Source organism: Camellia sinensis, chromosome 3, assembly GCF_055761805.1.
Source record: "Camellia sinensis isolate YWXY chromosome 3, ASM5576180v1, whole genome shotgun sequence".
NCBI lineage: Eukaryota > Viridiplantae > Streptophyta > Magnoliopsida > Ericales > Theaceae > Camellia > Camellia sinensis.
The window spans coordinates 12,314,993-12,387,081 of NC_138963.1; the positions used below are offsets into that span (position 1 = coordinate 12,314,993).

Genomic DNA, 72,089 nt, shown 5'->3' on the forward strand with positions numbered 1-72,089 from the left:
GCGTGTTAATAATAACAGATCTATCATAATTCCAATATAAACTTGCAAGATTTGCATGTCTTTGTTGTTAAAGTTGTTCCAATTTTGAGGGTTTATTTCTTTCATGATGTTATCAAGAAATGCTTAGTGGTAATTAAGGCTTGTTGATTATGGTATTACGAGCAATAGGCGATGGGTTTCTTCATATTCTTGATATTGATTAATATTGATTCTGAATTTTTTGGTGGTTAGGGTTGTTGATATTCTTGCGTTCAAGAACAATATGTGTGTGTGTGTTTTGAACCAATATAATTTCTCAAAGTGCTTCAAGATTGTAACTAAACCACCCATCATCATCTGATCATGTACTCATGAAACGTTTGCTTTCAATCTGCTACAGAACATAGTGATGGAAGCGGCCATCTTAACAGACGTGTAAGATGCTCATCTTTAATGCAATTTTTTTTAAACTTCTTTTTAACGATTTGTTATGAATTCTTATTAAAGATTAGTCCTAAACACAAATTCTGATCTCTGTTGTAATTATCAAAACAAATGCAATTTGGATGAATCTTGATCATCATTTTGCTAACCTGCATTGTATTTGATTTGGTGGCAACTTTAATCCTGTGTTTTGCAAGAAAGTCTATAGTACATTTTGTTTAAAAAATGTATGGTACATCGAAAATCAATGGCTCAGATTGAGCCACATCATTAAAAGGGACCTGGTAAGCAGGTCACTTTTTATAGTTATGAGCCAAAATCATATTTGTTCATAACTAGAATCAAATTAATCATAACTTAGTTATGAGCTCTCATCACTTATCTCATAACCAGCACCATTTTTGTAATAACCCACATTCATGTCTTAGTCATGTTCATGTACATTTGCATGTTTTTGTTTTGTTAAGCTTGCATGTGCAGACTTTGACTTGTTTTGCCTAAGTGAGATCCATGCCTTGTTTTGATGCCTTTGTGATTTGTCTAAGTGTTGTGTGCTTGTTTTGCTCATTCCTTGATGTGAAGCCTAAGTTATGTTAGCTGATGTTATGCCAAGCCTAGGTTATGTTAAGCCTAGATCATTCCAAGCCGAGGTCATCTTCAGTCTAGAAGTATCTTGGAACCCCTTCGTTTGACCTCCACCTTTGCTTTGACATATTGGCCGAGATGTCATTATCTAGGCCGAGGTGTGAATCACCAAGGCCGAGATGTGTATCATCTAGGCCGAGATGTTACCCTTGCACCTGAGTGATCTTGTCCTGGAGTGGTATGACCTAGACCGAGGTGTGGCACATCTAGGCCAAGGTGTGGCACAGCTTAGTCAAGTGTTGTCCTTCCTAGCCGAGGTCATTGTCACCTTAGTTGCCGAAGTCTTGTTGTTAGCCGATGTCACCCCTTGCCAGAGTGCCATTCAGAGTAGCTTGTTAGATACGCTTTGTCATTGCCTTGTCTTGTCAATCTATCACCTTTTTGAAGAGAACCAACCAGCCGTTGCCACGTGTCCGAGCTGAGAGTTAAGTCAGCCGATAGAGAGAGAAACCTATCATTTGTTGTATTTTGTTTTGAAGAGTAGAGAGAGAAGCTCTAGAAGAGGGAAGAAGAGTTCTTGAGAGAGAGTAGATTTCCAAGCTTGATTCCTAGAGATCGGACCGTTAGATCCGTGTTCTAAGGTTAGATTCTTAATCTGCTCTTGTCGTTCTTTATGTTTATGTTATTGCATTGCATGATTGAAAATGATTTGTAAGCCATGCATTGCTTTGAAGTTCGGTTTTAGAAAGAGAAAATAGCATTCATGTGTTCTTCAAGAAAAGTCATGTTTTGATCCGAAGGCTTATGCCTAGATCCATGTTTTTGTGTTTGTTCTTGCATGATTTTCAAGTATGGGTACCCAGGTCCATGTTTTCGAACTCATGGCATGAAATCTCAGATTTTAGTAACAAGTTACGATCTTGCATTCATCTTTCTCATGATCATGTTCATCATGTTCTTCATGTTCTGCAAAGGGAAACCCATGTTTTCCCGACCTTGCTTTTGAAAGAGGCCATCGGGACCACACCTCGGCAAGGAGGTGTAGGACCTCGGCTTAGACCTGGTTGGTACCCAGCATGTCTTCCTGACATGTAAAACGGTGTTTTGACTTCTAGCACGTCTTCCCGAGATCATTTGCACACATGTGAGACTTGTTTTGAGAAGTATGTTCAGTATGCTTTGCCATGTGTTTGTAGGATTTGGACCTTTGCCTTGACCCCGACGTCCCAAGAACTAGTGTGAGTGGTATTTTTAATAAAGCTATGTTATCATGTTTTGATAAGCTTTGCTTTGCTTTGTTTTGAAAAGTATTTGATCAAGCATGAATGATTACCCCTATTTTATGTATCAAGTATAAGTTTTGTTTTGAATGACAAGTTATCAAGTAAGCTTTGTTTTGAAGCACTAAGTATAAAAGGATACGGTCCTTTCTTGCAATGATCATGGTGTTAAAGCGGGCTACGGGCCTAAGTAACACGAGCTCCATAATGTTAAATCGGGCTATGGGCCTAAGTAACACGAGCTCCATGTTGTTAAATCGGGCTACGGGCCTAAGTAACACAAGTCTCATGGTGTTAAAGCGGGCTACGGGCCTAAGTAACACGAGCTCCATAATGTTAAATCGGGCTACGGGCCTAAGTAACACGAGCTCCATGTTGTTAAATCGGGCTACGGGCCTAAGTAACACATCTTGTAAGTAAGTAAGTTTTGAAGGACCAAGGTTATGCCGAGGTTAAGTTATAAGATTTTGACGTATGTTAAGTATGTAAGTTTTGCAAGATCAAGTTGATGAATAAGATTTATCTCATGTTTTGTACAAGCTATGATAAGTATGGTTTTGACAAGATATATTATGTATTGTTTTGAAAAGACCTCGGGGATCATTCATTCAACCCCTTTATTACTTATACCATTCACAGAGTATCCAAGCTCACCCTTCCTATGTATATATGTAGGTAACAAGCAAGAAGTCGGCTTCGCCGAGATGTGTGTTTTGTATGCATGTTGTGTCGGCTTGAGGATGTCGGCAATCTGAAGATTATGTATTCTTGATTTGTATTTCATGTGTTATATTTATGTCGGCTTGAGAAGCCTTTTGCCAAGATGTAATATGTACTTTTGTATTCAAGTTGTAAAGCTATGTAAAGATGTATGCCATTCCATTTGACTTATGCACTGCTCTTATGGACCACTTGTATCTTGAATTATTGCTTCCGCATTCGTGAGCCCCCTATATAAATACTCTGATTGTGTGTGAATTTTGTAAGTTGGCCTTCGGTAATTACAGATTACTGGCCATCACGGCACCAAACTACTAGGGGCGGTTTGGGGTCGTGACAATTTTGTTGATAACCAATATCACATATTTCATAACTACAATCACATATCTCATAACTACATCTCATAACCAATATCCTTTAGCTCATAATCACACCACTCTGATCATAACCACTATCACATATCTCATAACTATTAATCACATATCTCATAACTACTACTCATATAGCTCATAACATCTTATAACCAATCCCTATAGCTCATAACCACATCTTATAACCAATCCCCCTTTGACTCATAACCAACATTACATATCTCATAATCAACACCCTTTTGCTCATAACCACATCACTTTGATCATAACCAATATCACATATCTTATAACTAATAACCACATATCTCATAACCAAACACCCTTTTGACTCATAACTACATCACTTTGCTCATAACCAAAATCACATATCTCATAATCAACAATCATATATCTCATAACCATTACCCACATATCTCATAACCAACACTCTTTGGCTCATAACTAACATCATATATATCATAACTACTAATCACATATCTCATAACACCCTTTGGCTCATAGTTACACCACTTTGATCATAATTAACATCGTATATCTCATAACCATTAGTCATATATCTCATAATCAATACTCTTTGGCTCATAACCATACCACTTTACTTATAACCACTAATCACATATCTCATAACCAACATTCTTTGGCTCATAACCATACCACTTTACTCATAACCACTAATCACATATCTCATAACCAACATTCTTTGACTCATAACCACACCACTTTACTCATAACCACTAATCACATATCTCATAACCAACATTCTTTGGCTCATAACCACACCACTTTACTCTTAATCACTAATCACATATCTCGTAACCACATCTCATAACCAATACCTTTTGGCTCGTAACCATACCATTTGATCATAACCACCATCACATATCTCATAACCACATCTTATAACTAACATCATTTTCACCCATAACCCCTAACTTTGATCATAACCAACTCAAAACCACTAACCACATATCTCTATTTTAGATTTATTTACTAAATACAATAAAAAGGGTAATATACAAACAATATACATTTTAAAATATTTATATACACATAGACATACATATAAATAATTTGACTAAATTTTAATAAAAAATGTGTTGAAAAATTTTATCTACGATTCACTACAAGAAAAGTGGGCTTATGAGACGGAACTTTTTGCGACGGCACAACTTGCCGTCTCAAGCAAAAAATGTGACTTTTTGAGACGGCATAACTTGCTATCGCCAAAAAATGTGACTTTTTGAGACGGCACAACTTGTCGTCGCAAAAAATAGAGTATTTGTGACGGCAGAAATTGCTGTCGTAAAAAAAAAAATAGAGTATTTGCGATGGCAGAGATTGCTGTCGCAAAAAAAAATAGAGTTTTTGCGACGGTACCAGCTGCAGTCGCAAAAAAAAAGAAGAGTTTTTTGCGATTGTAATACGTACCGTTGCAAAAAAAATAATAAATAAAAAATATATATATATATATATATATTGTGGCTTTGAGACGGCTTCATATATATAGTCATAAAATTGTTTAAATAAATGCAACGATATTTTTCTGTTACAAAAAAAAAATAAAAACAACTTCGTCTTACTCTTTTGAACATTTCTCTTTTCACCCATTTTTTCATCTTTCTATCTCTCTTCTCTCTCTCTCTCGCACTCATCACTCTTCTTTGTCTCTCTATGTCTCTATCTCTCTTCTCTTTCTCTCTCTCACTCATCACTCTTCTCTGTCTGTCTGTCTGTCTCTCTTTCTCTCTGTGTCTCTCGTCCATCTTTTTTTTCTTTATCTCTCTCATCTCTCTTCTCTTTATCTCTCTCTGTCTCTCTCTCGTTTATCTCTTTTCGCTCTTTTCTCTCTCTCTCTCTCTCTCTCTTTGTTTATATCTTTTCATCCATTTTTTCATCTCCATCTCTCTCTTCTCTTTCTCTCTCTCTCTCTCTCTTACTCATCACTCTTCTCTCTCTATTTGTCTGTCTCTCTCTCTGTGTCTCTCACTCATCTATCTCTTCTCTCATTTCTTCTCTTTCTGTCTCTTTCGTTCATCTCTCTTCTCTTTATCTCTCTCGCCCATCTCTCTTCTCTCAATCTCTCTCATCTCTCATCTTTCTTTGTCTCTCTCGCTCATCTCTCTATCTTTCTCTCTGTCTCTCTATCTTTCTCATTGTCTCTCTCGTTCATCTCTCTTCTCTCTATCTCTCTCTGTCTCTCTCTTCTATCTCTCTTCTCTCTCTGTCTCTTTTCTGTCTCTCACTCTCTATCTCTATCTTTTTCTCTTTTTCTCCCTCTCTCTTCTCCCACTATGTTTGCGTTGCTCACTCTCTCCCTCCCGTCTTCTCTATTTACTAAGCTCCCTCTCGATTTATCAATCCACTACAAGAAAATGCACTTTTAGCGACCACTTTGTCTCTCTCTCGCTCATCACTCTCTCTCTCTCTCTTTCTCTCTCTCTCTCTCTCTCTCTCTCCTTTATTTGTCTCTCATTCATCTCTCTCTCACCACCCATCTCCTCTACCACCTTCATCACTACTACAAACGCCATTCCACCACCACCACCACCACTACTTCCATTGTCGCCACTTCACCTCTACGACTACCATGACTACTACCATTGCCACCACTCCACTACCACCACTACTACTATTACTATTACCTCTTATCCACCGCCGCCACTCCATCTCCCATACCACTACCACAACTTCATCACTAATCTCCTTCGCCATCACCACCACCACCACCTCTTATCCATCACTTTCACCACTACTGTCGCTCCATTTCCTCTACTACAAAAAATTTGTTTGGTTATGGTTTTTTAATAGAGTGTTGAATTGAGTTTTGAATTGTATGTGGAATTGAGTTTTGAAAGTTTGATGTGACATGTGAAATAAAAAAAATTGTTTGGTGATGAGTTTTCAAAATAGTTTTCAAAACTTAATTCAACATATAATTGATAATCAAACACACAACTCATAACTCGATATCCGTATTTTTAATCAACAGTCATAACCAAACTATTTTTAAAATACTCAAATAAAAAAATGTTTTTTTTTTCAATTAATTATTTTTAAGTAATTTTTTTGAATATTTTTTTTTTCAAATCATTTTTTTTTTCAAACAACTTCTATGTCAATTATTTTCTGTCAATTAATTTTTTTGTCAATTAATTTTTTAGACCTGTATAAACATTAAAAATATTAAAAATATTTAGAAAATTAAAATATTTAAAATATTTAAAAAATTAAATATTAAGAATATTAAAAATATTCCGAAAATCTAAACTTAACAAAACCTCAATTTCCCCCTGTCTTTTCCCCGTCTTTCCCCCCTTTTTTTCATTACCTTTCAGGTTTGTAGAGCCCAAGTTTCGGAGCCCTAACTTTCGAAACAACACTGTCTCTCTCTCTCTCTCACGGAGGCGATGACGATCGGCGATAGTAGTGGCTAGCGACGATCGGCGATCGGCGACAATGGTGGCGAGCAGCGATCGAATCATCGATTCGAAGGTATTCTTCTCTTCTCTTCTATTCTCTTCTTCTTTGCTCTTCTCTTCTCTTCTCTTCATTGCTCTATGAGATTTGGACCTCTCTCTCTCTGTTTTTGATTTGTACCTCTCTTCTCTTCTCTTCTCTTCATTGCTCTATGACATTGGGAAGTGAAGGTGAAGAAGATGTGAGATGGCTTGACAGTGGTCTGCAGGAGGCTATGGATAATTTGATCAAGTGTTGTGAAAATTTGAAAACTAAAACAAGAGATGTTATGACAATCACAGAATCTATTAAAATGTAAATCAAATTAGAATAATTGATGTTAGTCAATTTAATTTTGATGAAGTGTTGTAGTGATGTTGAATTAGATGGACAAGGCATCCATAATCAAAGATGCAATTGACTACATCCAAGAATTGCATGAGCAAGAGAGGAGGATCCAAGCTGATTTAATACAGCTTGAATCTGGAAAATTGAAGAAAAATGAAGTTTTTGACTTGGATCAAGAGATTCCAACCTTGTCAAGACTCAAGAAAAAGGGAATTGATCATAGTTATGATTCAAGGAGATCAACCACTTCTTCCATTGAAGATCTTGAAGTAAGTCTTTGATTAAGATTTGATTAATAATTGTTTAGTTTCTGGATAATTTTGTTTTGGTTAGTTAATTTGTTCATAATTTATACTATTTTAAAAAAATGAATAGAGGGATAAATTGGACATGTACATATGTATCAGTGATGTGATGTGTAGTTGAAATTCAATATTAAAAATCTTAAAAGTGATTTTTTGTACCTGGCCATTAAATCTTAGTTACACAACACACCACTTATTCTAAAATTACTTTAAAAAAAAAAAAAGCACTCTAAAGGATCCATACTAAAATTTTATATCAGAACTTATCCAAAAAATTTAGAAATGGGATTGTCTCCAACCAATTAGAGCATCTAGTCTGGCCTACTGTCATCCCATTTTAGTTACAATTTGACAATCCGATATCTAATCAAATTAATTTTTAGTATAAATGATATGTTCGAAAGGTTTGATCTCAATCTGAATTTGGATTTCATTAGTTATAGGACGTTTTGATCTGGGCAATTATATGAAGATATTTTGGAAAGGAAAAAAAAAAATGTGACATCTACCTTAATTTTGGCCTTCCCTTTTAGATATAGATATGTATATAGAAAGGAAATCGAAATAGAGAAAGACTCAAACAATTGCAAGAGCCATGCACATGTTATTTTAGAATGGTCTGTTGAACCCTAGAAGGTGCAGAGGCTCTGGCACTATGTGCTACCCCATTTTGGTTGAATTTCTTTGATTTATCTGAAATTTGTGAATTGAACTTGACCCTTCTTCTTCTTCTTCTTCTTCTTATTTCTTTCTTGTTATTTATTTTTTATTTTTTATTATTGAATGAGGATGCATTAAAATTTTTATCAATTGGAAAGTAGTGTTCCTTAATTCAATTTTTATTGACTCAATCGCAATTTTTTTTTTAAATTTACACACGCATCGTGTGTGCCTTAACCGCTAGTATTTATTTATTTATTCTTGTGAACTTCTGTTAATTTTCAAGTTTTGCTTGTGAAAATTCTTTGACTGAAATATGAATTTCTTTGTGGTTCAAATTTTATTCTTTGGGTTTGGTTTTGTTACAAATCTATGACATAAGAATGGGTTTCTATGAATAGATATGTCATGTTATTATTTGGCTTTATATATTTGGTAGTTTAGCATTATTAGTCCTATTTTATTCTTAGTTAGTTAATTTTAAATTTTAAGTTGTTATGGGATAGTTTTTAAAAGTTTCACTATGTGTACATACTTTTAGTCCTATTTTTCATCCTTTTTGGCCTAGCAATAAATAAGTAAATAAAACTTCAATTTACACCTGTTAAATGAATTTCAGTTTATTTATTAGTTGAGTTTTATAGGCATGGCAGCATGGGCTAGATTTACGCTAATTGGTAGGCTCCTGTTGATTGTGATACATGCTGCTGATTGTGATTTTGAGCAAGTCTTCATTAAGGGGGAATTTTTTTCTTACTTCTTATTTTAGCTCATTTTTGGTATTAATAACTGTTTGTTTACTTTTTCACAAACCATTAATAACTGTTTGTTTACTTTGGTTATGAAGTGTCAGTTTTCTCTTGCATAAACCACCTCCTGCAAACAAACATGGGCAATTAAGTTGTATATATTTTACTCTTTTTGTTTTTATTTTCTATGTTTTATACTCAATATTTGAAATTGCAGAGAAATTTTATGCACTTAATTAGTCTGCTTTTCTAACATCTTGTGCTTTAGTGTTTTCCAAAACTAGCATGGAAGACATTCATAATGTTTACTTGTAGTTTGCATTTCTGGAATGTCAGTATGGGCCACTGATTTTCTTGAAGGTTATGGGGATCTTTGCTTAGTTGATCACAAGAATTGACGATGTGGCCTGCATACCCGAGGTATATTTTTTTATTTTTTAAAAAATTTGACCGGATGGAAAAGGCACTGGACTAAATTTCTGAGTGATTTAAAAGAACAAGCTTGATTTTTGGAGTGGGGCTTGTAACCCCCTAGCATATGATGAATCTGCTAGTTCTTTCTGTTACCAAATGTGATTTTGGGCAACTCTCCATGACCGTAAGTGTTTTCTGTAGTAGCAACATAATACAGAACATTCTGTTGGATTCATTTGCTGTTGATTATGTTGCTGTCTTCTTTCTCTAGTTCTATTTTGTAGTTAATTCTTAGCTTTAATTAGTAGATTTATAAGCAGTATTTATGTTTCTTGATCATAAGCTTAATTGGAAGATATAGAAGCACTGTTTTTGTAGGTTAGTCATATAAGTATGTTATGTTGTGTTTGGGACATTGTGTTGCTGAGAAAATATGCAATGAGGGAAAGAAAAGGAGACTGCAAGTCTATTTGGGTTTTTTTTTTTTTTTGTTATGTGCGTGTGTGTGTGTGTGATGTATTTGTGCTTGAAGAAGATAAATAACTTCTAATTGTTGCTTATTTCGTGTAATTAGTAGATCTATAAGCATGTACTATGCTTGGTTGCTGAGAAAATAAGTTCAGTGAAAATAAGGAAGAAGGAAACTGAAATGCTGAAATCTTTCCTTAATTTTATTTTTGATTTCCCAAAATTGACAACTTACCATATGCCCTTATTGTTTTGGATAAACTATATTGACAAAGTAGTTTACGATTCTAGTTTTTAGAGGGCAGTTATAGTTGCGCTATGCAATTATGAATTCCTCATTTATTTGTCAACGTTCTTGTACACTCACAATGTTGAGTAGCAACAGTCAAAATCCTCATTTGGGATCGTTTTTGTACACTCACAATTTTGAATTGCTTTTTTTTTTTTTTTTTTACAAGAATTGTATTTGAGGGATAGAACAACAAAAAAAGTTTGGTCTATGGAGTTGTGAATTTGTTTTGGTCTTTTTATTTTGTTTAATATGGGACAATGGTGTTTTAGCCAATCGCCGAAACATCCCCAACTATTCACACCCCCAAAACATCGCATTCAACTCTCTGTCTCCCACTCGCTGCTCCTCACCTTGCCGATCACCTCCACCTCTATCACTGTTAGAGTTGCCAATCGCCGCTAGTGGTACCGATTATCACCGCCACTGCCACCGCCACCGCTAGCCTTACCCTCCTCTTAGATTGCCTCACCGCTCGGCAATTTGGTAAGTTTCTTTTTCTTTCTCTTTGCTTTCTCTCTCTCTCTCTATGCTTTTTGCTATGCTATCTTTGCTGTTGGCTCTTTTCCTTTGGCTTGGGCTCTCTATCTCATCCTGTTTCTGGCAAGTTTTTTTTTTTTACTGACTTGATTCTATTATTGTGAAATTGTGAGAGGTTGAAAATTTCTTATATTTGATGAGCATTTGTGAAACAAATATAAATGTATTGATTTAACTTAAAATATTTGTAAGCTTTTTGGTTAAAATATAAATGTAGGTTGTTTGGTTAAAATTTTAATGTAGGGTGTTTGGTTGAAAGATTAAAATATATATATATATATATATATATTTGTAAAAAATATGAAATACAGAAAAAAAAAAAAAAAAAGTATTGATTTAGCTTAAAATATGAATGTAGGGTGTTTGGTTATATTTGATGAGCATTTGTGAAAAAAATATAAATGTACTAAAGTTTAGGAATGTTGCTTTAGTAGTTACTTTGCTATTTTTTTTAGATTTTTCTCTCAAAATATCAAATAAAAAAAAAATGTTATATATGGTGTTGCTTCAGTAGTAACTTTGCTTTTGTTAGATTGTGGCTTCACAGCATTGGTTTTTAAATGATGGTTTGCAAATCCTTAGCCACTATATTTCATAGTTTTTGAAGCAGATTTAATGCCTTTGTCTTTGGCTCTTCATGATAGTGTTGAGTTCACTGGTTTTTGTTGTTCTAAATAAACAAATTCTTTTGGTAGCCCTTCCTACAGCTAGGAAGGCACCTCTTTAGGCAAGTAAATTCTTCTCTACTTAGTGAATTAAAGCTTGAATTATGGTTATTATAATTATAACAATTCTTGTGTTTTTTAGATTCTTTGTTATCTTAATTAATTGATGTGTAGCGAAATTTGTAGGTACCAAAAGAGTATTGAGCTCCTGATCTTGAAGCTTCCATTCAAGAGGCTTGTTCATGAAATTGCTCAAGACTTCAAGGTAATTGAATGGTCGCAATAGATAAACAGTGTCATATTTATCGTAATTGTTTAGGGTTTTTTTTTTAAATGTTTTTGATTAGTAATGTTTTTGTTCTAAATAAAAAAAATGTTTTTTTTTTTCATTTTCTTTTGATTATGACAATTGATCTGTTTCATTTCCAGGATATCATGGAAGAGCCTTGTGTTGCTGCTGATGGGTACACTTATGATCGCAAAGCTATACAGACATGGCTTGAGGAGAATGATAAATCCCCAATGACAAATTTGCCATTGCCAACTAGGAATCTAATTCCAAATTATACACTTCTTTCTGCTATTAGTGAGTGGAAATCTGGAAAACAATGACATTGTTTTGTTTGTAACTTTTTTTTTTTTTTTTTGGTGGGGTGGGGGTAGAATTTCTTAGAAGAATTATTCCTTTTATTTAGTTGGATTTTGTTCCAAATATGAAGGTTTTAAATTATTAGAAATATGTATATAATAATTTGAAATGATAGGATTGTGATAGAACAATATGTACAGGTTGCTGATGAACAATAAGAATGTTCCGTGTGTTGCAAGTAGAGAGAGTGATAGCTATAAGGTGCTTGAATGAGAATACTTGGTGCTTACATGATGCCTGTTGTCAATACATGGGTTGGTGGATGATCATCATGATGATAGTTGCTTCTATTCTTTTCTTTTTCTTTTCTTTTCTTTTTTTTTTCCCTTTTTTTGTGAATTAGAAAGGAAATTACATTGAAGTAAAAAAAAAAGAAAGAAAAAGGGTTCATACAAGGAACTATTTTACTAAGAAGGGAACCTAATCTCTCAGATAATAAAAGAAGATACAAACTTGACAATAAAATTAGCTTCTCTACGAGCAAATATGCCCCGAAAATTACTGTTAGTTGTAGGCACTTGTTCAAACAAAATTTGGTTTGTTTAGTTATTGGCTTTTCGCTTGCAAAGATGTGTAGTGTTTTCCATGAATTATATTCAATAATTAACCATTGGGTGTTAGCTTGAATAGTCCAAATTTCAGTTGTATTGTTACTTGTACCAATGGGATATTCGAAAACTTAAATGCAGTGACCAGTATTATCTCTGAAAATGCCACCAATGCTTGCTCGACCAGGGTTACCTTGACAAGCACCATCCGTGTCGAGTTTGTTAACCGAGAGTGTGTACTTTAAAAGTGTTCATCAGAATAGAGAGTGCAAACTTAGCAGCATATGATATCTTGTGAAGGTGTAAAGGTTGATTTTCAAGAAGCATTTTATTCCTAGTTGTCCACATTTGCCAAGAGTAAGAAAAGTTTAAGTGAAGCATGATTGGTAAAGTTTAGATTTAGCCGAAATGATAGTGCCATTAGGGAAATAATTGGATTTAAACATCAAAGCCCATAAAGATTCAGAATGTCTCAATAAGTGCCATCCCAACTTCATCATGTAGGGCTGGTTAAGCATCGTTAGGTTTTAATGCCTAATCCTCCATAATTAATAGGGCGACAAACCGTGGACCAAGCTGATGTACTTCGTCGATAATATTCCAAAATGTTGATTTAGAAACTAGTGACCAGTTTCTAGCAATTGATAAATTGAATACATGCATCTGCCTAGTTGAAGACAGCAATCTAATTCTGCAGAATATGATATAGTTATTTACAGTTAATCTCATGAGCCACTGCCAAAGAGAGACAGAGAGAGAGAGAGAGATTATGCACAATTTATATATTAATTAAAAACTTAAATCAAGTATAGTTATGCACAATTTATATATTAATTGCAAACTTCAGTCAATGAATCGAATGTACAAATATTTGTTTGACTAGAAGGGATTAGAAAAGCTTAATAGGAACCTGTCCAATTAGGGAATATAATACATGGGATTTGGGAGCTTGAACGAGCGGATGGAAACTGATGAACCCAAAAGATCGCTCCATTGGTCTCCAGAGTTGCCCAAAATCCAGTATCCCTCTTCCACCATCTCATTCCTCTTCTTCGACTTGTATATTGTCCCTAGCTTCCCATGGTCCTCAGTTGATCTGCACGGTTTAAGACACTTGAAATTTAGTAAAAATATGCAACAAAGGAGACCATCTCTAATTTAATATTAAAAATAAAAACCATATTTAAATTGTAGGTTTAATTCCCCATCAAAGAAGGCCCATAAAATTTTATTTATTTTATTTATTTATTTTTGTTGATAAATCAGAAGGCTCATCATGTTCACCCTTCCATCATTGAAAATTAATCTGTGGCCCAAAAAACACATTAGACAAGATCATAAGGAAATTGAATTCATCCTATGAGAGTGTCACGCCCCACTTTTTATTACTCGGAGTCATTACCAAATTCTTTAACTTAATTCAATTTCAGAGATAACATGCGGAAATAAACTCGTACATTCAATCCGTAGAAGTGATTAACAATACTCTCATTCGTATGCAAAGTAAATATTACATGAACTAACTTAATAAATTGCCCTTGGGCTTACATCATTAAAAGTACAAGAAGAAGGGTGTAACCCTTTACAACAATGGCATTCCGCCAACATAACTGAGGCCCCGTGGCCAACAAATAAGAAGATCCAAACTTGTAGCACACCCTGCTAAACACCTGAAAAAGATTCAACAACGTGGGATGAACATATAGTCCAGTAGAGAACTCAACATGCTCCTTAACAATAACAACATTACAGATAGCTATGATCATGAACACCCATTCTCATACTAGAATAATAATGTGACAGTTTATACAAAATATATATATGAATATATATATGAACTTTTCTTGAAAATAATCATTTAATTCACCGCTATAAGTGATTTCTCCTTCCTTTTTCCTTTGTTTAACCCACGTTCCCAATCTTTATAACATTAACAACTACTTAGAAAAATAGATTCATTAAGCCCGTTACTCTTTCATTTGCCACACATACAACAGATATGCCTTTTCAAAACATATTTGGCATTTCAATACAATTCCAATTATATCATAATTATCCATGCACACCTCTATAAAAAGAGAACAACTCAACTACATACATAAAATCAATCAATGAGTCAACTCGTCCCTCCAACACTGTAACAAATACAATCCACAATGTTTCCAGATACACTGAAACAATAACAAAACAACACTGCACTACTAGCTATATGTGTAGTAATCCAAAGATACACTTATCACCACAATCTACCAGTTTACCAGGCGCTAGCTGGAAGGGTATGGTACCTTAGATTATCAGCGCGTCAGTTCTCCAGGCGCTAGCTGGAAGGGTATGATACCTCTGATTATAAGCGCTGAACACATAAGTGTGTGGAGTCCATCCCCTATCTTCTCACACACACTGGAGTACAACCCCTCTCTTCTCCCCAACCGGTATACAAATATAATGTAATTCAGCATTTCATTACATATGATGTTCAATCAACAATGGTGTAATATATACACAACAATTCAACACAACCTTATCATCCTCCACTGATGACCAAAATCTCCAGATGCATGCATATTATACATCTACTAACAGACCCAACTAACATGAGATTACAAAACTCAGCAACAACATGAACATGGTAGTTAAAGCTATACCCCACACAAGTGTGTTCAATACTCAAGATACAACATTCCAATTTTATTATACTTGTTTCAAAATACCTTTCCCATTTCACAAAATGAATTCTACTTCCTTTGTTTTCACAAAAATCATTCCCATGGACAAAAGCCATACTTCATTTAAATTGGCTACATTCTTTTCAAAGCCATTTCAAACTAATTATGCACATTAAGTCATAAACAATAATTTAGGGTCTTTCCTTCCTCTTTCTCAATATTGACCAAAAAGGCCCAATTAACATCAACAAACAACAATAACCACAATTAAGACTCAAAATACCTAAGTATTTTCCCAAAGATCAAAACCCCTCAATTAATTTATTAAATCAAATAAAAGAAATTAGGGTTTCCTCTCCTTTCAACAACTACATGCTAATTAACACTCCAATTAGCCCAAACCACAACTAATGATAATAAACCCAAATTCAACAACCAACCCCAGGTTCAGTCCCAATGATTTTCACAAATCCAACATGATACCATTTTTATGCAATACAAAAACTACCACATGTCTATCTATAGACGAAGTACTGAAAAGAAACAAGGAGAATCCCTACCTCGAACGAAGAACAAAAATGGAGAAGATGACCCAAAGTCCAAGTGCTCCAAATCCACTATTTTTCAGATTAGAATGAAGCCCAAGCCGCCCTCTATCTTTCTTACAAAGAACTTAAGATGGATTCACACTAGAAGTAGATGAAAACCTAGAAAGAAGATGAGTTTAGAGAGAGAGAAGTCGGACCTAGGGTTTGGAAACTAGAAGAGGATGAAAAGACTGATCAAAACCCGCTGCTGCCTATTTAAACTGGACAGGCTCGCTCGAGCGAAGACTTGGTCGCTCGAGCGACCAGACACAGGAAAGCCTCGCTCGAGCGAAGAAACGCTCGCTCGAGCTAAGAAACACTGCTCTCAGGTCTAAACTAGACGCAAACTCTCGCTCGAGCGAAGAAACCCTGGCTCGAGCCACCAGACACAAAACCCAACCCTCGCTCGAGCGACCAAACTCTCGCTCGAGCGACCAATCCAAATTCTGGACAGTAACACCTGGTTTCCAAACCCAACCAATCTAAAACAAACCTGCCCAACACATTCCGATAACTCAAAAAGAGAAAATAAAGGATGACAACCACAATTATACATTGAGAGAATCCAGGGAACCTAAGTCCGGATACAACAACCAAAAGGAGAAAGACCGGGGTCGCTATAGAGAGGGACAAGTTAGTCACTCTTTAAAAAAATTGGCAAAAGTTGCCTTTTAGCATTGAGTAAAATTGAAATAACTTTCTTTATAAAACTAATGCTATTAAAGCAAATGAATATATGCTATAGACCATCATAATATGAGTAGTGACAATTAACTAGCTCCTAATATCAAATCTTCTAGGAAAAAATTATTACTGTTTGATCACACAAGGTAGGACTGTAAAGGAATTGGCTATGGGCTAGCTTTAGTTGAGCCGAATTCAATTGAAGAAGAAACAAATCAGATTGGAATTTAATTTACATCATTAATTTGGCCGTTAATTCAACAATTGCTGCCACATTCATGAGTCTAGATTTGGTTTGCAATATATTTTCAACAGGACTTGACAGAATTATCAAGTCACAAGAACCAAAGAACGAAAACAAGGATGTTTGTGTGTAAAAAAAAAAAATCAAGTATGCATTTTCCCATTTGTACAATGCATGCATGCACAAGCAGCGATAGATGCATAACTAGATTGAGGTTTTATTCACTGAATTAAAAAAATATCCAATTTGATTCTTTTGTCAATGGACATATTACATCACATATGCCACTGGAAGGAAATATTTCCTGGTGTATAATCGTGCAATTATTTATAAGCATTTTAAATAGTAGTAGTTGCACACATGAAAAAAAAAAAAGAAGAAGAAGAAGAAGAAGAAGAAGAAGATAGCAAACCATATTTACCGGAAACCTTTTGTTATGATGGAATTTTGTATTCTGTAAACCCTATATATGAGAAAATTCTAATAAAACCTAAGGAACCATTTTCATGTTTATTTCCCAAACTTCTATGTTCCAAACTTACTATCAATTTCTAGTAGCAGACATTAATACCACACATCAGAAAGAAAAAACCCTAAAGCCTATGACTAGTCAAACATCATCATTCCTCATGTGTCAATAAGGCCCTGCATAAATGAGAGGCCAGCTCTAAAATTCAATTATGATCTCATTAAAAGCAGTCTATAAAATATGGGCTCTAACCTAAAATAATGACATATAGAAAAAGAAATTACTAGATCATTGTTTTGTATACAATCGTTTCAATATGATTCAAAGACCCACATCAGAAAGGCATTGTTAACTAGAACTTCATACCCTAATGTAGTGATGAGGAAAAATTGGAAAGTTTGATTTTGAATCTAAGATTTGAAAATTGGAACACTTCCAATCTAGGTCTAGAAAGTATAGGAACATCGTCTCTGTGATATATTCTTATAAATGTGACATGAAATTTGGGATGCTTTGCAAATTTTCTAAGCTTCTGAGCTATGTAACAATTTTTCATTTTTGAAATTCCCCTGATGTATACTAAAATCCTAGCCAACAAAGACTGATAACAAGTTTGTTCATTTGAATAATTCTACAAGAAGATAAATTCAACTTTGAAAATCAAAGAAGATGTACAGCATCTTAAACAATAAAAATAGAGTTTGCAGTAAAAAATTTAGATATTAATATCTGTAAAATAGAATTGACTAGATCAATAAAATTGCAATAAAACCGAAGTCATTCAAGACAATACTTCTATGATATGTGAGTTTGTTTGTAACGCCCTAAAAATTAACCCATTATATATCATTGACATGCATTATTTAAAGAAGACAATTTATTAATTCGTTCATCAGAGTATTACTAAATAAAGCATTACATGTAACATCGAATAAAATGCCCTACAGGCTTACATCTTTCCAAGCCAACACTTGGATTCAAAAATATGAGTTCTAATCTCAATACAAGAAATGCCCTAGGCTTGAATGTTTACATGTACTAATAAATAAAAACTATTAACTAAAGGTAGTCTTCTTCAATCCAGAAGCCAAACCCTCCCAAGCTAAGTCCTTGGAGGTAGTTTATCACCTGAACCTGAAAATGATGTTCCCATAAAGGGTGAGCCACAGCCCAGTAGAAATATACTAAACCACATATAAGCAATGAATAAAGCAATAGCATTCAACAGATGGTTAACCAAAATAATCATTTACTTCATTTTACAGTCCCATGACACTATTGCCAAAGATACGTTTTACTTTCCAATTTTATCAACATGGCTCAAAACCTGGCCAAACTTATAACAGTGAATCACATATATCATATTCACATCCTTCCAATATCAACAAACAAATGAGACTCAAGCTCAAATCGAACACTTCATACTTCCAGATTGATACACATTTTAGTGTTGTATCAATAAAACACTTCTATATAGATAAGCACACATAAAAGTGATGCTAATGGAGTCCATCCCCTATCTCCTCCCAAACAAAAATCCGGTTTAGAGGTCCATCCCCTATCTTCCCCTAAACCGTGGAGTACATCCCCTATCTCCTCCCACACACAAAACAATGTATGCAAATGCAATGCTCAATCATTACACGTATTTTCTGTATCAATGCCATAGTCAAAATTAATGACTTAACCAATGTGATTAGTTTCAGTTATTCCTAATCCACATGCAATGTCTACAACAATCACGACTATCCTCCACCGATAGCCCAAAACAGTTATTTCTAAATTGAAAATAACTATGTAAACAATTCAATAGACAAATGATATCAATTACCCAATTACGCCATTTAATCAATGAATTCCCCAATTCCATGAATTTAACCCTCTTTTCCCAATTCCATGAATTACTTATACAAATTAATTCAATAATACAACTAGGGTTTTTCCCAAAATTTACCAAAGTATCCCCAACATATCAAAATACCAAAACTTAGAACAAAACCTATAAAATGGAGTAGGAAATCCCTACCTCGAAGAAAACAACACAAATGGTGAAGACAAAGATAAGTGCCCAAATACCAAAGTGCTCCAAATCGCCAAATGTTCAGATTAAATGAAAGCCCTCGACTCCCTCTATCTTTTTAATGAAGGATCTAGGGTAGAAACACACCCTAAGTGGATCAAATCTAAGAAAGAAGGTGAGTAGGGAGAGAGAGAAGTCGGACCTAGGGTTTGGAATCAAAAGAAGATCAAAAAGACTGATCAAAACCCGCTACTGTGTATATAAACTGGACAGGCTCGCTCGAGCGAAGACTTGGTCGCTCGAGCGACCAGACACAAGAAGCTACGCTCGAGCCAAGGAAGCCTTGCTCGAGCCAACAACCCAAAAGCTCGCTCGAGCGAAAGAAAGCTCGATCGAGCGAAGAACTCAAACCCTCAGGTCTGTAACCAGACACACGCTCGAGCGAAGGAACTATTGCTCGAGCGAAGAACGAACCAACTCGCTCGAGCGAAGAAAAGCTCGCTCGAGCCAAGAATGCAAAGCTACAGGTCCAAACCAGATGCAAACTCTCGCTCGAGCTACCAAACCCCGGCTCGAGCGAAGAACCAAAAACAACAGCTCGCTCGAGCGACAAACTCCTCGCTCGAGCGAAGATCCAAAATACTGGACAGCAACACTTGGTTTCTAAACCCAACCAACCTGAAACAAACCTGCCCAACACATCCTATAATTCCAAATGAGAAAAAAAAGGACAACAACAACAATTATACAATGACAAAATCTACGGAACCTAAGTCCGGATACAATAATCAAGTGGGAAAAGACCGGGGTCGCTATAACCTCCCCCCTTCAAAGAATTTCGTCGTCGAAATTAAGCATAAGTTTTTGAAAACAGATTTTTTTTTAACAATTCATTAGTAAACATCTTGACCCAAAACTGGTCATTTCATCTCTTTATCAAGAGGCATCTCATATCAAGAGGCATCTCATATTAAATATATAACACAACATATATCTCAACCTGTATCATTATTATGCATTATTCCTTTCAATGTTAACAATCCCCATATCATATTCAATTGCATGATATATATAACACACTCAGCAATGTAATCAACATATGCAATGCTATACTAAACTTCTATAATGAAGCAAGTTTCAAGATACACCCACTTACCAAAACATACTCAACGTTTTACAACTTAAGACATATGTAAAGCTCTTAAGTTCAACAATATTACAAAATCTAAATACAAGATTACAAATGAATAAACATGTCCGGGTATTTTTCGCGGACTTCCAATTCACGCTCCCAAGTGGCTTCCTCCACTCCATGATGTTTCCACAAAACTTTTACCAAAGGGATGGTCTTGCCTCGCAAAACTTGATCCCGCCTATCCAATACCCGAACCGGTCTCTCCTCATACGAGACATCCTCATCAACCACTAAATCGGTCCAATCCGGCTCATACTTCCGAAGCATACTCACATGAAACACATCATGTACTCCGGACAACTGCGGCGGCAAAGCTAAACGATAAGCAGCCTCGCCAATCCTCTCAAGGATCTCGAACGGACCAATGAACCGAGGGGACAACTTCCCACTCTTCCCAAACCTCATCAAACCCCGTCTAGGTGATATCTTCAGAAAGACATAATCACCTGCCTCAAACACCAAAGGTCTCCTCCTACGGTCGGCATACGATTTCTGACGACTCTGTGCTGTAACAAGCCTCTTACGGATAAGCTCAACTTTCTCCGTCGTTTCTCTCACCAACTCTGGACCCAACAGAGGTGCATCACCCACCTCAGCCCAACACACAGGAGATCTACACGGTCGGCCATACAAGGCCTCAAATGGTGCCATACCGATACTAGATTGGAAACTGTTGTTGTAGGCAAACTCCACCAACGGCAAGTGCCTCTCCCACGACCCACTAAAGTCTAGAACACAACCCCGAAGCATATCCTCAAGTATCTGAATAGTACGCTCGGACTGTCCATCAGTCTGAGGATGATAAGCCGTGCTAAAGGTCAACTTAGTGCCTAAGGCACTCTGCAAACTCTGCCACAACCTGGCAGTAAAACGAGGATCTCTATCTGAGACGATCGTCACTGGGACCCCGTGCAATCTCACTATGTCCCGAATATACAAGTCGGCAAGATGATCTACCGTATCTCTCACGCGCATAGGAATAAAGTGCGCCGACTTAGTCAACCGGTCTACGGCCACCCAAATAGCATCACTACCCCGCTGAGTCCTCGGAAGACCTACAACGAAGTCCATAGTGACATGCTCCCACTTCCACTCGGCAATAGGCAAGGGTTGCAACAAACCCGCTGGCCTCTGATGCTCGGCCTTCACTTGCTGGCAAGTAAGGCACTTAGATACGAAAGCTGCCACATCTCCCTTCATACCCCGCCACCAGAACTGGCGACCCAAATCTCGATACATCTTAGTACCTCCCGGATGCACCGCAAGGCGTGAATGATGAAACTCTCGGAGTACCTCCTCTCGGCAAGACTCTGGCACAAACAGACGGTCTCGGTATCACACACTCAGGTCGAAATACACCGTCAAACCCTTCTCAACCTTCCCACTGGAAATCTTCTCACGGAAAGATTCTACCTCTAAGTCACCTCTCTGAGCCTCTAACACTCGAGTCACAAGTGAAGGCTGTACAATAACATAAGACAAGGCTGCAGCCTCAACGGATTCGCCCAGAAGTAAATCAAACTCCCCAAGTGCACCCAACATCTCCCATTCTCGGATGGCTATACTAGCTATGTCACCAACAGGTTTCCTGCTAAGGGCATCGGCCACCACATTGGCCTTTCCCGGATGATAATGCAACTCAAAGTCATAATCCTCTATAAATTCCATCCACCTCCTCTGCCTCAAGTTCAAATCTTTCTGTGTAAACAAATATTTTAAACTCTTATGATCTAAGAACACCTCGAACCTCTCACCATAAAGATAATGCCTCCAAATCTTCAAGGCAAATATCACAGCTGCTAACTCTAGATCATGTGTAGGGTAATTCTGCTCGTGAATTTTCAACTGACGTGAGCCATAGGCAACTACTTTCCCCTCTTGCATTAACACACAACCCAGACCCTCTCGTGAGGCATCACAATAGACTGCATAACCCAACCCTCTCTCTGGAATAATCAATACTGGAGCGGTGGTCAGTCTAACTTTCAACTCCTGGAATGACTTTTCACAAGTCTCACTCCATACAAATTTGACTCCCTTCCGAGTCAGTCTAGTCAACGGTGATGCTAACCTAGAGAAATCTTTCACAAACCGACGGTAATACCCAGCTAACCCCAGAAAACTGCGGATCTCAAACACACTCTTAGGCTGTGCCCAATCTTGCACTGCCTCAGTCTTGGATGTATCAACAGACACTCCTTCACCAGACACTACATGGCCTAAGAATTTGACTTCTTTCAGCCAGAACTCACACTTCCCAAACTTGGCATACAGCCTATGGGCTCTAAGTAACTCAAGCACCACCCTCAAGTGTGACTCATGCTCCTCCTCAGAAGGCGAATAGATAAGGATGTCGTCCACAAAAATGACTACAAACCGATCCAAGAATTCCCGGAAGATCCGGTTCATCAAGTCCATAAAGATTGCCGGTGCATTGGTGAGTCCAAATGGCATCACCAGAAACTCATAATGGTCATACCGCGTACGGAATGCCGTCTTCGGAATATCCTCCTCTCTGACCCTCAACTGGTGGTAACCTGATCTCAAGTCTATCTTAGAGAAACAACGGGAACCCTTCAACTGGTCAAACAGATCATCTATACGAGGCATAGGGTACTTATTCTTAACCGTAGCCCGATTCAATTTTCGGTAATCTATACACAGTCTCAAAGCGCCTCCTTTCTTTTTAACAAAGAGAGCTGGTGCTCCCCACGGCGAAACACTAGGACGTATAAAGCCCTTATCTAGCAACTCCTGGAGTTGGATCTTCAACTCAACTAACTCAGCTGGGGCAAAACGGTAAGGTGCCATAGAAATCGGTGCCGTGCCGGGCACCAGGTCAATAGAGAACTCAATCTCTCGATGCGGTGGCAAACCAACAAGATCCTCGGGAAAAACGTCCGAGTACTCACAAACCACCCTTGGCAACACAATCTGAGTCTCAACATCCTCACTAATCGACAGGTTAGCAAGTAGACCACTAAGCTCACTCCGTCCTCGTGGAACATACCCCGGTGGCAACACATCACCAACCCGGTCCCCCAGAAAATGAAAATACTCTCCGCTCACGGTACAACAAGTGACCCTCTGGCGGTAGCAATCAATAACTGCCCGGTATGACGATAACCAGTCCATACCCAAAATAACATCGAAACCCCTCATAGGCATAACTACAAAGGAAAATGGGATTCTATGATAATCAACCTCTATATCACAACCCCTAACACCTTGTTTCAAAATCAATTCACCCCCAAGAGGTGACACTACACAAATAGGAGATGCTAGCTGTGCTAACTCCAACTCCAAAACAGATGCAAATGCAGCAGACACAAAGGAATGAGATGCACCCGTATCAATCAAAACATTAGCAACCGAGTTGCAAAACAAGAAGGTACCTCTCACAACTGATGGTGCTGGCACAAGATCCTGCGCGGTAACAGCATACACGCGCCCAGACGACCTCTGATCAACTTGCTCAACCCTAGGAGGATAAGATTGCTGCACCGACTGAGACGATGAAGCCCCTCCCTGATTGGCCTTCGAGGCCTGACCCGACTGAGCTGGCTGCTGACCCTGAATCGGCCTCAAACCAGATGCACCAGATGTGCCACCCAACTGTGGGCAATACCTCTTCATATGCCCTGGCTGACCACACTGATAACACGAAAGTGGCTGACCTCTACCCTGACTCTGGCTCTGAGATCGAGCCGAAGAAGATGCTGCTCTCTGAACTCCTCCCCTCTGAGGACAAACTGGAGACTTGTGGCCCTACTGGCCACACTTGAAACAGGTAATGTCCCCCTGACTGCCTTTCCCCGAACTAGCACTCGGTACAGGAAAAGTCGATCTAGAAAAGCTACCCTGAGACTGCTGGGGATTAAAACCCTTCTGTCTCCTACCATCATTCTGACCATCCTGACTCCTCTTGGAGCCCTTCTGCCCTTCCTCCTCCTCCTGCATCATGATTTCCATGTGGGTTGCAGCATCAACCATACGCCCATAATCCCGAATCATAGTTCCCCCAACTCTCAGCTTGAGGCCACGCCTCAACTTCTTCTCAAACTCAATACAACGGTGTTCCTCAGACGCCACCAACTCAGGTGCAAACCTGGACAAACTAGTAAATGCAGCCTCAAACTCGGCCACTGAAGAACTCGACTGCTTAAGCTGACAAAACTGGTCTCGCAGCTTCTCCCTGACAGCTGGAGATAAGAACTTCTCCTGGAAAGCATTCACAAAAGCCTCCCACGTACCTCCTATACGCCCCTTAGTAAACTTCCACCACTGACCTGCATCCCCCTTCAACTGGAAAGATGCCAAGGTCACTCTCAACCCCTCGTCTTCGATGCCAAGCATCTCAAACGTCTTCGTTGTCTGTTCGAGCCATTCATCTGCCTTAAGCGGCTCTTTTGGATCACCCACAAATTCATCCGGATTAGACCGGAAGAACTCCCTCTTCAGAAAGGAAGGTCCTGCATCCGCAATAACAGCCTGAGCTTGATTCTCAGCTCTGAGAATGCCTACTGACTCCCGGAATACCCCTGCTATCTCTCGGGCTAGAGCGCCCATAGCCTGCTGGCCTACTGGCTCGGCCACATTAGCCTGGCCAATTCCCTCTTGAACTGCCGGAATCTCCTCTGGCACAGGCACCTCCTGCCTACCCGGCCTACCACGCCTACCACGTCCTCGTCCTCGTCCTGACATCCTAATAAAGGAAACAGAGACATTAGCACATTAATAAATGTGCCGAAGCTAAACACTCGCGTCCTAATGCAATGGACAACAATAGTACATTCCACGTAAGCACATAATCACATAAGCACCTACGAATTTCATTCCCGGATAATGATAGTCCCAAAGGGTTACTATAGTTCCGGTTGGAAGCAGCAGTGATCAAGTGCCTTTCCAACAAGACTACTAGAAACTCAAGGGTCCAATCAACATCCTAGAAACTACATTCCATACCCACATAATCACATAAACATGTTATCACATAAGCATATAACATTACACTAAGTCTCTATCAAACGAGACGAACCCAATGCGATGCTAATCACGTCCCACGTACCCAAAGTATTCAAACCCGGTACGCTCTGATACCAAGTTGTAACGCCCTAAAAATTAACCCATTATATATCATTGACATGCATTATTTAAAGAAGACAATTTATTAATTCGTTCATCAGAGTATTACTAAATAAAGCATTACATGTAACATCGAATAAAATGCCCTACAGGCTTACATCTTTCCAAGCCAACACTTGGATTCAAAAATATGAGTTCTAATCTCAATACAAGAAATGCCCTAGGCTTGAATGTTTACATGTACTAATAAATAAAAACTATTAACTAAAGGTAGTCTTCTTCAATCCAGAAGCCAAACCCTCCCAAGCTAAGTCCTTGGAGGTAGTTTATCACCTGAACCTGAAAATGATGTTCCCATAAAGGGTGAGCCACAGCCCAGTAAAAATATACTAAACCACATATAAGCAATGAATAAAGCAATAGCATTCAACAGATGGTTAACCAAAATAATCATTTACTTCATTTTACAGTCCCATGACACTATTGCCAAAGATACGTTTTACTTTCCAATTTTATCAACATGGCTCAAAACCTGGCCAAACTTATAACAGTGAATCACATATATCATATTCACATCCTTCCAATATCAACAAACAAATGAGACTCAAGCTCAAATCAAACACTTCACACTTCCAGATTGGTACACATTTTAGTGTTGTATCAATAAAACACTTCTATATAGATAAGCACACATAAAAGTGATGCTAATGGAGTCCATCCCCTATCTCCTCCCAAACAAAAATCCGGTTTAGAGGTCCATCCCCTATCTTCCCCTAAACCGTGGAGTACATCCCCTATCTCCTCCCACACACAAAACAATGTATGCAAATGCAATGCTCAATCATTACACGTATTTTCTGTATCAATGCCATAGTCAAAATTAATGACTTAACCAATGTGATTAGTTTCAGTTATTCCTAATCCACATGCAATGTCTACAACAATCACGACTATCCTCCACCGATAGCCCAAAACAGTTATTTCTAAACTGAAAATAACTATGTAAACAATTCAATAGACAAATGATATCAATTACCCAATTACGCCATTTAATCAATGAATTCCCCAATTCCATGAATTTAACCCTCTTTTCCCAATTCCATGAATTACTTATACAAATTAATTCAATAATACAACTAGGGTTTTTCCCAAAATTTACCAAAGTATCCCCAACATATCAAAATACCAAAACTTAGAACAAAACCTATAAAATGGAGTAGGAAATCCCTACCTCGAAGAAAACAACACAAATGGTGAAGACAAAGATAAGTGCCCAAATACCAAAGTGCTCCAAATCGCCAAATGTTCAGATTAAATGAAAGCCCTCGACTCCCTCTATCTTTTTAATGAAGGATCTAGGGTAGAAACACACCCTAAGTGGATCAAATCTAAGAAAGAAGGTGAGTAGGGAGAGAGAGAAGTCGGACCTAGGGTTTGGAATCAAAAGAAGATCAAAAAGACTGATCAAAACCCGCTGCTGTGTATATAAACTGGACAGGCTCGCTTGAGCGAAGACTTGGTCGCTCGAGCGACCAGACACAAGAAGCTACGCTCGAGCCAAGGAAGCCTTGCTCGAGCCAACAACCCAAAAGCTCGCTCGAGCGAAAGAAAGCTCGATCGAGCGAAGAACTCAAACCCTCAGGTCTGTAACCAGACACACGCTCGAGCGAAGGAACTATTGCTCGAGCGAAGAACGAACCAACTCGCTCGAGCTCGCTCGAGCCAAGAATGCAAAGCTACAGGTCCAAACCAGACGCAAACTCTCGCTCGAGCTACCAAACCCCGGCTCGAGCGAAGAACCAAAAACAACAGCTCGCTCGAGCGACAAACTCCTCGCTCGAGCGAAGATCCAAAATACTGGACAGCAACACTTGGTTTCTAAACCCAACCAACCTGAAACAAACCTGCCCAACACATCCTATAATTCCAAATGAGAAAAAAAAGGACAACAACAACAATTATACAATGACAGAATCTACGGAACCTAAGTCCGGATACAATAATCAAGTGGGAAAAGACCGGGGTCGCTATATTGTTCATTCAAACTAAGATTTCATGAATGTAATGCTGATATTAAACATATGTTGCTTAACAAGAAAAGGTTGTACCAAGTGCACACGTTTTTCTTAATAAAACAAAAATCACATTTTTTTTTTCTTTTTTTCTGGAGAACCCAAAATGTTAGCCACTAGCAATAGTTGATAGTTGAAAGATGTGCAAAGCTAATAAGAAAATTATAATGATCTATCAAGCAAAATAAAAGGCATTACATCAAACAAGTTTATCCTGTTAAATCATAAACATAACAAACCCTATCAGCAATTTATGACAAAGAACAGTTTGAAAACTAACCTCAATATGAGCTTGTCCCAATCCTGAATGCCCGAATTGATCAAATTTGCAACAGTAACATCACTTTGCTGTTCACTGCGCCCTGTAAGCAAGAAAACCTTGAATCCCAACTTCAGAACCACTTCATAAAGCTTCAGACTGGACTCTATTGGAGGTGCCATAGCCTTGTCAACCCACTTATCAAACTCCACACCATCAAAAACCTCTAACCTACAAAATTCCACCAAGAACCCATCTCAGAATTCATATCCTCAATTTCTAGTATTTTTTTCTATAGATAAGTTGTAGTAAGTTAATAGGTTAGATTATATCGAAATAACAATCACAAAAAACAGCTCTATGAACCGCTGCCATGTTCCTCAATTTCTAGTTATTTATCAGAATATCTAATATGTGTCATAAAATACATATCAAAAGTGTATATGATATACACTATTTGAAGTGTATATGTCATAACATGAAAATAAAGATGTGTATTATAGCATAACCCTTCCCTTTGTTTTGTGTTATCATTAGAAACACTACAAGAAATTTGAGTTTTAGTGGTGTTTTTTAAAATGTCGCTAAAAGCCTGAAAAATGCTATAAAATATTACAACAATGTTTAAAATTTTCGTCGTTGATATGATCGCCGCAATAGCTTTACAACGTTTGAAAACCGTCATTAAAATTATTAGACGGTGTTTTTTAAAATGCCGCAAAATCTTTTACATCCGCTTCCCTTTCCATCACAAACTAACGCATGACGTCATTTAGTGGCGTTCTAAATGACGTTTTTTGAAAAAACGCCACTTTTTTTTTCTCCTTGATTATGAAATATGAGAAAAATTACAATCAATATTTTTGTCCAAAGTGTAGCATTTCAGAAGATATGCACTGAAAGATTCAACACAATTATGAGGCCCCTGTAGACACCCCATTTTTGACCGCCCTTAAGACTTGGGCACTACTGATGGTTTGCTCGGTGTTGAGAGATGTGCAGGGCAAAGAATCAGTTTCTTCGGCAAGGAGAGAGGCAAATCCTTCAAAACACTTTGTTTAGGGGTTTGGAGTTGAAGAAGAGAGGAAAGGAGAGGAGAAAACTAGTTTGGGAAAAGTTCGGCACGAATCCGGGTAGAAGCGAGTTGAGCAGCCCTCGTTGAATCGGGCTTATCTGTCTGTACGCTTGCAGTTTAGATATGGGGCCACCACCGTCGGAAAGCTTACTTCCGGGGCTTCATTTTACACGCAAGAATCTCCTAGAACCAAGTCCGGGTGGGGGAGATATGATCAGTTGAAGTTGGGTATCATCCCGGTTGGATCGAATCTGCGCGGCTTCACCAAAATGGGCATAACTTTTTCCACAGGAGGAATTTTAATGCAAGGTTTGCGCCATTGGAAAGCTAACTTCCGGGGCTTCATTTTAGAAACCAACCGGCAGTTTTTTGACCTTACCGGCCATCCACCGGCACTATATTTATCCGGCCGGCAATTTATTGTGCCGACCGGAAAAATATTATGCCGACCGGCACTTTATTTTGGCCGACGACCAAATTTTCTGACCGGTTTGCACCATTTGCACCCTCCAAGCCTGGTGCATGCCAGCTGTGCCAGCTGGGATGCACAGACCCTACTCCACGTGCATATATGTGGCTATTTTGAGCCTTTGCACACCCTTTGGCCCCTTTTCTTGCACCCTTTGCTCAAGGCTTCTTGAGGAAGCCTTGACCCCTTATCTTGGCTTCCTCAAGAAGCCTACCAGCTGTCCAAGCTTCTCCAATAAGCCTTGACCTCCCCTTTAAACCCCTTTGACCCTTTGAAGCTTGTCTTGGAAGCTTAGTATTGCCTATATAAGGAAGCCATCCTCCTCCTTTGTTTTGGTTCAGCAAAACCAGACCTAATACATACATATAACATATATATCACCCTCTCTCTCTATATCTCCCTCTCTCTCTACATTTGGGAGTGTTATAGTGATCAAACACCCTTGTTCTTGGGCCATTTCTTCATCAACTCATAGCACAAGGCATCCAACGCCCATTCTAGCAGCTTGAGGCTGTCCTCCAGAGGTTAAAAGCTCCCAAATTCAGTCCAAAGGTTGCTAAAGTTTGGTTCTACAAGGGTGAGTCTCATTTTCCCTCTTTTGCGCATTTTTTTGGCCCATATCTAAGCCATAGTTGCTTGCACTTTTGGGCTCCGACCTAAACTTCAAATCATCATATTTTGAGGTCCTCTTCATGTTTGATTGAGGACCTCTTGCTGTTTGAGGACAGTAGCTTGCACTTGCTTCAATATCCTCCTTGAATGCCATAATCTTGCATAAAATTTTTGGCTTGCGTGTGATCTGTTTTAGAGCCTGATGTAAACTGAAACTAGGCTTATTTTGAGCCTCTCTTCAACATTGAAGAAGGGCTCAACACTGTTTGGGACTTCCATGTTGTACTCCCCTTTATATCCTCTTTTTGGTCCCATTTTTGTATGTCTTGGCAGCCCCTGATGTTGCTGTTTTTGGACCTTGGTCCGAACTAAAAGTGGCTTTATTTTGACCTCCTGAACATGTTTTATTAAGGGTATTTTCTTGTTTGGTGAATTGTTTGTATACCTCATGTTATAGCCACTTTTGAGCCTCATTTTGCATTGTATTTCTAGCATGTTTTTATACTGATTTCGGGGCTGCCATGAACTGTAAATGTGCATATTTTGGGCCCCTCTTCAATGTTGTTGAAGGACCCTAACATGTTTGGGGACATCAGCTGTGAGTTGCTTCATAATCTCATGTTTAGGGCCGTTTTTGTATGCCATTGTTGCCCTATCTTTGTTTGCTTTTTGGCCATGAGTTGTACTAGTAAAATGCTAATTTTTGGGCTGCCTTGCTACTGTCTATTCATTGCATATCCATGTTGTGCATGTTTGATATAGCTATAGGCCATTTCGGGTGCCAAAGTCCATGTTTCGGGACTATTCCATGCATCGGGTGTGTTTTCGCCTCATTCCGGGGCTGTTTTCCCCCATATTTCAGTGCTGAAATCCCATTAGCATATTTGCATGTCATTTTCCATGCCATTGCATTGCATATGCCACTGCCTTGGTTTGCGTGCCCGTGTGCACGCATTTCGAGGCACTTCATTTTCATTCATCGGCCTCTTATGTGAGTGTGGCTGAGGCTCTCTCATGTTAGTATAAGTCCATGTTGCATTCTATATGCCGTTTTAGCCATTGCATTGCGTATGCCATTGCCTCGGTTTGCGTGCCCGTGTGCACGCATTTCGAGGCACTTCATTTTCATATTATGGCCACTGTTTTGGGCCTAACTAGAGCTGCCTAATTCATGTTTAAGACCATCCCTTGCTTATTTGCATGCTCACCTTGCATGTTTGCTTGTATCGGCATGTTGCATCCTTAGCTCGTATGCCTAGGTTGCATTGCATTGGCATGCATGCCTTGCCTCTTGATCATGTGATAGAGGTTGGGTTTTAGTTTGTTTGATTGGTTTGCATTTCATTTGACATGAAAGTTGCATACTTGATTCCTTGGGCCATCATGCATGGAAATGCGTGATTGGTGGTCCGAGAATCGAGGCACATGCCCCTTTGGGTCATTACCATGATAAGGGACATGAATGGTGCATATATGCCTTGAATTGTGCCGCCATGCTTTGCTTTGCACTCCGTTGCTGTCAATTGCAGGTTCTGCAGACATTCCTTGCCGACCGGCAGTATATATTGCCGACCGGCAGTAAACAAGCAGCCGATGGATTCATCTTGTGCCGATGACTACACCACACTGCCGGTGGCGATTCTACTCAGCCGGTGGCACTCCTCAGTGTCCAAGGAAGCAGTCATGAGGTTTTGGTAGCCTTCAGAGGAGCAGAGGAAAGAAAACAGAGGCAGCCTACGCATGGCGGCGCGCTTCCCGAGGCGGTTTACCTGTTTTCCTAGATTAGTTAATTTGTTAATGAATTAATTAATTTGTAATATTTAATTAGCTTGCGTAGTTAATTAATTTGTAATATTTATTCGGTCCCTCCGAGTGAGGAAAAATCTGTAATAAGTGTGCGTGAGTGTGTGTATGTCTTCCAACCTCACGTCTTTCTTCCCTTTTATTTACCTGCTTATGATGGTAGATTAGGGCATGTTTAAATTCAGCATACCTTATGCTATGTATGCGTGCATTCATGCATTTTGTATTACATGCATTAGGCTCGGTACATCACGCTAACTGCATTCGTACTTCAAATCAAAAATTGAATATGTGATAATTGTGCATTTTCACATGACATGTTTAGGATAGCCGAGCCTATTCTAGCAACATTTTGTATGCGATGCATTAGACACTCAACATGGACTTGGATCATGCATGTTTGCTAACGAGTTCTTTGTTTTGGCACGGAGTACGATGTAAGTATTTCCGCTTTAGCATATCGCATGAGTGTGAATGTTGCCATGACAGCATGCTTAACATGTGGCTAGATGCTTATGTGTTATAAACTGCTTGAATGCCTGTGGGTGGAGGTTAGATTGTTTGAGTTGGAAAAACTCATTGAAATCCGTGTTTTAGCCTACTTGCAAGTAGCGAATTTCAAAGCATTTTCAAAACAAACGGATATGCAATGTTTATTCCCAAATTAGGCAATCTAGTCTATACTTGTTTGCTGTGCGCATAACATAGTAATTCTAGGCTAATAAAAGGAATAAGAACACATAACGTTTTCAAAATCGGATATCACGGTTAGTAGAGGCCGGTCTTCGGACCGGGCGAAAGGGGGTGCTCATAGCTGACCTTCCCCGATCGTACCCAAGCTCCCGAGCCGAGACATCTCCGGTGATGACGGACATGTGGCCTTCGGCACCGAGTCAGGGTTTCCTAAATTCCCCCATTTTAAAATATTTAGGTGGCGACTCTGTATCTGGCAAAGCAGTCCATGTTTGACACTACTTTTTCAAAAATCTGTTTCTCAAAACGATTTGCCAGATTTGGACTCTTTGGTTCAGATTAAGAACCGTGACACAAATCGAGTCCGAACTGTAGCATGAGGCCCACGCGGGCGCGTCTACAGTTTCTGGCGACTCTGCTGGGGAATTTAGAGAGCTTGACTCGAACTCGTGATATCCCATTTTGACTTCATTTATGTGTTTCTTTGCATTGCATGTGCATTGGTGCGCCTAGGAACACAGTGTTTGCCATCTGCCATTCCTGAACGGTTTGCCGGAGGCTTGTCTTGTCAAGGCATGTCCATAAGGCTGACCGGCTATGGGCTCTGACAGCATGGGAACACAAACCCCGGTTTACCGGGGCACCCTTTTGACCATTCGACCTAGTGCATATTGAAATCCATAGTGACCATTCCAAACTAGGACAGGTTGCTCACCCGATGTTAGGTTGTTTGAAACCGCTGTGTGCGTAGTGAAACCCTAGCTCCTGACAAAATAGGACAGGGAAACCCTACCCCAACATAGGGGTGTTTTGGCTCTCTCTTACTTGCTATGTGCTTTTAGAGTGTATCTCTATAGAAATGCATATACCAGTTTACAAGTCTGGGCATCAGGCCTGTGGGCATCAGCATCAGTATTTGGGGAATCCGTTTTACCTGAGGGTATCAGTTTACAGGCAGATATTTGGGAAACAGTGATCAGTATTGGGTACATTCATCCTAGTATGCTCAAATCTGTTCCAGTGAAATTAGGCTGAGATGCTCTCTGTTTTCCCTTTTGCAAGGTAGTCCTGGAACCATAGCTTCAGAAGGCTCCGATATCCCCCGAGGTTCATCGGACTTGTGCTGATAGACTTTGTCAGGTCAGAGATTCAGTTCAAGGGTAATTAGAGCCAGGGAAGGCTAGTCAGGCACAGGCCACCAGTACAACAGCTACCAGATCAGTGATCTTTGAGCAGTCGGGCTGAGATTTCCGAACCTATTGCCGACACAGATATACCGGTTGCTCAGTTAGATTAGAACAGTATGTCAAGTCTGGAAGAGATGGTGCGCCAACTCCAGGATAGTATGAAAGCCATGCAGCAAGACACTATCCGTCAAGCAGAATTCGCCAAGCAACAGGCTGTGGTCATAGCCCAACAGGCAGAGACAATTGCCAGATTGGAGCAGCAAACTGGAGTATCTACTTCACACCAGGCTCCTCCCCCACCAAGAGTTCCCATACTCGGGGAGGCAACCCATGTCCAGGATGATACGGACATTCCAGTCGGGCCAGCTCCACCCCCGATTCTGCCTCAACTATCCAAGGCACCCACTCCTATCAACCAATCAGATTCTCCCTTCGAGCCCGAGGTGGAGCCCCTGACATTAAAAATGCACAAGCTTGAAAAGCTGTTCAAGAAATCTCAAGGTGTGAAGTCCATTCCCGGCATTGAGGACGGGTACACCGACGCAGCTGTAACTCTGCCGGACAGGTTCAAGATGCCTCACATCGACCGTTTTGATGGGTTAGGAGATCCCATGGTCCACTTGAGCTTGTTTTCAGATGTTTTGCGCCCGATGGGCTTGACAAGATTACAGAAGCTCTCCCTTTTTGGCAGGACCCTGTCGGGTATTGCAGTCACCTGGTATGCCAAATTGGAGGATTCAGTAAAACAAAGCTGGGAGGAGATGGCCGAGGCCTTCGTCACACAATATTCATACAATACCCAAATCGAGATTACGACCCGTGATCTTGAGACAATGAGGCAGGAGCCGAAGGAGAGCTTCTCAGAATTCGTGTCTCGGTGGAGGGCGAAGGCCTCGATGATGACTCTGAGACCCACTGACAAAGATCAAATTCGGATGATTGTGCGCAATCTCCAGCCCAAGCTAATGCAGAAAATGATCGTGATCCCCTTCCCTACCTTTCCAGACTTGCATGAGATGGGAGTGCAGATCGAGGATGCTATGAAGCAGGGCCTCTTTGACCAGGAGAAAGAGCAGCCTAGGAGGGCGTTTTCCCGCAGTTCGAATGCGACCACCAGTGGTGATGCAGGTTCAAGATCTTCTGAAGTAGACATGGTTACCACCACCGCATCAAAAACAGCTACCCCATTCACCGGTGCGTCCGGAAGTAGCTCACAAAAAACCAAATATCCACCTCGAGTCAAGAGGGTTTTCACCCCACTCCATATGCCTTTGTCAAAGGCTCTAGAGGTCTTACTTCGGAAAGGACATCTGAAACCGTTGGAACAACGGCCCCTACCCGATCCTATCCCTGCAAAGCATGACCAGACTAAGTACTGTGCGTACCACCAACAAACCGGTCATGAGACCGATAGCTGCTTTCGTCTGCGCCATGATGTACAGGATTTGTTTGACAACAAGGTCATTGTCGCACCAACTCCGTAAAGTCTATCACCACTGGATCAGTGAACTCGGGGGATAGTACGAATATGTGATCAGGGGATGAACCACCTGTGGGCGGCACTCAGTTTACTCTAGATGTGGCGTTTGGCACGCACTGTTTCGAGCATTTTACGAATGCTAGTTTTTGTGTTTTCTGACTTGGGTATTGGGTCAGCCTTCTCAATTTGTATTGAGTCAGTCTTTTCATACTGAGTCAGTCGGGTCTGTCTTGTTGTATCGAGTCAGTCCTGTTTTGTTAAAGTCGGGTGATTCCGGGGGTGTTACTTCGGATATCACTATTTTGCTTTGTGTTTGTCCTTTTGAGTCTGTTTCTGCCAGGGAGCCAGTTGTGCCAACAGATTTGAATGAACAGCAGTGATTTTCACACTCTTGTGTTTGCTTCTGCCGTGTGCCAGTTGTGCCAGAAGTATTGAATGGAATGACAGTGCTCTTCGCCTGCCTTTTCTGTGCCTTGAAATCATTGTATCGACCTAAGTTTTTTCAAAACTTTTTTTTGAACACTGCGGTGAAAACGAAGAGGAAGGAATTCCTCGGGATTTGCAAAATTTTGATCATTTGAGAGAAGGAGAGGCATGCTAAGCCCTTAATGAATGAGATCATGTTTGTTAATGTGAGTACTGAGAAGGATCCTGGCCTGATCCAGATTGGTCCCACACTGTCTTCAGCGCGAGCGATTTGTCGCTTTCTTAAAAACTTTCGAAAAATGTTTTGCGCAGTCCTGTGAAGACTTGTGTGGAATCGCTCTTGAGATTGTGCAGCCGAGGATCGCTCTCAGCCTCAAGATTCTGTCCATTTGTTTTCAAACCTCGGACTTAAATTCAGAATGTTCAATGGTCAACCGCCATATGAGGCCTGTGTGGCCAGATTCGAAGCAGCCCTCGAACAAAAGGCACCAAAGTCAGATCAGGAAGATCAGATCAAAGAAAGCTTGTAAAGCTATATCAGAAGCCCCCCCCTCAAACTAGGGGCAAAAATGTCAGATATGCTCGAAGAGCTGAAGATGAGTCCTCTTGCAAATCAACAACCACTCTCCTGGATACGGATGGCTTCGAAACCCTATAACCATTTGGCATGGACCAAGCTACACTTTTACCCTTGAGAGGCTCGCTGGGCCGAAAACCCGGAAGGGCGACCCAGGCAAAAGTTAGAGCAAGGAAAAAAGGAAAAGAACAAAAAAGAAAACAAAAAAAGAAAAAAGAAGAAAAAGAAAAAAAAAAGAGGAGAAAGAAAAGAACAAAAAAAGAAAATCAATGAAAAGAAAAGAAATGAAAAGAATTGAAGAAAAAAAAAAGAAGAAAAACAAAGCTCGCAAGGTCGAAAACCCGCATCGGGCGCCTTGGCAAAAGTTAGAGCCTAAAAAGGAGAGGTTAAATACCCGAGTGTACCTTAACCCCGAACTACGTAAGGCTTGATTCCCATCATTGGGATACGTAGGCAACTTCATTCCGAAGTCCAGCCGTAAAACACTTCAAATTCAACTGTGTCCATGTGATGGTTCTAGTCATCTTTGTCTTTTCTGTATCCTGGAGTTCGGTTGCAATCATCGCTCTGAGGACTGATTACAATGCGCTACGGTGCCATTCAGACAAGGGGCAACTTTCCGTTGCCATTCAATGCGCTGCGGTGCCGTGCAAACAAGGGGGGGCAACTTTCCGTTGCCATGTAGCTCTCTTCGAGCAAGGGGGCAATTTTCCTCCAAATCTGAGGTTGTGCGTCTCAAGAGTGGGTTCCATGCTTGTTAAGCATTGGCCGTTTGCAAGAATAGTTTTTGAAAATTTTTACTGAAGCTGACTATTTTCTCGAAAACTATTTCATTTTCCAAAAACTGGACCATTTCTTGGACTCAAAAAAGGAAAATTTTCAGTGCTCATAGCCTGACTCGCATGATTTCAAGTCAAAAATCGAACAAGTATGTTAATCTAACTCTCATATTGGTCAAAATTGTTTTAGTAGAAAACCAAAACAAAAAAAAGGTCAAAATGATGAACTAGGGGCACAGTTGAGTCAGGCTTCCTGTCTTTCCCCCGTTGTCAATGCACTTGCCAAGAAGGGCACTCTACCTGCCAGAAAAGGGCACAACTGAAGTCAACAACAAAGGGCTAAAAGCTCTCTCATCCTCCAAGCAACGAGGAATCAAGTCAAGTACGAAGCACGAACTGGAATGGGGCGAGATGTTCCACTCCCTCATCTGGACAGATCTAACCACGTCCAAACTCCCCAGCAGGGCATCATCAACCGATGTTAGCTGCAGATTTGCTACACACCCAGTTGTAGCACAACCCCTTTGTGGGAGGAATTCACTGTTGTGAACAAGAATCAAAAGCTGGTAGAATAACAGGGGCAAGAGCCCACAATTTCCAGCTTATCCATCAACCACCCAGGGGAGGGATGAAAAACGAGAGATTAAAGAATAGAGAGATGTGCGCTGAGAGAAAAAGCGAGAAAAGGGTTTTGAGAGAAAAACCGAGCTTGAGAGCCGAGTGATGTGAGAATCACAAATAAGAAAGGGTGGGAATAATACCCGGTGAAACAGGCTCCCTGTGCACGTCTGTGTGTCGTGTCTTTTGTTTTGTTTGTCTCGATTCTTGCTTTGAGTCGTTCCGAGCGTGTCTCGACGTGTTTAGGTTGTTTACCTTTTGTTTTCCGTTGTTGAGTCTTTCTCGCTGTGTTCAGTCGTAGGCTCAATACCTGGTCGAAAACTCATCTCTCAATTTCAAAAATAAATCATTTTGTGCTCAGAGTGCTGTGCCATCCTTCACGTTTGTGCAAAACAAGATTCTTTTTTCCATAAAACTGCAGGGTCCACCCCCGATAAGTGTGAACGGTGAAACCAGGACCTATCTGAAGCTATGATAGTTCCAGACTACAAAGCAAAAGCAAAAGAACGAAAATCGAAGTATCTGAGTTTGTGTCAACTTCAGAAAATTCCGTGATTGTACTCCGGACGTACCTCTTCAGGGCCTTGTCAATGCTCCGAAATATGAGTGTACCTCTACCTCAGGCGCAAGATCAATCCTGCTTCAAGGTTATACACTCTTCCACTTGCATTGTTATTCACCCACTTCACTTGCATTGTAAATGCATTATACCTATCAAGTTTCTTCCTCGGTCATGCACGATATTGTATGCACGGTTCATTCGAAGAAGTTCCGTTTTGAGGTCACTCACTTTTGTGTATCAATCACACACACTCACTTTAGTGTATTAATCACACGTCATTCTCATTTAGTGTATCAATCACACTCTCTTCACTTAGTGTATCAATCACATTTGTTTCATTTTGTGTATCTATCACACACATTCTCATTTTGTGTATCTATCGCGCACATATTCGCTTTTGTGTCTATTGCACTCTCACTTAGTGTATCAATCACACTTCTTTCGTTTTGTGTATGTATCACACACATTCTCGTTTTCTGTATCACACTTCATTAATTTAGTGTATCAATCACACTCTGTTCACATAGTGCATCTATCACACTTTGTGTTCATTTTCAGTGTATCAATCACACTTTGTTCACACTGTGCATCTATCACACTTTGTGTTCACTTTTAGTGTATCAATCACACTCTGTTCACTAAGTGCATCTATCACACTTTGTGTTCATTTTCAGTATATCAATCATACTTTGTTCACACTGTGCATCTATCACACTTTGTGTTCACTTTTAGTGTATCAATCACACTCTGTTCACATAGTGCATCTATCACACTTTGTGTTCATTTTCAGTATATCAATCATACTTTGTTCACACTGTGCATCTATCACACTTTGTGTTCACTTTTAGTGTATCAATCACACTCTGTTCACATAGTGCATCTATCACACGTTGTGTTCATTTTCAGTATATCAATCATACTTTGTTCACACTGTGCATCTATCACACTTTGTGTTCGCTTTTAGTGTATCAATCACACTCTGTTCACATAGTGCATCTATCACACTTTGTGTTCCCTTTTAGTATATCTATCATACTTGCTCACTAAGTGCATCTATCACACTTCGTGTTCGCTTTCAGTATATCTATCATACTTGTTCACCTAGTGCATCTATCACACTTCGTGTTCACCTTTAGTATATCAATCATACTTTGTTCACTAAGTGCATCTATCACACTTTGTGTTCACCCTTTGTGTATCTATCACACTATGCTCACCATACTCGCTTAGTGTATCTATCACACGCTCAACTACTGTATGTATCACATGCTCGCTTTGTGTATCAATCACACACGTTCGCTTTGTGTATCAATCACACACTCTCACTTTGTGTATCTATCACACGCTCACACTTTGCTTCATATAGTGTATCCATCACACTCGCTTCACCTTTTATGTATCTATCACACTATGCTCACTTTGTGTATCTATCACACGTTCACTTTGTGTATCCATCACATGCTCCCTTTGTGCATCCACCACACACGGTTGCTTAGTGTATCCATCACACTATGCTTACCTAGTGTATCCATCACACTCTCTTCACTTTTGTGTATCTATCACGCATGTTTGTCCACTTAGTGTATCTATTTGTGTATCTATCACGCATGTTTGTCCACTTAGTGTATCTATCACACTTCGTTCACTTTTGTGTATCTAACGCACATGTTCGTGAGAATTGCATAATTCTCTTACATCCTTTCTGCACGAGGTGTAGTTTGGCTCGAGCTTACTTGCTTGCCTAGCATTCGCTTAAAATGTTGCATTTATTTCACATAATTGCTTCATTACAGCTCTCTTCACATGATCATGAGTGATAATCGGCTTCGCGTAGCGTATAAGTCCAACTTTCAAAACCGGCTTCGCGTAGCGTATAAGTCCAACTTTCAAAATCGGCTTCGCGTAGCGTATAAGTCCAACTTTCAAAATCGGCTTCGCGTAGCGTATAAGTCCAACTTTCAAAACCGGCTTCGCGTAGCGTATAAGTCCAACTTTCAAAATCGGCTTCGCGTAGCGTATAAGTCCAACTTTCAAAATCGGCTTCGCGTAGCGTATAAGTCCAACTTTCAAAACCGGCATCGCGTAGCGTATAAGTCCAACTTTCAAAACCGGCTTCGCGTAGCGTATAAGTCCAACTTTCAAAATCGGCTTCGCGTAGCGTATAAGTCCAACTTTCAAAATCGGCTTCGCGTAGCGTATAAGTCCAACTTTCAAAACCGGCTTCGCGTGGCGTATAAGTCCAATTATCAAAGTCTTCCTGCATATCATTTGCATCCTGCCCCTGAACTACGCTGGTTTGATTCCTTGCAAAGGGATACGTAGGCAGCCTGCGGGCACAACCATTTATTTATCGGTATTTTGTTTGTTTGTCCAAGTCTTCGGCCTTGTCAAAAATGGGTCGTCTCTGGGCTTTGACATTCACTCCCGTCATTGTTATGACTTTCGAGTTCTGTCAAAGAGGGGCAACTGTAGACACCCCATTTTTGACCGCCCTTAAGACTTGGGCACTACTGATGGTTTGCTCGGTGTTGAGAGATGTGCAGGGCAAAGAATCAGTTTCTTCGGCGAGGAGAGAGGCAAATCCTTCAAAACACTTTGTTTAGGGGTTTGGAGTTGAAGAAGAGAGGAAAGGAGAGGAGAAAACTAGTTTGGGAAAAGTTCGGCATGAATCCGGGTAGAAGCGAGTTGAGCAGCCCTCGTTGAATCGGGCTTATCTGTCTGTACGCTTGGAGTTTAGATATGGGGCCACCACCGTCGGAAAGCTTACTTCCGGGGCTTCATTTTACACTCAAGAATCTCCTAGAACCAAGTCCGGGTGGGGGAGATATGATCAGTTGAAGTTGGGTATCATCCCGGTTGGATCGAATCTGCGCGGCTTCACCAAAATGGGCATAACTTTTTCCACAGGAGGAATTTTAATGCAAGGTTTGCACCATTGGAAAGCTAACTTCCGGGGCTTCATTTTAGGAACCAACCGGCAGTTTTTTGACCTTACCGGCCATCCACCGGCACTATATTTATCCGGCCGGCAATTTATTGTGCCGACCGGAAAAATATTATGCCGACCGGCACTTTATTTTGGCCAACGACCAAATTTTCTGACCGGTTTGCACCATTTGCACCCTCCAAGCCTGGTGCATGCCAGCTGTGCCAGCTGGGATGCACAGACCCTACTCCACGTGCATATATGTGGCTATTTTGAGCCTTTGCACACCCTTTGGCCCCTTTTCTTGCACCCTTTGCTCAAGGCTTCTTGAGGAAGCCTTGACCCCTTATCTTGGCTTCCTCAAGAAGCCTACCAGCTGTCCAAGCTTCTCCAATAAGCCTTGACCTCCCCTTTAAACCCCTTTGACCCTTTGAAGCTTGTCTTGGAAGCTTAGTATTGCCTATATAAGGAAGCCATCCTCCTCCTTTGTTTTGGTTCAGCAAAACCAGACCTAATACATACATATAACATATATATCACCCTCTCTCTCTATATCTCCCTCTCTCTCTACATTTGGGAGTGTTATAGTGATCAAACACCCTTGTTCTTGGGCCATTTCTTCATCAACTCATAGCACAAGGCATCCAACGCCCATTCTAGCAGCTTGAGGCTGTCCTCCAGAGGTTAAAAGCTCCCAAATTCAGTCCAAAGGTTGCTAAAGTTTGGTTCTACAAGGGTGAGTCTCATTTTCCCTCTTTTGCGCATTTTTTTGGCCCATATCTAAGCCATAGTTGCTTGCACTTTTGGGCTCCGACCTAAACTTCAAATCATCATATTTTGAGGTCCTCTTCATGTTTGATTGAGGACCTCTTGCTGTTTGAGGACAGTAGCTTGCACTTGCTTCAATATCCTCCTTGAATGCCATAATCTTGCATAAAATTTTTGGCTTGCGTGTGATCTGTTTTAGAGCCTGATGTAAACTGAAAATAGGCTTATTTTGAGCCTCTCTTCAACATTGAAGAAGGGCTCAACACTGTTTGGGACTTCCATGTTGTACTCCCCTTTATATCCTCTTTTTGGTCCCATTTTTGTATGTCTTGGCAGCCCCTGATGTTGCTGTTTTTGGACCTTGGTCCGAACTAAAAGTGGCTTTATTTTGACCTCCTGAACATGTTTTATTAAGGGTATTTTCTTGTTTGGTGAATTTTTTGTATACCTCATGTTATAGCCACTTTTGAGCCTCATTTTGCATTGTATTTCTAGCATGTTTTTATACTGATTTCGGGGCTGCCATGAACTGTAAATGTGCATATTTTGGGCCCCTCTTCAATGTTGTTGAAGGACCCTAACATGTTTGGGGACATCAGCTGTGAGTTGCTTCATAATCTCATGTTTAGGGCCGTTTTTGTATGCCATTGTTGCCCTATCTTTGTTTGCTTTTTGGCCATGAGTTGTACTAGTAAAATGCTAATTTTTGGGCTTCCTTGCTACTGTCTATTCATTGCATATCCATGTTGTGCATGTTTGATATAGCTATAGGCCATTTCGGGTGCCAAAGTCCATGTTTCGGGACTATTCCATGCATCGGGTGTGTTTTCGCCTCATTCCGGGGCTGTTTTCCCCCATATTTCAGTGCTGAAATCCCATTAGCATATTTGCATGTCATTTTCCAAGCCATTGCATTGCATATGCCACTGCCTCGGTTTGCGTGCCCGTGTGCACGCATTTCGAGGCACTTCATTTTCATTCATCGGCCTCTTATGTGAGTGTGGCTGAGGCTCTCTCATGTTAGTATAAGTCCATGTTGCATTCTATATGCCGTTTTAGCCATTGCATTGCGTATGCCATTGCCTCGGTTTGCGTGCCCGTGTGCACGCATTTCGAGGCACTTCATTTTCATATTATGGCCACTGTTTTGGGCCTAACTAGAGCTGCCTAATTCATGTTTAAGACCATCCCTTGCTTATTTGCATGCTCACCTTGCATGTTTGCTTGTATCGGCATGTTGCATCCTTAGCTCGTATGCCTAGGTTGCATTGCATTGGCATGCATGCCTTGCCTCTTGATCATGTGATAGAGGTTGGGTTTTAGTTTGTTTGATTGGTTTGCATTTCATTTGACATGAAAGTTGCATACTTGATTCCTTGGGCCATCATGCATGGAAATGCGTGATTGGTGGTCCGAGAATCGAGGCACATGCCCCTTTGGGTCATTACCATGATAAGGGACATGAATGGTGCATATATGCCTTGAATTGTGCCGCCATGCTTTGCTTTGCACTCCGTTGCTGTCAATTGCAGGTTCTGCAGACATTCCTTGCCGACCGGCAGTATATATTGCCGACCGGCAGTAAACAAGCAGCCGATGGATTCATCTTGTGCCGATGACTACACCACACTGCCGGTGGCGATTCTACTCAGCCGGTGGCACTCCTCAGTGTCCAAGGAAGCAGTCATGAGGTTTTGGTAGCCTTCAGAGGAGCAGAGGAAAGAAAACAGAGGCAGCCTACGCATGGCGGCGCGCTTCCCGAGGCGGTTTACCTGTTTTCCTAGATTAGTTAATTTGTTAATGAATTAATTAATTTGTAATATTTAATTAGCTTGCGTAGTTAATTAATTTGTAATATTTATTCGGTCCCTCCGAGTGAGGAAAAATCTGTAATAAGTGTGCGTGAGTGTGTGTATGTCTTCCAACCTCACGTCTTTCTTCCCTTTTATTTACCTGCTTATGATGGTAGATTAGGGCATGTTTAAATTCAGCATACCTTATGCTATGTATGCGTGCATTCATGCATTTTGTATTACATGCATTAGGCTCGGTACATCACGCTAACTGCATTCGTACTTCAAATCAAAAATTGAATATGTGATAATTGTGCATTTTCACATGACATGTTTAGGATAGCCGAGCCTATTCTAGCAACATTTTGTATGCGATGCATTAGACACTCAACATGGACTTGGATCATGCATGTTTGCTAACGAGTTCTTTGTTTTGGCACGGAGTACGATGTAAGTATTTCCGCTTTAGCATATCGCATGAGTGTGAATGTTGCCATGACAGCATGCTTAACATGTGGCTAGATGCTTATGTGTTATAAACTGCTTGAATGCCTGTGGGTGGAGGTTAGATTGTTTGAGTTGGAAAAACTCATTGAAATCCGTGTTTTAGCCTACTTGCAAGTAGCGAATTTCAAAGCATTTTCAAAACAAACGGATATGCAATGTTTATTCCCAAATTAGGCAATCTAGTCTATACTTGTTTGCTGTGCGCATAACATAGTAATTCTAGGCTAATAAAAGGAATAAGAACACATAACGTTTTCAAAATCGGATATCACGGTTAGTAGAGGCCGGTCTTCGGACCGGGCGAAAGGGGGTGCTCATAGCTGACCTTCCCCGATCGTACCCAAGCTCCCGAGCCGAGACAACTCCGGTGATGACGGACATGTGGCCTTCGGCACCGAGTCAGGGTTTCCTAAATTCCCCCATTTTAAAATATTTAGGTGGCGACTCTGTATCTGGCAAAGCAGTCCATGTTTGACACTACTTTTTCAAAAATCTGTTTCTCAAAACGATTTGCCAGATTTGGACTCTTTGGTTCAGATTAAGAACCGTGACACAAATCGAGTCCGAACTGTAGCATGAGGCCCACGCGGGCGCGTCTACAGTTTCTGGCGACTCTGCTGGGGAATTTAGAGAGCTTGACTCGAACTCGTGATATCCCATTTTGACTTTATTTATGTGTTTCTTTGCATTGCATGTGCATTGGTGCGCCTAGGAACACAGTGTTTGCCATCTGCCATTCCTGAACGGTTTGCCGGAGGCTTGTCTTGTCAAGGCATGTCCATAAGGCTGACCGGCTATGGGCTCTGACAGCATGGGAACACAAACCCCGGTTTACCGGGGCACCCTTTTGACCATTCGACCTAGTGCATATTGAAATCCATAGTGACCATTCCAAACTAGGACAGGTTGCTCACCCGATGTTAGGTTGTTTGAAACCGCTGTGTGCGTAGTGAAACCCTAGCTCCTGACAAAATAGGACAGGGAAACCCTACCCCAACATAGGGGTGTTTTGGCTCTCTCTTACTTGCTATGTGCTTTTAGAGTGTATCTCTATAGAAATGCATATACCAGTTTACAAGTCTGGGCATCAGGCCTGTGGGCATCAGCATCAGTATTTGGGGAATCCGTTTTACCTGAGGGTATCAGTTTACAGGCAGATATTTGGGAAACAGTGATCAGTATTGGGTACATTCATCCTAGTATGCTCAAATCTGTTCCAGTGAAATTAGGCTGAGATGCTCTCTGTTTTCCCTTTTGCAAGGTAGTCCTGGAACCATAGCTTCAGAAGGCTCCGATATCCCCCGAGGTTCATCGGACTTGTGCTGATAGACTTTGTCAGGTCAGAGATTCAGTTCAAGGGTAATTAGAGCCAGGGAAGGCTAGTCAGGCACAGGCCACCAGTACAACAGCTACCAGATCAGTGATCTTTGAGCAGTCGGGCTGAGATTTCCGAACCTATTGCCGACACAGATATACCGGTTGCTCAGTTAGATTAGAACAGTATGTCAAGTCTGGAAGAGATGGTGCGCCAACTCCAGGATAGTATGAAAGCCATGCAGCAAGACACTATCCGTCAAGCAGAATTCGCCAAGCAACAGGCTGTGGTCATAGCCCAACAGGCAGAGACAATTGCCAGATTGGAGCAGCAAACTGGAGTATCTACTTCACACCAGGCTCCTCCCCCACCAAGAGTTCCCATACTCGGGGAGGCAACCCATGTCCAGGATGATACGGACATTCCAGTCGGGCCAGCTCCACCCCCAATTCTGCCTCAACTATCCAAGGCACCCACTCCTATCAACCAATCAGATTCTCCCTTCGAGCCCGAGGTGGAGCCCCTGGCATTAAAAATGCACAAGCTTGAAAAGCTGTTCAAGAAATCTCAAGGTGTGAAGTCCATTCCCGGCATTGAGGACGGGTACACCGACGCAGCTGTAACTCTGCCGGACAGGTTCAAGATGCCTCACATCGACCGTTTTGATGGGTTAGGAGATCCCATGGTCCACTTGAGCTTGTTTTCAGATGTTTTGCGCCCGATGGGCTTGACAAGATTACAGAAGCTCTCCCTTTTTGGCAGGACCCTGTCGGGTATTGCAGTCACCTGGTATGCCAAATTGGAGGATTCAGTAAAACAAAGCTGGGAGGAGATGGCCGAGGCCTTCGTCACACAATATTCATACAATACCCAAATCGAGATTACGACCCGTGATCTTGAGACAATGAGGCAGGAGCCGAAGGAGAGCTTCTCAGAATTCGTGTCTCGGTGGAGGGCGAAGGCCTCGATGATGACTCTGAGACCCACTGACAAAGATCAAATTCGGATGATTGTGCGCAATCTCCAGCCCAAGCTAATGCAGAAAATGATCGTGATCCCCTTCCCTACCTTTCCAGACTTGCATGAGATGGGAGTGCAGATCGAGGATGCTATGAAGCAGGGCCTCTTTGACCAGGAGAAAGAGCAGCCTAGGAGGGCGTTTTCCCGCAGTTCGAATGCGACCACCAGTGGTGATGCAGGTTCAAGATCTTCTGAAGTAGACATGGTTACCACCACCGCATCAAAAACAGCTACCCCATTCACCGGTGCGTCCGGAAGTAGCTCACAAAAAACCAAATATCCACCTCGAGTCAAGAGGGTTTTCACCCCACTCCATATGCCTTTGTCAAAGGCTCTAGAGGTCTTACTTCGGAAAGGACATCTGAAACCGTTGGAACAACGGCCCCTACCCGATCCTATCCCTGCAAAGCATGACCAGACTAAGTACTGTGCGTACCACCAACAAACCGGTCATGAGACCGATAGCTGCTTTCGTCTGCGCCATGATGTACAGGATTTGTTTGACAACAAGGTCATTGTCGCACCAACTCCGTAAAGTCTATCACCACTGGATCAGTGAACTCGGGGGATAGTACGAATATGTGATCAGGGGATGAACCACCTGTGGGCGGCACTCAGTTTACTCTAGATGTGGCGTTTGGCACGCACTGTTTCGAGCATTTTACGAATGCTAGTTTTTGTGTTTTCTGACTTGGGTATTGGGTCAGCCTTCTCAATTTGTATTGAGTCAGTCTTTTCATACTGAGTCAGTCGGGTCTGTCTTGTTGTATCGAGTCAGTCCTGTTTTGTTAAAGTCGGGTGATTCCGGGGGTGTTACTTCGGATATCACTATTTTGCTTTGTGTTTGTCCTTTTGAGTCTGTTTCTGCCAGGGAGCCAGTTGTGCCAACAGATTTGAATGAACAGCAGTGATTTTCACACTCTTGTGTTTGCTTCTGCCGTGTGCCAGTTGTGCCAGAAGTATTGAATGGAATGACAGTGCTCTTCGCCTGCCTTTTCTGTGCCTTGAAATCATTGTATCGACCTAAGTTTTTTCAAAACTTTTTTTTGAACACTGCGGTGAAAACGAAGAGGAAGGAATTCCTCGGGATTTGCAAAATTTTGATCATTTGAGAGAAGGAGAGGCATGCTAAGCCCTTAATGAATGAGATCATGTTTGTTAATGTGAGTACTGAGAAGGATCCTGGCCTGATCCAGATTGGTCCCACACTGTCTTCAGCGCGAGCGATTTGTCGCTTTCTTAAAAACTTTCGAAAAATGTTTTGCGCAGTCCTGTGAAGACTTGTGTGGAATCGCTCTTGAGATTGTGCAGCCGAGGATCGCTCTCAGCCTCAAGATTCTGTCCATTTGTTTTCAAACCTCGGACTTAAATTCAGAATGTTCAATGGTCAACCGCCATATGAGGCCTGTGTGGCCAGATTCGAAGCAGCCCTCGAACAAAAGGCACCAAAGTCAGATCAGGAAGATCAGATCAAAGAAAGCTTGTAAAGCTATATCAGAAGCCCCCCCCTCAAACTAGGGGCAAAAATGTCAGATATGCTCGAAGAGCTGAAGATGAGTCCTCTTGCAAATCAACAACCACTCTCCTGGATACGGATGGCTTCGAAACCCTATAACCATTTGGCATGGACCAAGCTACACTTTTACCCTTGAGAGGCTCGCTGGGCCGAAAACCCGGAAGGGCGACCCAGGCAAAAGTTAGAGCAAGGAAAAAAGGAAAAGAACAAAAAAGAAAACAAAAAAAGAAAAAAGAAGAAAAAGAAAAAAAAAAGAGGAGAAAGAAAAGAACAAAAAAAGAAAATCAATGAAAAGAAAAGAAATGAAAAGAATTGAAGAAAAAAAAAAGAAGAAAAACAAAGCTCGCAAGGTCGAAAACCCGCATCGGGCGCCTTGGCAAAAGTTAGAGCCTAAAAAGGAGAGGTTAAATACCCGAGTGTACCTTAACCCCGAACTACGTAAGGCTTGATTCCCATCATTGGGATACGTAGGCAACTTCATTCCGAAGTCCAGCCGTAAAACACTTCAAATTCAACTGTGTCCATGTGATGGTTCTAGTCATCTTTGTCTTTTCTGTATCCTGGAGTTCGGTTGCAATCATCGCTCTGAGGACTGATTACAATGCGCTACGGTGCCATTCAGACAAGGGGCAACTTTCCGTTGCCATTCAATGCGCTGCGGTGCCGTGCAAACAAGGGGGGGCAACTTTCCGTTGCCATGTAGCTCTCTTCGAGCAAGGGGGCAATTTTCCTCCAAATCTGAGGTTGTGCGTCTCAAGAGTGGGTTCCATGCTTGTTAAGCATTGGCCGTTTGCAAGAATAGTTTTTGAAAATTTTTACTGAAGCTGACTATTTTCTCGAAAACTATTTCATTTTCCAAAAACTGGACCATTTCTTGGACTCAAAAAAGGAAAATTTTCAGTGCTCATAGCCTGACTCGCATGATTTCAAGTCAAAAATCGAACAAGTATGTTAATCTAACTCTCATATTGGTCAAAATTGTTTTAGTAGAAAACCAAAACAAAAAAAAGGTCAAAATGATGAACTAGGGGCACAGTTGAGTCAGGCTTCCTGTCTTTCCCCCGTTGTCAATGCACTTGCCAAGAAGGGCACTCTACCTGCCAGAAAAGGGCACAACTGAAGTCAACAACAAAGGGCTAAAAGCTCTCTCATCCTCCAAGCAACGAGGAATCAAGTCAAGTACGAAGCACGAACTGGAATGGGGCGAGATGTTCCACTCCCTCATCTGGACAGATCTAACCACGTCCAAACTCCCCAGCAGGGCATCATCAACCGATGTTAGCTGCAGATTTGCTACACACCCAGTTGTAGCACAACCCCTTTGTGGGAGGAATTCACTGTTGTGAACAAGAATCAAAAGCTGGTAGAATAACAGGGGCAAGAGCCCACAATTTCCAGCTTATCCATCAACCACCCAGGGGAGGGATGAAAAACGAGAGATTAAAGAATAGAGAGATGTGCGCTGAGAGAAAAAGCGAGAAAAGGGTTTTGAGAGAAAAACCGAGCTTGAGAGCCGAGTGATGTGAGAATCACAAATAAGAAAGGGTGGGAATAATACCCGGTGAAACAGGCTCCCTGTGCACGTCTGTGTGTCGTGTCTTTTGTTTTGTTTGTCTCGATTCTTGCTTTGAGTCGTTCCGAGCGTGTCTCGACGTGTTTAGGTTGTTTACCTTTTGTTTTCCGTTGTTGAGTCTTTCTCGCTGTGTTCAGTCGTAGGCTCAATACCTGGTCGAAAACTCATCTCTCAATTTCAAAAATAAATCATTTTGTGCTCAGAGTGCTGTGCCATCCTTCACGTTTGTGCAAAACAAGATTCTTTTTTCCATAAAACTGCAGGGTCCACCCCCGATAAGTGTGAACGGTGAAACCAGGACCTATCTGAAGCTATGATAGTTCCAGACTACAAAGCAAAAGCAAAAGAACGAAAATCGAAGTATCTGAGTTTGTGTCAACTTCAGAAAATTCCGTGATTGTACTCCGGACGTACCTCTTCAGGGCCTTGTCAATGCTCCGAAATATGAGTGTACCTCTACCTCAGGCGCAAGATCAATCCTGCTTCAAGGTTATACACTCTTCCACTTGCATTGTTATTCACCCACTTCACTTGCATTGTAAATGCATTATACCTATCAAGTTTCTTCCTCGGTCATGCACGATATTGTATGCACGGTTCATTCGAAGAAGTTCCGTTTTGAGGTCACTCACTTTTGTGTATCAATCACACACACTCACTTTAGTGTATTAATCACACGTCATTCTCATTTAGTGTATCAATCACACTCTCTTCACTTAGTGTATCAATCACATTTCTTTCATTTTGTGTATCTATCACACACATTCTCATTTTGTGTATCTATCGCGCACATATTCGCTTTTGTGTCTATTGCACTCTCACTTAGTGTATCAATCACACTTCTTTCGTTTTGTGTATCTATCACACACATTCTCGTTTTCTGTATCACACTTCATTAATTTAGTGTATCAATCACACTCTGTTCACATAGTGCATCTATCACACTTTGTGTTCATTTTCAGTGTATCAATCACACTTTGTTCACACTGTGCATCTATCACACTTTGTGTTCACTTTTAGTGTATCAATCACACTCTGTTCACTAAGTGCATCTATCACACTTTGTGTTCATTTTCAGTATATCAATCATACTTTGTTCACACTGTGCATCTATCACACTTTGTGTTCACTTTTAGTGTATCAATCACACTCTGTTCACATAGTGCATCTATCACACTTTGTGTTCATTTTCAGTATATCAATCATACTTTGTTCACACTGTGCATCTATCACACTTTGTGTTCACTTTTAGTGTATCAATCACACTCTGTTCACATAGTGCATCTATCACACGTTGTGTTCATTTTCAGTATATCAATCATACTTTGTTCACACTGTGCATCTATCACACTTTGTGTTCGCTTTTAGTGTATCAATCACACTCTGTTCACATAGTGCATCTATCACACTTTGTGTTCCCTTTTAGTATATCTATCATACTTGCTCACTAAGTGCATCTATCACACTTCGTGTTCGCTTTCAGTATATCTATCATACTTGTTCACCTAGTGCATCTATCACACTTCGTGTTCACCTTTAGTATATCAATCATACTTTGTTCACTAAGTGCATCTATCACACTTTGTGTTCACCCTTTGTGTATCTATCACACTATGCTCACCATACTCGCTTAGTGTATCTATCACACGCTCAACTACTGTATGTATCACATGCTCGCTTTGTGTATCAATCACACACGTTCGCTTTGTGTATCAATCACACACTCTCACTTTGTGTATCTATCACACGCTCACACTTTGCTTCATATAGTGTATCCATCACACTCGCTTCACCTTTTATGTATCTATCACACTATGCTCACTTTGTGTATCTATCACACGTTCACTTTGTGTATCCATCACATGCTCCCTTTGTGCATCCACCACACACGGTTGCTTAGTGTATCCATCACACTACGCTTACCTAGTGTATCCATCACACTCTCTTCACTTTTGTGTATCTATCACGCATGTTTGTCCACTTAGTGTATCTATTTGTGTATCTATCACGCATGTTTGTCCACTTAGTGTATCTATCACACTTCGTTCACTTTTGTGTATCTAACGCACATGTTCGTGAGAATTGCATAATTCTCTTACATCCTTTCTGCACGAGGTGTAGTTTGGCTCGAGCTTACTTGCTTGCCTAGCATTCGCTTAAAATGTTGCATTTATTTCACATAATTGCTTCATTACAGCTCTCTTCACATGATCATGAGTGATAATCGGCTTCGCGTAGCGTATAAGTCTAACTTTCAAAACCGGCTTCGCGTAGCGTATAAGTCCAACTTTCAAAATCGGCTTCGCGTAGCGTATAAGTCCAACTTTCAAAATCGGCTTCGCGTAGCGTATAAGTCCAACTTTCAAAACCGGCTTCGCGTAGCGTATAAGTCCAACTTTCAAAATCGGCTTCGCGTAGCGTATAAGTCCAACTTTCAAAATCGGCTTCGCGTAGCGTATAAGTCCAACTTTCAAAACCGGCATCGCGTAGCGTATAAGTCCAACTTTCAAAACCGGCTTCGCGTAGCGTATAAGTCCAACTTTCAAAATCGGCTTCGCGTAGCGTATAAGTCCAACTTTCAAAATCGGCTTCGCGTAGCGTATAAGTCCAACTTTCAAAACCGGCTTCGCGTGGCGTATAAGTCCAATTATCAAAGTCTTCCTGCATATCATTTGCATCCTGCCCCTGAACTACGCTGGTTTGATTCCTTGCAAAGGGATACGTAGGCAGCCTGCGGGCACAACCATTTATTTATCGGTATTTTGTTTGTTTGTCCAAGTCTTCGGCCTTGTCAAAAATGGGTCGTCTCTGGGCTTTGACATTCACTCCCGTCATTGTTATGACTTTCGAGTTCTGTCAAAGAGGGGCAACTGTAGACACCCCATTTTTGACCGCCCTTAAGACTTGGGCACTACTGATGGTTTGCTCGGTGTTGAGAGATGTGCAGGGCAAAGAATCAGTTTCTTCGGCGAGGAGAGAGGCAAATCCTTCAAAACACTTTGTTTAGGGGTTTGGAGTTGAAGAAGAGAGGAAAGGAGAGGAGAAAACTAGTTTGGGAAAAGTTCGGCATGAATCCGGGTAGAAGCGAGTTGAGCAGCCCTCGTTGAATCGGGCTTATCTGTCTGTACGCTTGGAGTTTAGATATGGGGCCACCACCGTCGGAAAGCTTACTTCCGGGGCTTCATTTTACACTCAAGAATCTCCTAGAACCAAGTCCGGGTGGGGGAGATATGATCAGTTGAAGTTGGGTATCATCCCGGTTGGATCGAATCTGCGCGGCTTCACCAAAATGGGCATAACTTTTTCCACAGGAGGAATTTTAATGCAAGGTTTGCACCATTGGAAAGCTAACTTCCGGGGCTTCATTTTAGGAACCAACCGGCAGTTTTTTGACCTTACCGGCCATCCACCGGCACTATATTTATCCGGCCGGCAATTTATTGTGCCGACCGGAAAAATATTATGCCGACCGGCACTTTATTTTGGCCAACGACCAAATTTTCTGACCGGTTTGCACCATTTGCACCCTCCAAGCCTGGTGCATGCCAGCTGTGCCAGCTGGGATGCACAGACCCTACTCCACGTGCATATATGTGGCTATTTTGAGCCTTTGCACACCCTTTGGCCCCTTTTCTTGCACCCTTTGCTCAAGGCTTCTTGAGGAAGCCTTGACCCCTTATCTTGGCTTCCTCAAGAAGCCTACCAGCTGTCCAAGCTTCTCCAATAAGCCTTGACCTCCCCTTTAAACCCCTTTGACCCTTTGAAGCTTGTCTTGGAAGCTTAGTATTGCCTATATAAGGAAGCCATCCTCCTCCTTTGTTTTGGTTCAGCAAAACCAGACCTAATACATACATATAACATATATATCACCCTCTCTCTCTATATCTCCCTCTCTCTCTACATTTGGGAGTGTTATAGTGATCAAACACCCTTGTTCTTGGGCCATTTCTTCATCAACTCATAGCACAAGGCATCCAACGCCCATTCTAGCAGCTTGAGGCTGTCCTCCAGAGGTTAAAAGCTCCCAAATTCAGTCCAAAGGTTGCTAAAGTTTGGTTCTACAAGGGTGAGTCTCATTTTCCCTCTTTTGCGCATTTTTTTGGCCCATATCTAAGCCATAGTTGCTTGCACTTTTGGGCTCCGACCTAAACTTCAAATCATCATATTTTGAGGTCCTCTTCATGTTTGATTGAGGACCTCTTGCTGTTTGAGGACAGTAGCTTGCACTTGCTTCAATATCCTCCTTGAATGCCATAATCTTGCATAAAATTTTTGGCTTGCGTGTGATCTGTTTTAGAGCCTGATGTAAACTGAAAATAGGCTTATTTTGAGCCTCTCTTCAACATTGAAGAAGGGCTCAACACTGTTTGGGACTTCCATGTTGTACTCCCCTTTATATCCTCTTTTTGGTCCCATTTTTGTATGTCTTGGCAGCCCCTGATGTTGCTGTTTTTGGACCTTGGTCCGAACTAAAAGTGGCTTTATTTTGACCTCCTGAACATGTTTTATTAAGGGTATTTTCTTGTTTGGTGAATTTTTTGTATACCTCATGTTATAGCCACTTTTGAGCCTCATTTTGCATTGTATTTCTAGCATGTTTTTATACTGATTTCGGGGCTGCCATGAACTGTAAATGTGCATATTTTGGGCCCCTCTTCAATGTTGTTGAAGGACCCTAACATGTTTGGGGACATCAGCTGTGAGTTGCTTCATAATCTCATGTTTAGGGCCGTTTTTGTATGCCATTGTTGCCCTATCTTTGTTTGCTTTTTGGCCATGAGTTGTACTAGTAAAATGCTAATTTTTGGGCTTCCTTGCTACTGTCTATTCATTGCATATCCATGTTGTGCATGTTTGATATAGCTATAGGCCATTTCGGGTGCCAAAGTCCATGTTTCGGGACTATTCCATGCATCGGGTGTGTTTTCGCCTCATTCCGGGGCTGTTTTCCCCCATATTTCAGTGCTGAAATCCCATTAGCATATTTGCATGTCATTTTCCAAGCCATTGCATTGCATATGCCACTGCCTCGGTTTGCGTGCCCGTGTGCACGCATTTCGAGGCACTTCATTTTCATTCATCGGCCTCTTATGTGAGTGTGGCTGAGGCTCTCTCATGTTAGTATAAGTCCATGTTGCATTCTATATGCCGTTTTAGCCATTGCATTGCGTATGCCATTGCCTCGGTTTGCGTGCCCGTGTGCACGCATTTCGAGGCACTTCATTTTCATATTATGGCCACTGTTTTGGGCCTAACTAGAGCTGCCTAATTCATGTTTAAGACCATCCCTTGCTTATTTGCATGCTCACCTTGCATGTTTGCTTGTATCGGCATGTTGCATCCTTAGCTCGTATGCCTAGGTTGCATTGCATTGGCATGCATGCCTTGCCTCTTGATCATGTGATAGAGGTTGGGTTTTAGTTTGTTTGATTGGTTTGCATTTCATTTGACATGAAAGTTGCATACTTGATTCCTTGGGCCATCATGCATGGAAATGCGTGATTGGTGGTCCGAGAATCGAGGCACATGCCCCTTTGGGTCATTACCATGATAAGGGACATGAATGGTGCATATATGCCTTGAATTGTGCCGCCATGCTTTGCTTTGCACTCCGTTGCTGTCAATTGCAGGTTCTGCAGACATTCCTTGCCGACCGGCAGTATATATTGCCGACCGGCAGTAAACAAGCAGCCGATGGATTCATCTTGTGCCGATGACTACACCACACTGCCGGTGGCGATTCTACTCAGCCGGTGGCACTCCTCAGTGTCCAAGGAAGCAGTCATGAGGTTTTGGTAGCCTTCAGAGGAGCAGAGGAAAGAAAACAGAGGCAGCCTACGCATGGCGGCGCGCTTCCCGAGGCGGTTTACCTGTTTTCCTAGATTAGTTAATTTGTTAATGAATTAATTAATTTGTAATATTTAATTAGCTTGCGTAGTTAATTAATTTGTAATATTTATTCGGTCCCTCCGAGTGAGGAAAAATCTGTAATAAGTGTGCGTGAGTGTGTGTATGTCTTCCAACCTCACGTCTTTCTTCCCTTTTATTTACCTGCTTATGATGGTAGATTAGGGCATGTTTAAATTCAGCATACCTTATGCTATGTATGCGTGCATTCATGCATTTTGTATTACATGCATTAGGCTCGGTACATCACGCTAACTGCATTCGTACTTCAAATCAAAAATTGAATATGTGATAATTGTGCATTTTCACATGACATGTTTAGGATAGCCGAGCCTATTCTAGCAACATTTTGTATGCGATGCATTAGACACTCAACATGGACTTGGATCATGCATGTTTGCTAACGAGTTCTTTGTTTTGGCACGGAGTACGATGTAAGTATTTCCGCTTTAGCATATCGCATGAGTGTGAATGTTGCCATGACAGCATGCTTAACATGTGGCTAGATGCTTATGTGTTATAAACTGCTTGAATGCCTGTGGGTGGAGGTTAGATTGTTTGAGTTGGAAAAACTCATTGAAATCCGTGTTTTAGCCTACTTGCAAGTAGCGAATTTCAAAGCATTTTCAAAACAAACGGATATGCAATGTCTATTCCCAAATTAGGCAATCTAGTCTATACTTGTTTGCTGTGCGCATAACATAGTAATTCTAGGCTAATAAAAGGAATAAGAACACATAACGTTTTCAAAATCGGATATCACGGTTAGTAGAGGCCGGTCTTCGGACCGGGCGAAAGGGGGTGCTCATAGCTGACCTTCCCCGATCGTACCCAAGCTCCCGAGCCGAGACAACTCCGGTGATGACGGACATGTGGCCTTCGGCACCGAGTCAGGGTTTCCTAAATTCCCCCATTTTAAAATATTTAGGTGGCGACTCTGTATCTGGCAAAGCAGTCCATGTTTGACACTACTTTTTCAAAAATCTGTTTCTCAAAACGATTTGCCAGATTTGGACTCTTTGGTTCAGATTAAGAACCGTGACACAAATCGAGTTCGAACTGTAGCATGAGGCCCACGCGGGCGCGTCTACAGCCCCGTTTGCCAAGATTCTAAAATATAGTACAAGCCAAAGAATTTAACTAAAGAAGGCAGCTTGATGTAATAACAAACAAATCTAAGCCAAATAAGTGCAAAAAAAATATTTGAACTAAATAAGTCCAAAAAAACAACAAAAATTTAATGCCTTTTTCACAATTTTAGTAAAGGATTATAAGCAAATGTCTTTCTTTGCCTCAAAGAACTCGCCTTCTCCCTTCTTTTTCTTCTTCTCGACTTGCTTTGCAAAATACTTGTCATCAAACTTTTCAACATTGTCCAGTTCCAAAAAAAGAAAAAAAAAAACTTTTCAACATTGACGCCAGAGATGTCCACCTTGGTCGAAGTATCAATCAAATAAGATTGATTTACATGTCTAAGAGGAACACCATTAAGCTTGAAAGGTCCCGTAGAAGCAATGGAGAAAATGAGACAGTAATTCAAAAGCTACTCAACAATATCTTACCAAACCAAGTGAAAAAAACACGCCTAATGGAAATCGTAGGGCTGCCCTTGGGAGTGCACAATTCCACAATGGTATTCTTTACCAAACAAGCTCGTACTACCAACAAAATCAAGCAATGGTAATGCTATCTATCAAGACCAGATCAAGAATTGCAATCCTTCCAAATCATATATTGCATAAGTCATGAACAAGTAAATTTTCCAAGGACCAACCACGGATCTCATGAGAATATGGCAATCAATACAGCCAAGTCATGTCAAACTAATATTTATGCAACAAAGCAACAGTAATCATACTCTATGATTCCACATACACAATTTTATGTGACTAAGCAACACCATTCATAGGATATCCAACATCAAACTATGCAGCATCACATAAACTAACAGGTATTTGCCATCATCAAACCCAAGAACATAAGAGAGAATAAAAATAAAATAAAAACCCACCTTGCAAAAATTAAAAATTAAAAGATACAAATTTAGTACCTTAGGTAGTGATGACGCAGCTCTTGCTTGGAGAAGACATTTTTTAATCTAAAAGTACTATGTATTTACCAACTTGCCAAGTTTAGAACAAAAGAAAAAAGATGCAAGCCCTCAAATATTCAATTCCCTATAGGTCTTAAAAAAATTCAGAATTCAAACATAAGAACCCAAAACAAACATTTGAACAAGTGGAATCAGCTATGGCAAAATCAAAAGATGGTAGGCACACTACAACATATAAAAGTTTTAGAGACCAAATGTTTTGGTCTCTAAAAGTGAAAATTTTGTTGTAAAAGACATTTAAAGGCCAATTTCCATCTTCATGAGGATAGTTGCTAAAAGGTCGTCTCGAAAAGTAAAAAATAAGGCATTTAGCGACAAAATTTTGAAAATGTCACTAATAAATAAACTTTTAGGAACAAAATAATTTGGTCTCAAAATGATTTTTTTTTTGAGACAAAAAATTTGATCCCAAAAGGATAATAATTCATCACTAATGTCCAATTTTTGTTGCTAAAATTATAATGACGACACTTTTCCAACAAAATTATTTGGTCTCTAAAAAATAATTTTGTCCCTAAATTTTGGTTTCTAAAACCTTAATTTTTTGTAGTGACAATAACTTGAGAGAAGAAATCAACAGAAGTATCACAAATTTAAAACTAATGAGAAGGTGCATTATGTTCTTGTATACAGCTTGTTATTGAGGTGGTTGTTTGTAAGCAGCACGTCACCTATTTCTTAGTGCGATGGTTGCATGTAGGACACATGTTAATAGGTGGCTACATGCAAAACCATGTCACTTGCCATTGAATGTTTGCATGAACATCATGTGTCACTAGCTTGTTATGGAGTGGTTGCATTGTATGTCTACCACTAGTCCACTTCTTGTTATTTTGTAGTTTTTCTATTCCAAAGTACTTCATAAGGAAGTAACTTCCTTGGCTACTTATATATAGGGTTGTAATTACTCTTTTTAAGGATGTCTTTGGAGAACTGAAACTTAAGATTTTGAGATTTTATTTTAGCCTTACTTTGTTATTTCTTGTGGCTTGGTTTTGAGACCCACAACTCGTGGAATTTGACCCTTACTTGCTAGATTTTGCATAAATCAATCCTAAAATTTGATTTTACAAAGTTTGAGAAAACTGCCCCCCACACCCCAAAAGAGGAGTTTTTTCCAAGTTTGACCCTAGTCAAAGAAGTCAAAACACACAGCACCAAAACAGCCATACTTTTGGAGATCATAACTCAGAAATGTGGTTCTAAAAAAGCCTTTTCCATCCCCAACTCAGTTTCTTGGTAACTATGAATGAGACCACCACCATTTATATAAACATGTTTATTGTAATAACTCAACTAACTAATTGTCAAATAAGCCTAGAAATAAAATAGTCTACATAGATATTTTATATTTATTATATACATACCCCATGTATTCTAAGGATCTTTTTTTCTGTCAAAAAACTACAAAAATAACATCTTTCTCCAAGAAAGACAATCCTGATATTGCATCCTTTGCCAGCAGTGGTAACCATAATGATCACATCTTATCCACAAGAGTTCAAGAATGCCTCCAGCAAAAAACAAAAACAAAAACAAAAACAAAAAAATTTGGAGGCATTGGATCAAATATACATTCACAATCCACATTACAAACTTCAACACTTTGAATGATACTGCAATTCAAGAAAAAAACAAATATCACAATCACAAAGTTAAAAAGCTACATAAAAATATTGTTGTACTAAATGCCCATTATTAGCAAATATGGTGCTATTAACTTTATTTTATTGGCTGCAAATACGGTGCTATTGTTAACAGGCAACAATCTTGTCAGATTTGCTTTTCCTATTTCTAATTAGATAACCAATCAATGTTTCAAATTAGATTTCAAATATAATTCTAAAAAGCTCATCTTTGAGAAAAAAACTAACGTCGATCATTTTTTCTTTTTTACTTTTTAAAAAAGGTAAGGAAACAACAACTGCCATGCCATTTGAACTGCTCATAGGTAGTAATTCAAAGTTGGGACAATGGAGTACATACACTAGTATGATCCCTAAAACAATGGAGTACCTACTACACTACAATGCAGTCAAAAGAAGTCATGACAATAACCAATTAGTGATCCCCAAGACAAAGGTAGCCTTTCTATAGTCACTGCAAAGTCCCTTTCTCTAGTAATAACATGCATTGCAGTAATTAGCTATTTGGTCATATCATGGCAAACAATATGCTGCCAAGACCAGCCATGATATTGCTCCCATTATTTGCACAACTACCGCGCACCTAAATAGTAAATACAGAGTCTCTAACAAGGTAGCCCACTTAAAAGAGTATTTTCTGAACTGATTACAACCATGTCAATTAAAATTCTAAACTAATTCTCTGCAGATTATTGCTCCTATCAAATAAATTAATCGTTACAAACAACTCTGCACTCAGTTCTGATACAAATTCAAGAAGACGTACATTCAATATAAAAATTTCAAGTTCTAAACTTTACTTTAACAACGAGATTCTTATTTTATTTTTTATTTTTAGCCTCTGCATTCAAAGAAAAAAACAAGAATTAATTTAAAATAGTATAGATTAGCATATATGAATGATAAACCAGCATTTGATATTTTAGAACTTAGTTACAACTGGGATCTACCATTTATGTGGAATTTTCCCACAAAGAACTTCAATGTAGGTAAAGTTTTTAAAAGAATTGATATTCTACATGATTTATCTCTACTAATTACTTCATGCTATAATTTCTTTTAATAATTTATATACATGGTTATAGATGAAGAAAACTAGGTTTGCTCTGAGTTCTAACTGGATCAGAAAAACATTGTGCTAAAGTTTCAACTTGAATCAATCCATGTTTTCTTTTTTCTTCCTCTCCCTTACTCTTCATCTTCCATTCTAATTCAAACAAGAAATGGAAAAGCTCTATCAAAAAAGGTAACCCCCACCCACACATCTTCCCAAAACCGAATATGAAGCCCATTACCCACTTTCATAGACAAGAAAGGAGACACTATAGGATATAAATGAGAGATGGACTTCCAAGGAGACCGACAATTGCCTCTCCTAACCACATTTGAATCTCTACCATTGTCCTAAACACCATACTTGTTTTTAATGATGGAGAACCATAATGACTCGCTTTCACTAGGGAACCTCCACAACCATTTGCTCAAGAGTCCAATATTCCTCGCAACAATATTCCCGATAGCAAGACCTCCTTTCTCCCTAGGGAGAGAAACCACCTCCCACTTAACTAAGTGATCCTTCTTATCTTCATCACACCCTTCCCAAAGAAAGTCTCGCACCAACTTCCCGACTTTCTTTGCAATCCTTACTAGAATCGTAAACAAAGATGAGTAGATAGGGATGCAACTTAGCAGTGATTGCACCAAAATGTATATCCCCCCTTAGACAACAACGCTCTCTTCCAGCCATCTATTCTTTTCCCAATCTCGACAAGTACAGATTCCAAAAAGAATCCGCTCGAGGATCCCCTCCTAAAGGCAAACCCAGATATTTAAGAGAGAACTCCTCAATGGGGTAACCTAAAAAATGAAATATTGCTCAGTTGACTTTGTTGATCGATTATACATCAATCATTCACCTTGACCAGCAGAAGTTTGGAGTTTTTAACTTCCTCCAAATTCTTTAATTAAAATTCTTACACAATATATAGATAGTACATACACAAAGATGAAAAGTTATTTATTATTATTATTTCAAATATTGAAGATCTCTAATATTCGCAAACTAGTCAGATTGCTTTGAGAAATTTCAATTGAGAATCTTAAAGTTTTGGTAACTATATATACGTTTCACTTTTATTTCTCAGAAAGTTCAAAATGCTCTGTAATTTCAGTGGAAGTACGAACCCATTGGATGGAATGCTGTTGCTCCTGGATGTCATTGCAGTACTCAAGAAGCTTAAACAATCTTATTCTCAACACTATTTTTTTTCAAAATTTTGTTTGTTGATAAGAAAATAACGGCATGAACAGCACAGATTATCTAATAATAGAAGAAAGTAACAAGTAATATACAAAGAAACTTATGGAGCTATAATCCAAATGCTTAATGGCACAGATAAAATCATCTGGAAGAACATTTTCAGGTAACAATTCCTGTGTTAGAAATGCATAAGAAATCCAATTAAAACAGAAAGTTGACAATGTCATAGCAAAACCTGAATACGCTTCTTGTAACGCCCTCAAAAATATACCCATTATATATCATTGACATACATTGTTTAAAGAGAACACTTTAATAATTCCTTATAATGTCCATCAGAGTCTTACAAATAATAAAAGCATTACATGCAACATCAAAGTAAATGCCCTACCGGCTTACATCTTTCCAAGCCAACACTTGGACACAAAGTATGAGTTCTAACTCAAATAAAAATAAAGCCATAGGCTTGAGTGTTTACATGTATTAACAATGAAAAACAAATAACTAAAAGTAGTCTTCCAAAATCCAAGTCCTTCCAAGCTAAGTCCTTGGAGGTAGCTTATCACCTGAACCTGAAAATGATGTTCCCATAAAGGGTGAGCCACAGCCCAGTAGAAATATACTAAACCACATATAAGCAATGAATAAAGCAATGGCATTCAACAGATGGTTAACCAAGATAGTCCATTACTTCATTTTACAGTCTTATAACACTATTGTCTAAAACTCATTTTACCTTCCAATTTTATCAACATGGCTCAGAACCTGGCCAAACTTACAACAGTGAATTACATATATCATATTCACATCCTTCCATTATCAACAAACAAATGAGACTCAAGCTCAAATCAAAACACTTCATACTTCCAGATTGATACACATTTTAGTGTTGTATCAATAAAACACTTCTATAAATAAGCACACATAAAAGTGATGCTAATGGAGTCCATCCCCTATCTCCTCCCAAACAAAAAATCCGGTTTAGAGGTCCATCCCCTATCTTCCCCTAAACCGTGGAGTACATCCCCTATCTCCTCCCACACAAAAACAATGTATGCAAATGCAATGCTCAACCAATACACGTATTTTCTGAATCAATGCAACAGTCAAAATTAATGACTTAACCAATATGATTAGTTTCAGTTATTCCTAATCCACATGCAATGTCTACAACAATCACGACTATCCTCCACCAATAGCCCAAAACAGTTATTTCTAAACTGGAAATAACTATGCCAACAATTCAATAGACAAATGATATCAATTACCCAATTACGCCATTTAATCAATAAATTCCCCAATTCCATGAATTACTTATACAAATTAATTCAATAATACAACTATGGTTTTTCCCAAAATTTACCAAAGTATCCCCAACATATCAAAATACCAAAACTTAGAACAAAACCTATAAAATGGAGTAGGAAATCCCTACCTCGAAGAGAGTAACCCGAATGGAGAAGATGGAGATGATTGCCCAAATACCAAAGTGCTCCAAATTGCCAAAAGTTCAGATTAAATGGAAGCCCTCGACTCCCTCTATCTTTTTAATGAAGGATCTAGGGTAGAAACACACCCTAAGTAGATCAAATCTAAGAGAGAAGGTGAGTAGGGAGATAGAGAAGTCGGACCTAGGGTTTGGGATCAAAAAGAAGATGAAAAGGACTGATCAAAACCCGCTGCTGTAAATATATACTGGACAGGCTCGCTCGAGCGAAGACTTGGTCGCTCGAGCGACCAGACACAGAGAAACTACGCTCGAGCCAAGGAAGCCTTGCTCGAGCCAACAACTCAAAAGCTCGATCGAGCGAAGAACTCAAACCCTCAGGTCTGCAACAAGACACACGCTCGAGCGAAGGAACTATTGCTCGAGCGAAGGACGAACTAACTCGCTCGAGCGAAGAAAATCTCGCTCGAGCCAAGAATGAACAGCTACAGGTCCAAATCAAACGCAACCATTCGCTCGAGCGAACAACTCCTCGCTCGAGCGAAGAACCAAAAACCTGGACGGCAACACTTGGTTTCTAAACCCAACCAACCTGAAACAAACCTGCCCAACACATCCTATAATTCCAAATGAGAAAATAAGGGACAACAACAACAACAATTATACAATGACAGAATCCACGGAACCTAAGACCGGATACAATAATCAAATGTGAAAAGACTGGGGTCGCTATAACCTCCCCTCCTTCAAAGAATTTCGTCCCCGAAATTAAGCATAAGTTTTTGAAAACAATTTGTTTTTTTTTTTACAATTCATTAGGAAACATCTTGACCCAAAACTGGTCATTTCACCTCTTTATCAAAAGGTATCTCATATTAAATATATAACACAACATATATCTCAACCTGTATCTTTATTATGCATTATTCCTTTCAATGTTAACAATCCCCATATCATATTCAATTGCATGATATATATAACACACTCAGCAATGAAATCAACATATGTAATACTATACTAAACTTCTATAATGAAGCAAGTTTCAAGATACACCCATTTACCAAAACAAACTCAATGTTTTACAACTTAAGACATATATAAAGCTCTTAAGTTCAACAATATAACAGAATCTAATTATAAGATTACAAATCAATAAACATGTCCGGATATTTCTCGCGGACTTCTAACTCACGTTCCCAAGTGGCTTCTTCCACTCCGTGGTGTTTCCACAAACCTTTTACCAAAGGGATGGTCTTGCCTCGCAAAACTTGATCCCGCCTATCCAATACTCGAACCGGTCTCTCCTCATACGAGACATCCTCATCAACCACTAAATCGGTCCAATCCAACACATGTGATGGATCTGGCTCATACTTCCGAAGCATACTCACATGAAACACGTCATGTACTCCGGACAACTGCGGCGGCAAAGCTAAACGATAAGCAGTCTCGCCAATCCTCTCAAGGATCTCAAACGGACCAATGAACCGATGGGACAACTTCCCACTCTTCCCAAACCTCATCAAACCCCGTCTAGGTGATATCTTCAGAAAGACATGATTACCCACCTCAAACACCAAAGGTCTCCTCCTACGGTCGGCATAAGATTTCTGACGACTCTGTGCTGTAACAAGCCTCTTACGGATAAGCTCAACTTTCTCCGTCGTTTCCCTCACCAACTCCGGACCCAACAGAGGTGCATCACCCACCTCAGCCCAACAAACAGGAGATCTACACGGTCGGCCATACAAGGCCTCAAAAGGTGCCATACCGATACTAGACTGGAAACTGTTGTTGTAGGCAAACTCTACCAATGGCAAGTGCCTCTCCCACGATCCACTAAAGTCTAGAACACAACCCCGAAGCATATCCTCAAGTATCTGAATAGTACGCTCGGACTGTCCGTCAGTCTGAGGATGATAAGCCGTGCTAAAGGTCAACTTAGTGCCTAAGGCACTCTGCAAACTCTGCCACAACCTGACAGTAAAACGAGGATCTCTATCTGAGACAATCGTCACTGGGACCCCGTGCAATCTCACTATGTCCCGAATGTACAAGTCGGCAAGATGATCTACCGAATCTCTCACGCGCATAGGAATGAAGTGCGCCGACTTAGTCAACCGGTCTACAACCACCCAAATAGCATCACTACCCCGCTGAGCCCTCGGAAGACCCACCACGAAGTCCATCGTAACATGCTCCCATTTGCACTCGGCAATAGGCAAGGGTTGCAACAAACCCGCTGGCCTCTGATGCTCGGCCTTCACTTGTTGGCAAGTAAGGCACTTAGATACGAAAGCTGCCACATCTCTCTTCATACCCCACCACCAGAACTGACGACCCAAATCCCGGTACATCTTAGTGCCTCCCGGATGCACTGCAAGGCGTGAATGATGAAACTCTCGGAGTGCCTCCTCTCGGCAAGACTCCGGCACAAACGGACGGTCTCGGTATCTCACACTCAGGTCGGAATACACCGTCAAACCCTTCTCAACCTTCCCACCGGAAATCTTCTCACGAAGAGATTCTACCTCAAGGTCACCTCTCTGAGCCTCTAACACTCAAGTCACAAGTGTAGGCAGTGCAACAATAGAAAACAAGGACGCAGCCTCAACGGACTCACCCAAAAGTAAATCAAACTCCCCAAGTGCACTCAACATCTCCCATTCTCGGATGGCTATACTGGCTATGACACCAACAGGTTTTCTGCTAAGGGCATCGGCCACCACATTGGCCTTTCCCGGATGATAATGCAACTCAAAGTCATAATCCTCTATGAATTCCATCCACCTCCTCTGCCTCAAGTTCAAATCTTTCTGTGTAAACAAATATTTCAGACTCCTATGATCTGAGAATACCTCAAATTTCTCCCCATAAAGATAATGCCTCCAAATCTTCAAGGCAAATATCACAGCTGCTAACTCTAGATCATGCGTAGGGTAATTCTGCTCGTGAATTTTCAACTGACGTGAGCCATAGGCAACTACTTTCCCCTCTTGCATTAACACACAACCCAGACCCTCTCGTGAGGCGTCACAATAGACTGTATAACCCAACCCTCTCTCTGGAATAATCAATACTGGAGCGGTGGTCAGTCTAACTTTCAACTCCTGAAACGACTTTTCACAAGTCTCACTCCATACAAATTTGACTCCCTTCCGAGTCAATCTAGTCAAAGGCGAAGCTAATCTGGAGAAATCTTTCACAAATCGGCGGTAATACCCAGCTAATCCCAGAAAACTGCGGATCTCAAATACACTCTTAGGCTGTGCCCAATCTTGCACTGCCTCCACCTTAGATGTATCAACAGACACTCCTTCCCCGGATACTACGTGGCCTAAGAATTTGACTTCCCTCAGCCAGAACTCACACTTCCCAAACTTGGCATACAGCCTATGGGCTCTAAGTAACTCAAGCACCACCCTCAAGTGTGCCTCGTGCTCCTCCTCAGAAGGCGAATAGATAAGAATGTCGTCCACAAAAACGACTACAAACCGATCCAAGAATTCCCGGAAGATCCGGTTCATCAAGTCCATAAAGACTGCCGGTGCATTGGTGAGCCCAAATGGCATCACCAGAAACTCATAATGGCCATACCGCGTACGGAATGCCGTCTTCGGAATATCCGCCTCTCTGACCCTCAACTGGTGGTAACCTGATCTCAAGTCTATTTTAGAGAAACAACGGGAACCCTTCAACTGATCAAACAGATCATCTATATGAGGCATAGGGTACTTATTCTTAACCGTAGCCCGATTCAATTTCCGATAATCTATACAAAGTCTCAAAGCACCACCTTTCTTTTTAACAAAGAGGGCCGGTGCTCCCCACGGCGAAACACTAGGACGTATAAAGCCCTTATCTAGCAACTCCTGGAGTTGGATCTTCAACTCAACTAACTCGGCTGGGGCAAAACGATAAGGTGCCATAGAAATCGGCGCCGTGCCGGGCACCAGGTCAATAGAGAACTCAATCTCTCGATGCGGTGGCAAACCAACAAGATCCTCGGGAAAGACGTCCGAGTACTCACAAGCCACCCTTGGCAACACAATCTGAGTCTCAACATCCTCACTAATCGAAAGGTTAGCAAGTAGACCACTAAGCTCACTCCGTCCTCGTGGAACATACCCCGGTGGCAACACATCACCAACCCGGTCCCCCAGAAAATGAAAATATTCTCCGCTCACAGTACAACAAGTGACCCTCTGGCGGTAGCAATCAATAACTGCCCGGTATGACGATAACCAGTCCATACCCAAAATAACATCAAAACCCCTCATAGGCATAACTACAAAGGAAAATGGGATTCTATGATAATCAACCTCTATATCACAACCCCTAACACCTTGTTTCAAAATCAATTCACCCCCAAGAGGTGACACTACACAAATAGGAGATGCTAACTGTGCTAACTCCAACTCCAAAACAGATGCAAATGCGCAGACACAAAGGAATGAGATGCACCCGTATCAATCAAAACATTAGCAACCGTGTTGCAAAACAAAAAGGTACCTCTCACAACTGATGGTGCCGGCACAAGATCCTGCGCGGTAACAGCATACACGCGCCCAGATGACCTCTGATCAACCTGCTCACCCCTAGGAGCATAAGATTGCTGCACTGACTGGGACGATGAAGCCCCCTGATTGGCCCTTGAGGCCTGACCTGACTGAGCTGGCTGCTGACCCTGAATCGGCCTCAAACCCGATCCACCAGGTGTGCCACCCAACTGCGGGCAATACCTCTTCATATGCCCTGGCTGACCACACAGAAAACACGAGAGTGGCTGGCCTCTACCCTGACTCTGGCTCTGAGATCGAGCTGAAGATGATGCTGCTCTCTGCACTCCTCCCCTCTGAGGACAAACTGGAGACTTGTGGCCCAGCTGGCCACACTTGAAACAGGTAATATCTCCCTGACTACCTTTCCCCGAACTAGCACTCGGCACAGGAAAAGTCGATCTAGAAAAACTACCCTGAGACTGCTGAGGATTAAAACCCTTCTGTCTCCTACCATCACTCTGACCATCCTGACTCCTCTTGGAGCCCTTTTGCCCTTCCTCCTCCTCCTGCATCATAATTTCCATGTGGGCTGCAGCATCAACCATACGCCCATAATCCCGAATCATAGTTCCCCCAACTCTCAGCTTGAGGCCACGCCTCAACTTCTTCTCAAACTCAATACAACGGCATTCCTCAGACGCCACCAACTCAGGTGCAAACCTGGACAAACTAGTGAATGCAGCCTCAAACTCGGCCACAGAAGAACTCGACTGCTTAAGCTGACAAAACTGGTCTCGCAGCTTCTCCCTGACTGCTGGAGATAAGAACTTCTCCTGGAAAGCATTCACAAAAGCCTCCCACGTACCTCCTATACGCCCCTTAGTAAACTTCCACCACTGACCCGCATCCCCCTTCAACTGAAAAGATGCCAAGGTCACTTTCAACCCCTCGTCTTCGATGCCAAGCATCTCAAACGTCTTCGTTGTCTGTTCGAGCCATTCATCTGCCTTAAGCGGCTCTTTTGGATCACCCACAAATTCATCCGGATTAGACCGGAAGAACTCCCTCTTCAGAAAGGAAGGTCCTGCATCCACAATAACAGCCTGAGCTTGATTCTCAGCTCTGAGAATGCCTACTGACTCCCTGAATGCCCCTGCTATCTCTCGGGCTAGAGCGCCCATAGCCTGCTGGCCTACTGGCTCGGCCACATTGGCCTGGCCAATTCCCTCTTGAACTGCCGGAATCTCCTCTGGCACAGGCACCTCCTGCCTACCCGGCCTACCACGCCTACCGCGTCCTCGTCCTCATCCTGACATCCTAATAAAGGAAACAGAGACATTAGCACATTAATAAATGTGCCGAAGCTAAACACTCGCGTCCTAATGCAATGGACAACAATAATTCATTCCACGTAAGCACATAATCACATAAGCACCTACGAATTTCATTCCCGGATAATGATAGTCCCAATGCGTTACTATAGTTCCGGTTAGAAGCAGCAGTGATCAAGTGCCTTTCCAACAAGACTACTAGAAACTCAAGGGTCCAATCAACATCCTAGAAACTACATTCCATACCCACATAATCACATAAACATGTTATCACATAAGCATATAACATTATACTAAGTCTCTATCAAACGAGACGAACCCAATGTGATACTAATCACTTCCCACGTACCCAAAGTATTCAAACCCGGTACGCTCTGATACCAAGTTGTAACGCCCTCAAAAATATACCCATTATATATCATTGACATACATTGTTTAAAGAGAACACTTTAATAATTCCTTATAATGTCCATCAGAGTCTTACAAATAATAAAAGCATTACATGCAACATCAAAGTAAATGCCCTACCGGCTTACATCTTTCCAAGCCAACACTTGGACACAAAGTATGAGTTCTAACTCAAATAAAAATAAAGCCATAGGCTTGAGTGTTTACATGTATTAACAATGAAAAACAAATAACTAAAAGTAGTCTTCCAAAATCCAAGTCCTTCCAAGCTAAGTCCTTGGAGGTAGCTTATCACCTGAACCTGAAAATGATGTTCCCATAAAGGGTGAGCCACAGCCCAGTAGAAATATACTAAACCACATATAAGCAATGAATAAAGCAATGGCATTCAACAGATGGTTAACCAAGATAGTCCATTACTTCATTTTACAGTCTTATAACACTATTGTCTAAAACTCATTTTACCTTCCAATTTTATCAACATGGCTCAGAACCTGGCCAAACTTACAACAATGAATTACATATATCATATTCACATCCTTCCATTATCAACAAACAAATGAGACTCAAGCTCAAATCAAAACACTTCATACTTCCAGATTGATACACATTTTAGTGTTGTATCAATAAAACACTTCTATAAATAAGCACACATAAAAGTGATGCTAATGGAGTCCATCCCCTATCTCCTCCCAAACAAAAAATCCGGTTTAGAGGTCCATCCCCTATCTTCCCCTAAACCGTGGAGTACATCCCCTATCTCCTCCCACACAAAAACAATGTATGCAAATGCAATGCTCAACCAATACACGTATTTTCTGAATCAATGCAACAGTCAAAATTAATGACTTAACCAATATGATTAGTTTCAGTTATTCCTAATCCACATGCAATGTCTACAGCAATCACGACTATCCTCCACTGATAGCCCAAAACAGTTATTTCTAAACTGGAAATAACTATGCCAACAATTCAATAGACAAATGATATCAATTACCCAATTACGCCATTTAATCAATAAATTCCCCAATTCCATGAATTACTTATACAAATTAATTCAATAATACAACTATGGTTTTTCCCAAAATTTACCAAAGTATCCCCAACATATCAAAATACCAAAACTTAGAACAAAACCTATAAAATGGAGTAGGAAATCCCTACCTCGAAGAGAGTAACCCGAATGGAGAAGATGGAGATGATTGCCCAAATACCAAAGTGCTCCAAATTGCCAAAAGTTCAGATTAAATGGAAGCCCTCGACTCCCTCTATCTTTTTAATGAAGGATCTAGGGTAGAAACACACCCTAAGTAGATCAAATCTAAGAGAGAAGGTGAGTAGGGAGATAGAGAAGTCGGACCTAGGGTTTGGGATCAAAAAGAAGATGAAAAGGACTGATCAAAACCCGCTGTTGTAAATATATACTGGACAGGCTCGCTCGAGCGAAGACTTGGTCGCTCGAGCGACCAGACACAGAGAAACTACGCTCGAGCCAAGGAAGCCTTGCTCGAGCCAACAACTCAAAAGCTCGCTCGAGCGAAAGAAAGCTCGATCGAGCGAAGAACTCAAACCCTCAGGTCTGCAACAAGACACACGCTCGAGCGAAGGAACTATTGCTCGAGCGAAGGACGAACTAACTCGCTCGAGCGAAGAAAATCTCGCTCGAGCCAAGAATGAACAGCTACAGGTCCAAATCAAACGCAACCATTCGCTCGAGCGAACAACTCCTCGCTCGAGCGAAGAACCAAAAACCTGGACAGCAACACTTGGTTTCTAAACCCAACCAACCTGAAACAAACCTGCCCAACACATCCTATAATTCCAAATGAGAAAATAAGGGACAACAACAACAACAATTATACAATGACAGAATCCACGGAACCTAAGTCCGGATACAATAATCAAATGTGAAAAGACCGGGGTCGCTATACTTCTACAAGTCAAATAATAGTGGTAGGGAATATTACCATAAAAGTTTTGTAAGGGGTTGCATTTGACAAAACAACTGAAGAATGCACCTTTGTCCCATCAGCCAATATAACCTAAATGATTCCACCCAGGTTCCTAATATCTAAATTACTTTTTCGAAGCTCGAAAATCCATTTCATTGAAGAAATCCAGATAATGAAACTAACCCCATTTACAGCTCCAGAGTCCTCAATCATCAATCTTGAAACCTAAATAACAAAAAACATCCTCATAGGTAGCAAGATAATAGATTAGACATGACCAAACTAGCAAAAAGGTAAATAATTTATTATTTCTTGAAAAAAGAAGAGGAAAAGGTATGATAAGAACTAAGGATGTATGTTTCCTAGCTTATTAATTTCATTGCGAACTACGAAAATGGTTAATCAGATGAACCATATTTCTCTCAAATTTGGCATTTAAACTATTTTTCTGTTTCAATTATAAAATGAAGAGCATTTGAAACAAATACTTCACTCGAGAAATTTCAAAAAACAGAACAAATACAAAAAACAAGTACCAATCTAAATACTAAAGTTTTGTGGAGTTGCATGTGGATCAGAAGCTTAGTGACCATGGATACTACAGAAAACTGTCGCCAAAAGGCAGATGAGCTTTCTCTATGAATCTCATCCAATATAATAAACCAATCAATCACCAATCTAACAATTGCAAGGTAATCAGACAATAAAATTACTTACAAAAACTCTCTGTATAACATATCAAATCCAACTGTTGATCAGATCAAGAGGACAACAATTCAAATATAACTTTCGATTACAGCACCACAGGAAAATGTACACTAAACGAGCTTCAAAATCTGAATATAAACTAGTTTACAACTCAAATGAAATCTAACAAATTTGTTTTTTTGCAACCACCATATATATATATATATATATATTTTCATTTATTAGCAAATGAAATCTAAGAAAAAAATATATGAAAGACAATACATGAATTTTTTTAATTTTCTGAAAATTGTACCTGAGATAAAGAGCAAGATAGATCTGATCTGATTCAAACTCGATTTCGGATTTGCGATTTGCAAACTCAA

The 72,089-nt window shown here is 40.5% G+C and overlaps 2 protein-coding genes and 1 long non-coding RNA gene across 3 annotated transcripts; 2 read left to right on the forward strand and 1 right to left on the reverse strand.

Moving 5' to 3' along the window:
- Positions 1-6,682: 6,682 nt before the first annotated feature.
- On the forward strand, positions 6,683-12,904 carry LOC145822332 (transcription factor bHLH35-like). The gene is made up of 3 exons (XM_082919079.1): positions 6,683-6,871; positions 7,222-7,452; positions 12,612-12,904. The coding sequence occupies exons 1-3, from the start codon at positions 6,836-6,838 to the stop codon at positions 12,612-12,614; spliced, it is 270 nt and encodes an 89-aa protein (XP_082775205.1). The 5' UTR covers positions 6,683-6,835; the 3' UTR covers positions 12,615-12,904.
- LOC145822333 (uncharacterized) lies at positions 10,962-12,171 on the forward strand. Its single transcript, XR_014363446.1, has 2 exons — positions 10,962-11,538; positions 11,703-12,171. It is a non-coding gene; the product is annotated as an uncharacterized LOC145822333 (long non-coding RNA).
- Positions 12,905-13,311: 407 nt separating the features above from the next.
- On the reverse strand, positions 13,312-30,680 carry LOC145821315 (acid phosphatase 1-like). The gene is made up of 3 exons (XM_082917822.1): positions 30,641-30,680; positions 27,773-27,983; positions 13,312-13,566 (listed from the first exon to the last, which is right to left on the reverse strand). The coding sequence occupies exons 1-3, from the start codon at positions 30,678-30,680 to the stop codon at positions 13,389-13,391; spliced, it is 429 nt and encodes a 142-aa protein (XP_082773948.1). The 3' UTR covers positions 13,312-13,388.
- Between the last annotated feature and the right edge of the window lie 41,409 nt (positions 30,681-72,089).

What these genes read in the sequence shown, in the direction of transcription:
- LOC145821315 (XM_082917822.1), bottom strand. Translation starts at nt 30,680, where the DNA reads ATGGCCTATAGCTATATCAAACATGCACAACATGGATATG. An exon ending in ACATGCACAACATGGATATG is followed by an intron (nt 27,984 to 30,640) that starts CAATGAATAGAC and finishes TGGAATTTTGTA; the next exon opens with GGTTAGAGGTTTTTGATGGT. An exon ending in TGGGACAAGCTCATATTGAG is followed by an intron (nt 13,567 to 27,772) that starts GTTAGTTTTCAA and finishes TAAACCGTGCAG; the next exon opens with ATCAACTGAGGACCATGGGA.
- LOC145822332 (XM_082919079.1), top strand. Translation starts at nt 6,836, where the DNA reads ATGGTGGCGAGCAGCGATCGAATCATCGATTCGAAG. An exon ending in ATCGAATCATCGATTCGAAG is followed by an intron (nt 6,872 to 7,221) that starts GTATTCTTCTCT and finishes ATGTTGAATTAG; the next exon opens with ATGGACAAGGCATCCATAAT.